Consider the following 72,089-nt stretch of genomic DNA (forward strand, 5'->3'; position numbering starts at 1 on the left):
CATGCGGTAAGGTATAAGTATGGGATTTTCGCAAACCGCATTTTGAGGTAAGGTATGATCGATGCGTTATACCTTACCTTTCCGCCCGTAATTGTTTTAATAATTTACGCCAAAACAAGAAAATAAGAGGAAGAAATTAATCAACACGATTTTTAGAATTCGAAAATCCAACGCCATTCGATTTCGATTTTGAAACACATAACTGTGAATTAAACAAATCTAATTAATTTTAATTCCAACTGTAAGTCATATCTTTATATTTTAATTATTTCCATAATAAAATTGAGTTCTATATTTGATTTGATTTAATTTAATTCAATCCTATCTAATAAACAAGGATGAGATAGCAATACTAATCTTCACCGTCTTCAAGATAAGAAATCTTAGCCATCAAATAACATATATACTATCCCATTCCCATATATGATATGATATATAGTGTGTCAAATAAGAGGGAATATAAATATTTGAACATTCGGGAACCATTCATTTGGAGTAATTAGGATTTTAATTAAGATGTACTACTAATTTGCGACAGCTCAAAAGTATTGAGACATAATCAGTAGACATCCTTCCAAAAATAAAAAATAATAGTTTTACTATTTTTAGCAGTCCATAAAAAAGATAGACTAATTTAACAACCACTAACATTATTTTTACCACATAAATTCCTTCTTAGTCTTTTATTTTTCTAATTGTACATTAAAACCCGTGTCATCTACAACTTTGTCTATTTTTTTTGAACGATAATATGATTATCAGTCCAGATTATGCAATTTTTTTTAATTTTTGTGTTTATATACTCAAATTGAGATTTACAGAATCTCGCGAGGTAAGAATATAAAGTTTCTTATTTAAAACCTCTATTGCTATTTACAATCTGAAATTACAAACTTATTTAAATTTCACCATAAATCTATTTAAAAAATATGTCCAACTCATTTTCTAATTCGCTCCAAAAATACGAACAATTCTATATCTGTATATGACTTCATTCGTTTCAACGTAATGAATGAAAATATAAAGAGTAACATGATTTAAACCACTCCAGAATTCTGGTATTGGTACATATGCTGAAAAGATTTGGTGAATATTCAATTAATTCAGAAAGTCACTAATGGCATAAAATAAATTGTCTTTCTTCAGTGTGTACCACTATATCATCCATAGATAGAAACAGACTGTGACTAGATAATGACTCATGGAGATATTTTATTCAACATATTATTTATTTTTTCATAATATAAGTCAAAACCAAGGAAACTATTGCATATAGGTCCAAAAGTTTAATTAATTGTTTCCGTTGAAATAGTTGCTGCAGAGTTTATTATATTTAAAGCCAATGTAATATAAGTCATACATAGTCTAAGTTAGTACTAACAGTACCTAATTTTGAATCATTTACGCATTTAACACAGTTAATTTATAGTAAAATATAATATCGAAACCTATTGGTTGTTGTCATAGCATATAGATGAAATCCTTAGACTATGGGACTTTAAAATTGAGTAATTATTATTTTATGAATTACTACTATGCAAGAGGCTATATGAAGTTGGTTGCCTTTTCACAGAGTGATACAAACAAAAGACATAAATGTTGTCTTACTATAAAATTTACTAGTACTTGTTTTTGTGGTGTTACTATAAAATTTATTACTACTAGTACTATTTAATTATTTATATTTTCATATCCGTATCAAATTCGAAATGTGTATGGGGACCTAAATCATCGCTCACTATAAAATTAAGATAGATTTTAAGATGATGTATAAAATTAAAATATGATCAAGACCTATAAGGTTACAAGTTATTGTTGCCTTTTACGTAAAAAATGTCTATAGTATTTACCAGAAAAAATATCGATAATGGTGCAACATGGCATGATGGATAATGGATTTAATTTTAAAACAAACCATATATTGGCGTTATTTCGTTTTCAAAGTCGTACGATGTTGACCCACCACCAACCCCCATAACATGTTACTCAATTATTATCTCTTAAACCCCATTTAATTTCTTTTCTCAACCTCACAAATTTCTAAACTACATTAATTACTAGTGAAATGTATATATCACCAATTTTGTAAGTGTATAAGCATTATAATTTCAATGATAAAACTAGCTATTTTGAAACAACAACACAAATGTCCCTCATGATCCCACCGTAGATTCTTATTCAAATTATTAACTTTTAAATTATCCCACATTTTCATGAGTAAATAAATAAAAAAATTTGAAAGACATGTCACGGTAAACTTGAATCTTAGGTTAAAAAATAAAATAAATTGGAGAAAAAATATAGAAAAAAATTTAAAAATGATTTTTTAAAAAAAACTTAAATGGAGTCGGCGCACGCAATAGATGCAGATCTCGCGCCCATCTCGCTCGGCCGCTCCTCCGGCCGCCGCCCTTAGGCAGTCCACCTCCTATAGGCACCGATCTGACTGTCGATCGAAGGGCAGCCAGCAGCCAGCCGACACCCGAGCGTTCCGATAAATGCCCCTATTATGAATGCTCTAACCTTCTATGTGTTAGCCACATTTTTATAGCCAAAATTCAAACCCACTAAGAGCATCCACAATAGAAATAGGTCAGCCATAGGCCAGCCACTCTCTCTTCCTGTCACGTCATCAGCACTAAAAATCAACCTGTCACATCAGCATAGGCCAGCCGCAATAAAAATAATTCAAAAACAACTACATTTACGGAATTAAATTTACGATTAAATTGCGGAATTAAATTTACGAGACATACACGGGAAAATTCATTCATTTCATTAAAAAATACATGATTTTTTTTTAAAAAAAAGGGCTTCCACACACGAGCCCCGCCACTCTCTACTCCTCGTCATCGCCGCCGCCGCCACCCGGGGTATCTAAGCCCGCGTCTGAATCCCCCACCAGTGCCCTCGAGGCATCCAAATCCACCTGCATGTTCTCGAGCATCGAGTAGAGGAACCTCTTCTCCGTGGGGTCGGTTGCGGCCTTCCACTCTTGGAAGACCGCGAACATCCGTTCCTCCGTTTCTGCAGGCGAGAATAAGGTGTACGCGCGTGGGGGGGCGGGTGTCGAGATGACCTCCTGGGGCGATAGGGGGGATCCTCCCCTCGCTGCCCGTTGCGCCCGCTTTTGGCCAACCGGGCGAGGGTGACGAGTAGAGGATGGAGGGGACGGAAACTCCTCAGCATCCGGGGGGAGGTCGTGGGATCCGCCGATGCTGCCGCTGTAGTCGCCGGAATAGTTCAACATCTGCTTCTTCGGCCACCCAGCGTCGCACCCCGCCCGGAATTTCTCGGAGTCCTTCAACAACACATAGCATTCCCAGAAGAGGAACTCCTTATACTTCCCCGGCAAGGGGAACTGACTCTCCGTTATCCTTCGGGCGTCCTCCTCATTCTGCCCCACTAGTCAGCTGGCGGAGGGCGTTGGCGTACAACCCCGAAAATCGGCCGACCGCGGCCCTGATCCGTTCCCACCCCTTCCGGCACTCCTCCCCGCTGTAGTCCTTCCCATGCAGGCAGTTCCTCCCGTAGGCTGTTCTAATCTTCGCCCACATGTTGTCGACCCGCTGGTTGTTCGCAACCAGCGGATCGTCGCAAACCGACAACCACCCCTTGGCCACGCCGGCGTACTCATCCTCTGTCCACTTCCTCGACGTGGGGGTGTCGTCAACACCGGGCTGCGAGGACTCGCCGACCACCTTGCCCTTCCCCTTGGCCTTCTTCTTCATCGGCGCGGCCCGACCCGCTGGAACGGAGTGTTCGGCTCCCCGAGATCAATCCCCATCTCATGCAATGACAAAAGGTCATCGCCAGTGAACTGCGTCTCCACTGGGGTCGACGTGTGAAACGAAGCCGTTAAAAAATCAAGAGAGGGACGATAGACCGTGTCCCCCCCCCCCCCTCCCCGGTGGCCCCTGCATCCCGAGATGCATACCGTATTGCATCCCTCCCTGCCACATCATCCCCATCATCTGCTGCATCATCTGCTGCTGCATTTGGGGCATACCTCCCCACCCCGGCGCTGACTGCCCGCCGCTCGCCTGCACCCCGCCCGGCATCCCACACGGCATCCCTCCCTGGTTCCCCCCCTGCATCCCCCCCGGCGCTCCAGCCATCATCCCTATCAACTGTTGCCAAGGGACGTTAAACCCTGGGCCCATCTGGCCCCATCCAGATCCCACGGGTACCGTGGGAGTATGAGAGCCGCTCGTCGCCGGACTGGACTCGTTGTGGTTGTCCATCGCTCGATGTTGCTCTTGTACAGAAATTTAGAGAGAGAGAAAACTCGTTAAAACAAGTGGTGCAAATGAAAATGAAACTAAAATCGCGTATATATAGGTTTTCAAAAAAAAATTAAAAAAAAACGAAAATTGGCGCTGGCCGATCGGCACGCCACAATGGCGGCCAGCGCACCCGAATCGGCTAGCTCACGCCGATTCTCGACTGGCCGATTACAATGGTTCAGCTAGCCGATCGGCTAGCGACGCGAATCGGCTAGCCGCTATTGTGGATGCTCTAAACGTTGGGAGAACAAATGACATTCTAAGATTTAATTATTATTTTATTCTTTCTTTAGACTATTCTACACAAATTCATCATTTGAATTGCAAAATTTCTCCATTGCTATTCCAAACATTGTCACTTTATAGCTTAGGGATAACTACATGTGTTTCTATTAGTATCTCATGGCCTACACACTAATCCATGCCTATTAGGCTATTAATATATGTATTCTTAGCTTCTTCGTTTCTTTTATCTCCACTAATGCTAAAAAGTCAACTAATTAAACAGTATATTTAACGTATGCGTAAATATTTGTGATTTATATCATTTTCATTTTCAAACTATTTATGATTTAGCTTTCAATAAATTTTCTATTGAAATATTAAATTTCATCCAAGTTTACTTTTGGAGTGTTACATAACATATGTCCGCTTTTTAATTGTGATCCAAAAAAATAGTATGAGCAATTCATATATTGATGATACTATGTCAATTCCATACTATTGAGTTGTTTGCAAACCAGTTGAATGTAATGTACAAACAAATTTCGATTTAATTTATACATATATCGTAAAATAGAAAAAAAAAGTTTAGATTAACAAATCCTCTTAGATTTAAAACAAGTACTACTAAAATATTACAGGTGCATCCAAATTTCTAAGAACACAAACATTTCTAATAGATTAATATAGCAATATACTAGTATAAGAGAAACTAACCAACAAACTTGACGTTCAATGCTAAATTAATAAAGACATTCATTATCTACGAAATCGCAAATAAACACGAACCGTATTATTGGTTGATTACCCAAAATATACAACATTAAAACCAACAATAAAGCACACCAAGATTAAAAGTAACAATTTATTTCATTTTAAAAAAGGAACAACATTTTACAATTCGCAAGGGGAAATTTCTCTGTGGTCTGGTTCGACTTAGTTTCACCAGACAGTTTCCAAATTGTAAAGTTGAGAAGATGACTATATTTCTATTACCTATAATTATGGACTAATTAGTAGTAGTATAATGATGGTAGAGTAGTAATTAATGTAATTGAAAAGAGAAATGATTTGATTTCAATTTTCAATTTTCAAGAGAGGTTGTTGAATCTCCAATCAAGCCTAACTTCAGCGGACCCCACAAAATGCTGAGGTGGCTTACGGAAGGAGACGATGTGGCTAGTGGCCATAAACGCTGTGACCCCCTCCGACAGCCTTATCTCGTCCATCTTCAGCTCACTCAGCCTCTGCACGTACTCCTCTGCGTGCACTAGATCCCAAACCACTCCCACTCCACCTGGCTTCAACACCCTCACCAACTCCCCCAGCACCCTCATCCTCTCCGCCGCTGCTGCCGCCGTCTTCTGCCCGAATTCCTTCCCCACCTTGTGCACGAACGCTGCTGACACCACCACGTCGAAGTAACTGTCGCTGAACGGCAGCGTCCGCGGATCTCCGGGCCTGCATCCATATTTTTTTTTAGTTAGACCATCTTCAAGCCTACGTTAAAATCTAAAATACTACTTCATCTGTCTCATTAAAAATCAAACATTTTCTAAAATGTAAACAAAACCATCTTTACTCTTTTTTTTTTCTTCATTAACTCACAAAACAACGCGACATAAAATCACATACCACAAACCAAATGTTTCATATTTCTTCCCTTTTTGGAAAATATGAACTATTTCTTTTTAGTCTATCCTTGAAAAGTATGAATTTTTTAATTTTAGAAACTTTTTTCTCTAGAATGAGGTATTGTCTATTCTCCACTAACAATACTTTTAAAAAAAATTTAATTCTATTATCTTACTTTACCAATCATGCATTAAAACTCATGACGAATCAATTGTTCATACTTTTCAGGAACGGAAAAAGTATTAATTATTGGGATTAGCCCCAATAATATTCTAACACCAATCTCATGTGTTTTGTTTTTGAGTAAAAGATCTAATTTTAAGTTTATATTAAAAATAAATTAAAAATTTTTTAAAAATTTTATGAGTTAAAAAAATATAATATAAATAATATTCTTTAAAATTTGAGTTTATTATAAATGATTGAAGTAAAATCATATAAAATTTACACTTCATTTGAATTTAGTAATTTAGTGTAAATGATTAGATATATATGAAATTTACACTTCATTTGAATTTAGTAATTTAGTGTAAATGATTAGATATGCTACAATACTAAAAGACTTTTAAATATGACATCAGATATTATCACTTTATTGCTAGGCCAACTCACCGGCAAGTGACGTATTCCTGGACGCCCTCGAGGCCGGCGGTCCGGAGTGTGTGGTTGGGGATGAGAGCGCCGCTTCGGGCCTCCGACCGGGCCGGGCTGAGGCCGACGACGTGGCCGGAGGATCCGGATTTCTTGAGCTGGAGGGCGACGGCGTTGAGGAGGATGCCGCGGCCGCAGCCGAGGTCGAGGGCGTGGCGGACGGAGGACCAGTCCGGGACGGAGGAGACGATGCGCTGCGACATCTCCCAGTGGAGCCCCACGGCGGAGTAGAGGAAGTTCGCGGCGGCGAAGAGGAGGCACACGGCGGAGAGCGCCGTGACGGAGCCGGTGAATCCGGCGGCGAATCTGGCCGCGGCGGGGCCCGGGAAGAAGTGCTGGTGCTGGAGGAGCACGCAGATTGGCTCGAAGTAGAGAAGGAAGACGACGGAGAGCGCCGCGAAGCCGACCGCGTTCACGAGGAGGAAGAGCGGCGTCTGCCAGTCGTCGACGCCGTAGATCGCGTAGATCTGAGTCCAATCCCTACCGGTTTTCCCCATCCCAGTTTCAATCAATTGGCCATCCCGTTGCCGAATTCAGCACTCAATTATTCCAGATCCAAAAAAGGAGAGATTTAGATTTTAGATTTTAGAGAGAGAAACAAGTGAGAGTGTGGAGTGATGGAGAGAGGAATGATGAAAGCGGAAAATGGTGGGATTGAGGGATTCTTATAGTGAAAGGGAAAGGGATTGTTTGAAACTCTATTCACTGAATACGCGTTTTTGCGAGGAAGATTTATTCAAAATTGGAAAGGGAGTTTCAAATTTCTCTTTTCTTTTAGTAACAAACATAATTTAATTACATATACTCTCTGTGTGTTGAGTGTTTATTAATCTATAATAATAGGAGAAGAAAAGATCTAAGATTTAATCTATAACAAATTCAGCACTCAATTGTATTGTTGGACTGTCAACTCTGATTTGTTTGACATGTTCTAAATTTTAGAAAAATGTGTAAGAGTTGGGACCGGCAGATGGTTATTCGATTGTGATACATTATCTCATTTTCTTTTTATACATACCACACATTAATTACTAATTTTAAAAACTAAACTCACTTTTAATTATTCTATGAACACCAGTATCGTGATTCGATTTTTCATTATATAAATTTAATTACCTTTTTTTGTAAATATTTTTATTTAGATAAAACTATTTATGTAATAAATTATTTCTAAAACTATTAGTAATAAATTATGGAAAATAGAAAATAATATTATTAGTATACTATAGCACACAATATTTATCAAAAAGTTTCGCATAACTATAAAGAAATAGGAGTAAAAGAAAATTTAAGATAAACCTAAAAGAAGAAATAAAAAAGAACGAAAGAAAAGAATAAAAGAAAACCAAAGAATATCCGTAAAATAAAAGAAAAATCTAATAAATTAAAAATAAAATAAAATTGCATCTAGTGTCTCCTAGTATTATAATGTGCACGTTTGTGCAAGCAGGTAGCGCACACAGCAGCATCCGGCATAGAAAGAGTATAAAATCTAAGAGAATTCACATGGCCGTACCAATCTCACAGTCCACCTCACAACCTATCACTATTTCCTCATGTTACGTCAGCATTTTATTCCACAGACTATCTCTTTGCAATGGTTTAGCCTATCTCGCATCCCATCTCATTTACACATCATCACTTTCACTTTAATTTTTTACACTTCTATATTTAATATTTATCAATTAAATAATTAAAATACTACATAAATCTACATTGTGTTACAAATTTAAAAAAATAAATACAATAAAGAGCAAACTTAAATGAAATTAAAATATGCATTGGATGATTAAAAAACAAATAAAAAATAGAACTAGTATAACTCTGAAATGGGCGCTAATTCAACTCGCAAATGCATATTGAAAAAACAAATAAAAAATGAGCCTACCTTCCTTTTCCTCTATTTATTCCTTTAACACAAACTTAAAAATAATAAATAAATAAATAAATAAAGCGGCTATGGCCAAGCGCTACATGGTTGGGGGAGGCAAAGCCTTTTCTGCCGCAATAAGAGCCGATCTCCGCGCAATCGCCGCCGCGGGTGATCGGCTCTTCACTGCGAGTGCTCTAATCGGTCGAGAAAAAATAGCACTTTTGTTTCTTCAACCATAAATGTAACCCTGATTTCCCCTCCCCTACTATCATATCATCTCATATCCCACATCTACTTTTTTATGCAAATAGATAATGAATCATAATTTATGAACATGGTGGGGCCTATCAATTCATTCTTCAATAATTCTTTTATATATATGATTTAAACTATTATTTATTAGTCAAGAGAGATTTAGCTTCTTTTATTCAATCAATATTATATCAGGGTCATATAATTCATATCATAAATAATAATTTAACATCTATTAAAATAATCTTAAATATGCTAAACTTTATATTTTCTCATATCTCGTTGAAGTTATGTTTTTTTATTTTCAAGTTTCAACAATTTGATTCATTCAAGTTACTTTTCCGTATGAAATAAAACTACATGCTTTGACATTTCGTACACACCAAACATTGGAAAAAAAATCTCTCTTTCACAAAATATAGTCTTATATTTTATTAATTTTCTTTTTCTATTTCTTAATTTATTAATTGTATATGTACTATATATCTTTCACAAATTAAATAAATTTTTGTGAACGATTTCCGTGAATACCACGCTTGTTTAATGCATATTTAATATTTTTTGTTTTGTTTTATAGTACATTTAATTTGATTTTAATAGAAGAACAATTAAAATTGTATTGCCATTTTAAATTTTACAATTTTTATAATAATTAAAGCCCAATTTATTCATTTTCTCTCTAACTTCAAATAAATAAATAAAATAATGAATTTCGGTTAGCTTAGAGGAAATTAGGATATCACGTGGTGAAGGACAAATGGCAATTTTATTGACGAAAGCTAAGCTGCTGGTCTACTAATCGAGGGGCATATTAAGTCAGTTGTGAACTGATTGTCCGGTTCTATTGCTACTTTAATTACTATAGTACTAATACTTTTCTTTTCTTAGTTAAAAAAAAAATTAAAAATTAAAACGATAAACAAAATGAATGTACATTCATTTCATACTACTAGTTACCTGAATGGAGACGAAATACGAGCCCCTCTTCAAGAAATTTAGATCACCAATTAATGTGTTTCAAGATGGGCAAACGAAATCGTGACCTTTTTTTGGTCAAATAAAACATGGGCAAAGCCTAAATACACGAACAACATCAACAAATATAAGCAATACCTAGTTTGTAAAGCCCTGACGGAAGGACCTTGAGCTCATGAATCCCTCTATGACAAGAGTAAGTATAATGCGATAAAAAATCAGGAGCAAAGTTCCCTTCTCGATGCACATGTTGTAGAGCTATAAAATCAAAATTCTGGAGTAACCCATATACCCTCTTTATTATGCAAAGAAAATTGATAGCATTTTCAAAGTGTTCTAAGATCATAGCCACTCCAACAAAACTATCACTTTCCATCTCCAATTTAAATAAAAAGTATCAAATTTAGTGATTAATAAAGTGGAACGAAATCGTTTCGCAATCATTTAACAACGGACATACTCCCTCCGTCCGCGAATAGAAGTCCCGTTTTGCCATTTTAGTCCGTCCGCGAATAGGAGTCCCGGTTCACTTTTACCATAAATGGTAATAGGGTCTCACCTTCCACTAACTCATTTCACTTACATTTTATTTAAAACTAATATATTCAGGTGGGACCCCTATTACACTAACTTTTTTCCACTCACTTTTCATAACATTTCTTAAAACCCGTGTCGCCAATAAATGGGACTCCTAATGGCGGACGGAGGGAGTATAATTTTTACGGCTACCCACAATGTATAAATATATACTTAAAATTATGATATTGGTCTGGTCGGAAAAATAATGAGTAGAATATTTTTAAAGTTTGTGATATTTTGTAGTACCAAATTTTAGAGATGAATATCTCTAATAATAAATAACTACTCGTATAATAGTAGTAATCATATCTATTAGTATTATTTATTTATTATAATTATTATATAATAGTAACATTTACGTAGTTTATTTTCTGAAATGCCAAAATCTTCATCGTAGGTTGAAATTTTATTAAGTAGTTTTTGAATTATATAGTTCAAAAAAATATACTATACTAATTAAGTATAAAAAAATTAAAGAAATTAAACTTTGAATATTACTGTGACTAGATTTATTGGACGTTAATAAAGATTTCAAGAAGTGCAAAAGAAGTAATGAGAATGTGGCTGAAATGGGATTTTGTGGCTGGTGTATATCCTACTATGTCGGGCAAATACTCTGACATCATGGATTAAATCATGACACGACAATTACCTTTTTATCAAGTTACCATAACTTATATAAATAGTACGTAGGACTAGGGGTGGCAAATCGTGCGTGTCGGGTCGTTATCGTGTCGACACGATAACGACACGAACACGATAACAACAAACACGAACACGACCCGATAAGAAAACCTCAAACACGAACACGAACACGACCCGCTACCCTCAGACACGAACACGACACGAACACATTAACGACACGAACCGTTTCGGGTCAACACGACACGAACACGCCATGAACCCATTAATGACACGAAAATAAGTATTGAAAAATGAAAATAATAAGAATAATAATATTAAAATATTATGTGTTAACGGATAACACGAACACGACACGAACACGCATTGTTAACGGATAACACGAACCGACACGAACACGACACGAAATTTTCGTGTCCTTAATGGGTCGACCCGATAAGGACACGAACACGATAAGGTCTGACCCAAATCCATTAATTTTGTGCCAGTTCGTGTCGTGTTATCGTGTCGTGTCAAAAATTGCCAGCCCTATGTAGGACGCACAAGTGTGTGATATGCAATAAATCCATCCAAGTCAATTTTTAGAAAATTTGATACGGTCTTTAAATAATGTCCTCATAAATTAATTTAAAGTCTAATTCTATGAAATATATTTATAAGTAAATAAGATATTTAGATGATTTCAGCAAAAAAGAAAAATTAGGTACCAGTTTGTCTTTTTAAAATATGTAAGCTGTCAATTTTACATATGTTGTTTAGTCATGGAATATTATACCACTAACGAATTGAGTAAATAATCAATTTATTTTTCGATTTTTTCTCTCAATTTCATAACAAAAAATATGAGATCTCGTATTTAATCTATATCATATCCCCACCTCAGTTTGTTTTTTACTCTATATTTATTCCTTGGAAAACATTACCCTACAAGTAGCATCGTTGTGGAAATTTTAATGCTACGACGTCGAATCAATCAACGTTAGACTTTATTTAAGCTTAATCATATAGATATTATTGCGTTGAAATTTGAAATTTGAAATTAGGCAGATAAGATAAGGTATTTTATTATTTGTACCATATAAGGTATTTTATTAATAATGAATTCACTACTACCATATTTGTGGAGTATTATTTAAATCAAACCGTGTAGCAAATAGATAAATCTGTTTTCAACTAAATTAGAATACAAAATGAATCACCGGCCCTTTTTTTGTTCTTACCTGAGAAGACAATGTACGGATTATTTTGAAATTTGTGAGTCGCCTTATATATTGGCTTTTCTCTAATGCAAATTGATTTTGACTTTGTCACCATTGGAAATGCTCTTTCAAATTTGCCGATTGTCAAGCCTCTTATCATGCAATTAATGAACAAAATCAGTAGAAACTTGGGTTTGCTTATTCTATTGTATTTTTCAGTAAAATAAAGTCATATATTCTAGTGCATATTTCACTTATATTTTATTATAAAAATAATATATATAAAATTATAATTGATATTTCATATAAAATTATATTTTATGTGAGCGTGTTATGTAAGCGCCATTCATCTTTGATGCATATGTAGTGCTATTTGTTTTGTCTTATACATATAGTTTGATTCAAACACAGTAAACATATTATAGACATTTTATAATTTATTCATAAAAATCAAAGCTCTATTTTTCTATAATCATAAATAAATTAATAAGATAACAAATCAAATTAGATTTTTGAATTGTCTAAAATCAAAATATATAAAGCCAAACAAACAATACAAAATAAACATTAAATGAGATGATGCTAATATAAGATGCTCAATATGTAGCATACTTATCATTTTCACTAACTATTTTTATTAAAATTCTTCTATATTTCACTAAATTAATTGTGATTTTAATTTACTATCTACTAACATTATCTCAACTATATTTTAACTTTATTTTTTACTTTATTAATTTTATATAAATTAATACATTTTCAAAATCTCTAAAAAATTTTAGAGGATAGAGAATATTTTAAAATTGAGAATCAAATTGAGATACTTTAATTAAGATGGAGTATACAGTTATTTTTTTGTCATACAAATCAGTTTTCCAAGCAGAACATTAGAGACGTCATTTGGATAGATTTTTTTTTTCGAAATGGAATATTTAATAAAAGGCAATTCCATAAGATACATACATATATATCATTGGGTGTGATCAATTGCTAACTTTCTTATGTTGCCAACGCATCAATAAGTATATTAAAAATGTCAACACATAATTTTGGTGACATTTCAGTATACTTTGTTGACATTATATGTTGATATTTTAATGTAATCGTGTTGATCTTTTTAATACATTGCGTTAATGAGTTAGCAACTTAAAAAGTTAACAATATAACTCACCCCTGTATATCATTATATACTAAGTAATGTTTTCTCTTTTTTTTTGACAATATAGAGTATATATGTTGTGAATACTTACAGATATTACTTAAAAAATTGTTAAAGTATGCTAAAGAAGCCAATAAATATAAATATGGAGAAGGAAAAATGCAAATCAACCTTTATTTTTTTTTAAGTCAAATGAATATATATTGAAGGCAAGTTGCAAAATCAACCTTTTAAGATTGAAGCGCATGTTTTATTTAGAAATAATTCAAATATTTAAAGAAATAAAAAAGAAAATAGATGCACAATTCTAAGGCTTGTTTGATTTAGTTCAGAAGATTGAATAAATTACTTAATCTTAGACGTATAATCACGTGATAATTAGTCATAGTCACCTTCCTCAAACTAAAATAATCTCACAATTTAATTTTATGTATTATCATATGATAATTAATCATAGTAACTGAGCGGCAACTAAATGTATAAATATCGTTATAAGTATTTAAAAAAATGATATATTCTCATATTAGTATTAATTAAACAACTAACCAGGCCCCACCAGTCTATATTACAAAAATATTCAAATATATACATGAGCACTAGTAAAAGACTTATGTGTGTGAACAAAGACCTTCTAGTGTTATTCTATATACTTTATTGCATCTATATTATCTAATTTTCCTTTTCATTTATAACAAGAAACGTCTTATTAAATATAGTTTTCATAAGAATGAGTGAATATGACAATATCGACTCGAAACGATTTCAAAGTAAAAATCAATAGTCAAATCTGATTCTATGTTGGAGACTTGGCATACATAATTAAATTAAAGTGGCCCCATAACCTTAATTAAAGGTAAAGAAAGAAAAAAAAATCCTAATTTTAGAATTACTTTTGAAAATAAAGTTAGAATATGCGTGACAGAGGTAGAAAACGCGGGGATGGCGTAAAGCCCTCCAAATGTTGACGGTGGAGCAACCAATGTTTTCTTATAGTCATTTCATTATTTAATTTTCCTTTTAATGATAAAATAGTTTGAGCATCACTTTTTTCTTTCAATTTCGATTAACAAAACCAGATGTGGTTGAAATATATTGAGCATCCCCTTTTTTTTCTTACAATTTCGAGTAACAAAACCAGAAATGGTAGCCATATACTCCTATATAAATCGGTTTCCATTACAATTTAAAATAGATGTGCATTTCATTATAGCCCATAGATATTTGAATAGGGATAATCACATGCATTAGTGTATTCAGGTTAAATTATAAAAGAGCTAGAAAATGTGGAATAAAATCAGAGCAAATTGCCTTAATATTTGTATTACTAATTGATAATTTACTATGGAAGATTATTTTTCATCTATTGAGGAATGACTATTTATTTACTGTGAAATGCAAAACAAATGTATTTCCATTTAAAAATAAATTCTACACACACATAAAATATATACCCACCAAACACCGACTTTGTCAATATGTGCGAAATTTCAAATGAGACCAAAAAAATTGTATGTCTACGCTAATTTCTTTGTTTGACTTTATAAGACGTAAATAATGGAGTAGTACGTAAAAACGAAATTTATAACTAATTAAAATATAAAGTTCTCAATCATGATAGGATTTTGTATGACCCTTAATAATATGTTAGGTACCCTTAATTTAGATTACAAGTCTATGCCTATTGCACCTCAGAATGAGAGCAAATTCTTTATTCTTTTGAAAATTGTTCCAATATCACTATCAAAGAGTTAATATAGACTTTAATACATCTTTAATTAGTCTATGATTGAATAATGTATTTTTTTTTTTGTTTTCTTAATTTATGTATAACTAACTGTCTAACCACATGACTCAGAAATTCGGGGTTGCACCTCATTAATTTACATGAATTTAGCTGGCCCGACACAATATTAATCCGCTAACAATAACAATAACTATTTAAATTAATCATTTTATATTTTCGTATTTCGGCAAATGATTCTTTAGATTGCCTCGAGCTTAGCTAGAATAACAGCTCATGAACATTAATTAACGCCCTTAATATATAGTACTACTATAAATATTGAGGAAGTAGAACACTTTATGTATATTTAGCGTAATTAATATCTAAATTTGTACCGACACTGAATGCTGAGGCTACTATGAGTTGTATTCTAACATAAGTTATGTTAATAACATAGTATGAAGTTATGAACATCCACAAAATGTATATTTAGCGTAATTAATATCTAAATTCGTACAGATACTGAATGCTGAGGCTACTATGAGTTGTATTCTGACATAAGTTACGTTAATAACATAGTATGAAGTTATGAACATCCACAAAATGTTTATTCTAGAAAAGTTCTATTGTACGCAAATCTATTCAATTGAAATTTATTTCAATATAAGAGCATCCACAATGGCGGCTAGCTGATTCGCGTCGCTAGCCCAGCTAGTCGAACCATTGGAATCGGCCAGCGCCTTTTCGGCCAGAAAATAGGCAAGCGATGGCCGATGCGCTGGCCGCCATTGTAGACTCGCGATCGGCGCAATTTTTTATTTTTATTTTTTGAAAATTTTTGAAACACTATATTGAAAGGCCGCAACTGACCCCGCGCAGAAGATGTTTCTTCACTCGATGCTCGAGAGCATACGGGTCGATTTGGATGCTGCGAGGGCACAGATGGGGGGCTCAGACGCAGGCTCAGATGCCACCGATGTGGAGGTCCCAGGTGGCAGCGGCAACGGCGGCGAGGACGGCGGCGACGACGATGAGGAGGATGAGGAGTAAAGAGAGGCGGGGCTCGTGTGTGGAAGCCCGGTTTTTTTTATTATGTACTTTTTTTTATCTATGCACCTTTTTTTATTTAAATGAAATGAATGAATTTTCCCGTATATGTCTCGTAAATTTAATTCCGTAATTTAGTTGTTTTTGAATTATTTTTATTGCGGCTAGCCTATTTGATTAAAATGATGATGTGGCAGGTGGATTTTTAGTCCTGATGATGTGGTAGGGAGAGAGTGGCTAGCCTATAGCTGGCCTAAAGCCATTGTGGATGCTCTAATACTTAGAGCATCTTTTATTCATTTTTTACTTTCTGCTCTTAGGCAAGAGCACAACACCTTCCATGCTCTTCCGCAAGGACAAGCTCAAGATCCCACCATTTCATTATTTAATTTAATAAAAATATTTTCACAATATTAAAATGCATTAAAAATACACGAATATTTGAAGTATAAATGAGAGATAATTTGATGTAAAGAATGGATGATGAATATAAGTATTTAAACATAGATTTTTGGGATAAATTAAAAAATTTTGAAAAAAAATGGTAAAAATACAGCTATATTTTTGGGAATCCGAAAATATATTTTTTTCTTTTTTCCGGATTATTTTCAATTTTTTATGAAATTTTAAAAAATAAATAAATTTAACGGAATAAAAACGACCCAATCACGCAACGCCACGTCGCTCTGCTCAACAGCATGGACGTGCTCTTATTATCGAGCAGCGCGGACAGCTGCGCATCGGTGGACAACGCATGCCGTGCCGTCGGCACGGACGACGTCCGTCTTACGGACAACCGCTGCGGATGCTCTTAATAAAGATTTTAACTGGACTCACCCTTGATAATAAGCGGAGTATATTTTAATTAATTAAACTAATAGCAGTTTTAATTAGGTAATGGATGTTGAAAATTTTATATACATGAGAATTAAATAAATATAAGGTGCTTCGATTATTCGTAATTTGGTTATGGAGATTATAAATATTGGGCTTTTGGCATTTTATTCTTAAACCTAAATGCAAAAGGAGCGAAACATGATAAGTTGTTGCACTGGATCGTGAAGAAGTATTGTGGGCCGTGAAAGTTGTTGGGCTGGTTCTGAAACACATACAAGAGCTATTTGATAGGAGAGATTATCTGCAATATCGCTTGTGTCAAGTTAATTTCAATTTTGTTAACGTTTGAATATTTTTGAAAATTCTTCAACATAATTAATTTATGTATTTAAACTCAAATTTGAAATATTGTAGGAAAATTAAAAGCTAATACTAATTATTTTGTGGATGCTCTAAGGGCTCGTTTGCTAGATACAAATATATAACTCCACTTTTGAATGCAAATAAAAAAAGAGAAGAAAAAAAGAATGCAAAATAAAAAAAAGGAAAGACTTGGTTAGGAAGATTTTCAGACAATACAATAAGAGGCTGGAGGATTCTATACAAGGAAGCAGTCATTTCCGGAAAGAAAAGATTTGATTAATATTTTCTAGAAATAAGAATATATGTTTCCATATCTATTACATAATCACATCTATATAAGTAGAGAAATAGTAAACAAACACAACACAGAGAAATAATAAACCAATGTTTACGTCTCAACCCTTGTAGCAATATTTGCTCCCCCGGAACCAACTGCGCTATCTCTCGATGATGCGTGCTCACTTTTCTCAAATTCAGAATGAAGATCACTAACTTTTTGGAAGGAAGTGTGTTGGTTTGAACCAAGGATGTTGCCATCTGCCATGAATGGTTATCCTCCTCGCAGGGTCGACCACTAGGATTCTTGAAATCAATAAACGAACTCCAGCAGACAAGTGGTTCGGAAAAGTGTATGTCACAGTCTTTATTTTGCGGAAGAGTATGGAATCCCAATGATACAAACACCATACTCTTCAACAAAATAAAGACCGCAATGTTGGAACATTTTAATATGGTCCAACATAATAGTCTAAAGATTGCATAATATTAATGACTATTTATTGATTGACTCGATTACGTGATCTACTAAGGTTATATAACTTATAGGGTCAAACGATTATCTATTAAAATATGAGGACTATTGTGCAGATACTACTTTGGATAACTTTAATTTTGTTATGGGTGAAATTATAGTTATAATAAAGTTAGGGATTTATTCCTAAATACATGGTTATGGTCCCCAAGTGCAACTCTATAAATAGGTCAATAGATTCTCATTCCTATTGATCTAACGTATCAAGACTCTACAGATTACAGAGAATCTGTGAGAGAGCGTTGTCACTTGGAAGACTAATTTTCATACTTCAGAATCATTAAAAACATCATGAATCCGAATCCATGTACGCTTCCGCTTTATGTTTATCAATCGTATTCGACATGTGTGATTTATGTGATGAATTATGTGAATCATTAATTTGATTCCAACAATTGGTATCAGAGCCAATACATGTTGGAACGAATTGATAATTCATTTATCTATGATTTTTCATTGTTTGGATTCAGTTTATGATTTGCCGTTGAACTTATTGAGGTTGTTCATCAATTCTTCTGTGTTTTCTAATGTGAGCGCAAGATTTCTTTTGAAATTTTTTTGAAGAAATTTCGGATGAAAATTTGAAATTGTTTGTTGAATTCATTCAAAAGCTTTTCAATAGAGTTGATATTTAATACACGCAAACCAATATATTATTGGTTTATGAATTGAGAGATTATATGCGTGAAATTTTCAACAATTTTAACTTTTGAATATTTGGTCTCCAAACCCATTCCAGTTCCTTTAATAAATTATTTGGGGAAATTTCAAATCAAAATTTGGGTTTCTTCGGTTTATGCTTCTCTTGAGTTTAACAGAATGTTTGAGAGAAATTGAGAAATAGTTTCTCACTCAAAATTCTTTTTAAAAAATTAAGTTTTCAATTAAATCTGACCACCGTCCATGTATTCCGTCGAACGGCGATGTCGCCAAGTCTCCGGCAACGTCGCAGCGGTTGACGGCGGTGAATCGTTGGCCTTACTTCATGAAACGACGCGACCACCGTTTCAGAAAAACTTATTTCAGATTCTATTTTTAAAATTTGGCTTAATAACAGCAGCCAATTTTTCCTTCTTGGGCCATAATTTTATAAAATGTTTGGGCCACCACAATTTTGGATTTTGAACTTCTTTTCCTCTATTAACATTTAAGCAAAATTGTTTGCTAGAGCCCAAGAGTATTTTTCTTTAATAAATAATTAATGGTATTTGATTGTTTTAGTAAGTAATTAATTAAATAATGACTTAAGCTTTTATTATCTATTATTTTAAATAAATTAATTAAAGCATTAACTTGCCAAAGTGAGCTCTGACGTGTAAATTAATTTATTTAGAATATATAGGATATTTATATACTTGAAATACATGCGAATAATTAATCGGCCCAAAGGAAGATTGTTATTTGGCCGTATTTCTTGTGTACTTTGTGGTAATAATATGAGATTATCCTTAAGTCATTGTGGACACTAAGTCGGCCCAAAGGAAGACTTATTGTTTGACTGGAAATTATTATCTATATTTGATTACTACGTATTAAGATATCACTTGCAAGTTAATTATTTTGTCCAAAGATGAAATTTTAATGTTGTGCCGACATCTTGAAATGGGAATTGTCATTATTTAATTTATTTACTTATTATTTACGTGAGCTAATTATTGTCCTACTTGTTATATTTGTTCTTTGCTAGCTCAAGAATCTGCTATTGGTTTTCTAAATTCCATTCCTGTGCTAAAAGGCAATACCTATGCATCATGGAGAAGCAAGGTATTGATTTGGTCTGGGGATTGCAAATTTAGACTATGCACTTCGGACAGAGCAACCCGCCCCTCTTGCTGATGAAAGTTCCGATGAGGATAAACGGACTTTTGAGAGGTGGGAACACTCCAATCGCATGAGTCTTATGATTATGCAACATGCCATCCCTGAAAACTTTCGCGGTACTGTCCCGAAAGAAGCAACTGCTAAGGAATTTCTCGAGGCCATTGATATGAATTTCGCAAGCAATGAAAAGGCCGAAACGGCTTCATTGATGCATAAACTTGTGACTATGAGGTATAATGGCCGAGGGGAAATTAGGGAGCACATTATGGAAATGTCAAACACTGCTTCAAAGCTTACGGCACTTAATTTGACGATCAGTGATGATCAACTAGTGCATTTGGTTACGATATCTCTTCCTCATCAATTTGATCACTTCAAAGTTAGTTACAATACTGTGAAGGATAAATGGACATTGAATGAGTTGATTTCTCATTGTGTTCAAGAGGAAGAGAGATTGAAGCAAAGTAAGACATACAGTGCTCACTTAGCAACAAGCTATAGGGGTAAACGAGGAAGAGACAAGGGAAAGAGGGTTCTTTCCGAGTTCGCTAAGGGGAAGAGGATTCTTCCTGATTCCTCCAGAAATGTTGTGGGTCCATCTGCAAAACAGTTTAAGAAGGAAAAATCAACTTCAGTTTGCTTCTTTTGCAAGAAAGATGGACACAAGAAGAATGATTGTGAAGAATATCACGCTTGGCGCGTGAAGAAAAGTACATTTTTCACTTATGTTTGTTCAGAAGTTAATTTAGCTTCTGTACCTGGACATACTTGGTGGATAGACTCTGGTGCTACTACTCACATAAGTGTGTCCACGCAGGGTTGCCTCCAGTGCCAAAAGCCGATTGATGCTGAAAGATTCATCTATGTGGGCGATGGCAAACAAGTTGAAGTGGAGGCAATAGGCACATTTAGATTATTACTAAAAACTGGTTGTTATTTGGATTTAGAACAGACATTTGTTGTACCGTCATTTAGACGGAATTTAATTTCTATTTCTGTATTGGACAAATTCGGTTATACTTGTTCATTTAGAAATAGTAGATTTAGTCTTTATCTAAATTCAACTTTGGTTGGCACCGGTTCTCTTTCTTATGGCGATAATCTTTATTTGCTTAATACTATTACTTCATTTAATGAAGCCCTGCATGTGAACTCACGAGGTACAAAGCGTAAATTAATAAGTGAGAATTCTGCTACAATTTGGCACAAACGTTTAGGTCATATCTCCAAACGGAATAGAAAGACTTTTGTCAGATGGAATTCTTACCATTCCCAATATGGCAGACTTTCAAGTCTGTGTTGAGTGCATTAAGGGGAAACAAACAAATATCAGGAGATTTGAAGCCAATCGGACTACAGACGTCTTAGAACTTATCCATACATATATCTGTGGACCGTTCCCTACTGCATCTTGGAACGGTCAACGATATTTTATTACGTTCATAGACGATTATTCCCGATATGGTTATTTATATCTCATAAGTGAAAAATCTCAAGCACTGGATACGTTCAAGAGTTATAAGGCCGAAGTTGAAAATCAACTTGGAAAAAGAATTAAGAACGTCAGATCTGACCGTGGTGGAGAATACTATGGTAGATATGATGGCTCGGGTAAACAACGTCCAGGACCCTTCGCTAGATTTCTTGAGGAATGTGGAATCGTCCCACAGTACACTATGCCTGGTAGTCCTACCATGAATGGTGTTGCTGAAAGACGAAATAGAACCCTCAAGGATATGGTTAGAAGCATGATCAGTCATTCTACTTTGCCAGAATCCCTTTGGGGAGAGGCACTTAAGACCGCAACATACATCCTAAACCGAGTACCTACTAAAGCAACTGCCGTAACCCCTTATGAATTATGGACGGGCAAAAAGCCCAGCTTAGGTCATTTACATGTTTGGGGTTGTCCAGCTGAAGCTCGGCCTTATAGGCCACACGAGCATAAATTGGACTCTAAAACGGTAAGTTGTTATTTTGTATGTTATCCTGAGCGGTCTATGGGTTTCAAGTTCTATGATCCCACAACTAGATCATTTTTTGAGACGAATAATGCAAGGTTCTTTGAGGAAGTTGAGTTTGGGGGGGAAGATGGCATAAAGAATGCTGTCTTTGAAGAGGAAGCGATTTCACTTCCCTTCATTACAGAACAAGACGACACTCTTGTAATTCCTGTTCCACCTCCCGAACAACAACATGAAGAACAACCACAACCTCCTCAAGAACATGATGAGGTAGTGCCACTAAGGAGATCCACTAGAATGAGGAGACCTGCAATATCTACGGATGAATATATTGTATATCTCCAAGAGCATGAGGTAGATATTGGAGTGATGGAAGATGACCCAGTCACTTTCCATCAAGCCATTGAAAGCCCTAATGCTCAAAAGTGGATCGATGTTATGATTGAAGAGATTAAGTCTATGCAAAGCAATGACGTTTGGGATCTTGTCACATTGCCTGAAGGTGCGAAACCCATTGGTTGCAAGTGGATTTTTAAGACCAAACGGGATTCGCAAGGCAATGTGGAGAGATATAAGGCTCGTCTTGCAGCAAAAGGCTTTACTCAAAAGGAAGGCATCGATTTTACCGAGACTTTCTCTCCAGTTTCGACGAAAGACTCATTCAGAATAATCATGGCACTAGTAGCTCATTTTAATTTGGAGTTACATCAGATGGATGTAAAGACAACGTTTCTTAATGGCGACATTACAGAAATGATTTATATGGTACAACCTGAAAACTTTGTGTCCGGTGACCCAAAGAAGATGGTATGCAAACTTAAGAAATCCATCTACGGTCTTAAACAAGCGTCTCGTCAATGGTATGTTAAATTTCATAAAGTTGTCGTCTCATTTGGTTTTGAGACGAATCCAGTTGATGAATGTATATACTATAAGTTCAGTGGGAGCAAATTTATTTTCCTGGTTCTATATGTCGACGACATTCTACTTGCTTGCAACGATGTAGATTTACTACGTGACACCAAGAAATTTCTCTCTAGAAAATTCGAAATGAAAGATCTTGGTGATGCTTCTTTTGTATTAGGAATCCAAATACATCAGGATCGTTCCCTAGGTGTACTTGGATTATCACAAAAGAGCTACATCGATAAAGTGTTGGCAAGATTCGGCATGAAAGATTGTAGACCAGGAGATACCCATGTGGCTAAAGGTGATAAATTCAGTTTGAATCAATGTCCCGAAAATGAGCTTGCTAAAAAGGAAATGGAATTACTTCCCTATGCATCGGCTGTGGGAAGTCTTATGTATGCACAAGTATGCACGCGTCCGGATATTGCGTTCATAGTGGGCATGCTAGGCAGATACTTGAGTAATCCTGGTATGGATCATTGGAAAGCAGTCAAACGTGTTTTGCGGTATATGCAAAGATCAAAGGATTATATGCTCACTTATAGGAAATCAGATCAGCTTGAGATCATTGGGTATTCTGATTCGGATTTCGCGGGATGCCAAGACAGTCGTAGATCCACGTCAGGTTATGTCTTTATGCTTGCCGGAGGGGCTATATCTTGGAAAAGTGTTAAACAAACATTGATAGCCACATCTACAATGGAAGCAGAATTCATAGCTTGTTTTGAGGCATCACAACATGGAGTATGGCTGTGAAACTTTATTCAAGGGCTGCAAATTGTGGATAGTATTGAAAGACCACTCAAGTTATATTGTGACAATAAGTCCGCAGTCATGTACTCCAACAACAACAGGAGCTCGTCGAAGTCTAAACACATTGACATCAAGTTCCTTGCTGTTAAGGATAGAATTCAGAGTAGACAATTGCAAATTGAACACTTAGGTTCGACTTCCATGCTTGCGGATCCTTTTACTAAAGGTTTACCGCCTTCGGTCTTTCATGAGCATGTATTTCACATGGGTATTCGACCTTGTGATACTTTGGTTTAGTGGGAGTTTATGTTCATCTATGTAATAACATTGAATTTCAGTTATATTAAGTGCACTTTAATTACTTTGGTTTTAGTTACTTTGAATTATACTTTGGTATTTTCTGATCTCACTACAGTTTCAGAGGACCAGTTGAAAATAGACATGCAAAAGATCACATAGCATGTAATTTTCATGCTGCACACTCATATTTTGATTTGTGTTGCTAGATGTGTTGATATTTGTGATCACTGATGAGTTTAGTCATGTATACGTGTTGTGACTTAAACTTCTTTGGTTCTATATTAACATGTTTAGTAGACCGGATCGGTAAAGATGATTGATATAAATAGTAAGCGCGTAATTTCAGTAATGTACAATCATTTCTTGACTTTTATGTTGGCCCAAGTGGGAGATTGTTGGAACATTTTAATATGGTCCAACATAATAGTCTAAAGATTGCATAATATTAATGACTATTTATTGATTGACTCGATTACGTGATCTACTAAGGTTATATAACTTATAGGGTCAAACGATTATCTATTAAAATATGAGGACTATTGTGCAGATACTACTTTGGATAACTTTAATTTTGTTATGGGTGAAATTAGAGTTATAATAAAGTTAGGGACTTATTCCTAAATACATGGTTATGGTCCCCAAGTGCAACTCTATAAATAGGTCAATAGATTCTCATTCCTATTGATCTAACGTATCAAGACTCTACAGATTACAGAGAATCTGTGAGAGAGCGTTGTCACTTGGAAGACTAATTTCCATACTTCAGAATCATTAAAAACATCATGAATCCGAATCCATGTACGCTTCCGCTTTATGTTTATCAATCGTATTCGACATGTGTGATTTATGTGATGAATTATGTGAATCATTGATTTGATTCCAACACGCAATTTAAACACTTCTGAACCACTCGTCTTCTGAAGCTCGTGATTTGATTTCATGAATCCTGGCGTCGATCCTACAAGGACGATAACGATCCTGCAAGGACGATAACAGTTCATGTAATGTGGCAATATCCTTGGTTCAAACCAACATGACTATCCTAAATCTAAAACCAATTACTGATTGGAGGAGTAGCCCATGAGATTTATATATAGTGGTTTATTTTCTATCTTTGTACTAATATATTGTTATAGTTATTTTTGTTCCATTGCACGTTACACATTTCAGGTGCGATGACGCTCGTTTTTCCTTAGCATGTCACGTCAATTTCCTGATCACGCCAAATGTGTTTCCTTGACAATGTTGAAGAAATGAGCTTTCTTCATTTCTAATTGTAGGCTGTGGACTTTGGTGTTTTATGAATTCTGTTAAGTTATCAATTGAGATAATTAAGGTATTAAATTTAGCTTGTGTTGTAAGACTACATGATTGATACAACTATTTAATAAAAATACTTTATTATTGGCTCAATTGTCTTAAGAATGTAAATACCAATATAGTTTTTACAAATAGTTTACATATTATTTCATCATTCTGTGATTACAAATCCGCTCCAGCAAGGTAAAAGATCCACAACCACAGTCCCTTAAACAAAATCATGGTGTGCGGCAGGGGCGTGACCAAATACACGCACTATTTTATTTTTATTTTTTGTAATTCGTTGTTTAATATGTCAAATAAATTAAAACGAAACACCAAAATTAATAGTGTATATTGTGATGAATTTTAATTGTGTACAACAATCATGAGGCTTATGAATTAAATAGATAAAACCTATTTTCATTTAATAAAATTATTGGCCCACCGCCCACTATAAAGCCCAGTTACAGTAAATGTATGCGAGGTACTCCCTCCGTCCCACAAAAGATGTCACACTTGTGGGACGGCATGAGATTTTAGAAGGTTTTGTTTTGTGTGTTAAATGGAGAGAGAAAATATAATTTTTATATTCATGTGAGAGAGAATTTTTTTTTAAAAAGGAAATGTGACATATTTTGTGGGACAAACTAAAAAGGAAAGTGTGACATCTTTTGTGGGACGGAGGGAGTACCATAACTTCAGCCACATTTAGGTAGATACTTGCGGGCCGGACCGCACCTGGGTCCCAGCCTGCGGCCTGGCGCATTGGAGGGGAAAGAGACACGGCTCAGGCCGCGCCTGATGATGGAGGAGAGTCCTGGGGCCGCACCCAGTTGTCCCGGCCTGGCGTTGCACGCTTCCGGGCCAGACCACGATTCATTTTTTTTTAATCGAATTATTTTTTTGAGTTGTTGCTCAGACATACCTTCATATTTGTTGTACTTTCGAGTTGAGAAGAGGAGTAGTTGACAGAAATGGAAGCAGAGAGAGAAAATGAAAAAGAGAGGGGAAGAAGATGATTGCGTGGGGGAAGAGAGGAGGGAAGAAGAGAAAGGAGAATATTTTAGGTTTAATATATTTAATGAGCTGGGGTTTATTTCAATTTTATGTATTTAAGTACTCCCTCCATTCCACAAAAGATGTCACACTTTCCTTTTTAGTTTATCTCACAAAAGATGTCACATTCCCTCTTTTGGAGAAAGTTCCTTCTCACATCAATTATAAAATTATATTTTCTCTCACCACTTAACACACAAAATAACATCTCCTAAAATCCCGTGCCATTTCCCAAGTGTGACATCTTCTCTAGGACGGAGGGAGTATTTGTTCAATTTTAATAGGCTGGCTTTTTAATGTATTTTTTTAATTTTAAATTTCTATGTTTGTAATTTTTAATTTTCAAATGAAGAATGAATTTTTCATGTTATAATTGCTCAACGTTTTCTATTTTACGAGTAAAACAACTTTTAGCTGTGAATATTGCAATTTAATAGTTGAGGTCTGAATGAAGTCTGTAAGGTTATGGGAGTTGTGGCATGACCCTGAAAATCAGAGGAATGATAACATGGAGGGAACTTGGGACCCGGATCCAGGCCAGAGTTAATAATGCTCTAAGTTGTTTACTTTTATTTTAACATTCCAACTCAAAAGAAAAAGGTTTTATGCTATTATTCCCATTGAATAGGTTTTCAGTTAGTTAAATTTGGTTTGTTGTAATCTGTTTAACATTTACTAATTTTGCTTACAATTGGTTAAAAGTTTTACTCTCTTTGAATATACCAAAATAATACTCTCTGCATTTTATAATAGATGTCATACTTTCTTTTAAATTTATCCCACAGAATATATCACATTTTCTTTTCTAAAAAAAATTTCCTTTCACGTTAATATAAATATACTTTTGTTCCACTTAATTCACAAGTAGGACGGACGAATGATGAAAATGAAGATTACACTGTTTTCTGTCCGAGAAATAGTATGTACTGCCAATTAACGCAACAAGTTGTACTCCAGTTAGCTAATCATCCAATCATTTGCTGTAATCTTTGTGGTTTTGTACTTGATATTTATACTGTCACACGTCACATGGATTAAATTAATTCCATATAAGATTGACTAACTTATAAGAAATGGCTAAAAGGCTAATGAGGTGTATAAAAATGTTTTAAAAATGATGTGTCTGAAATTTACAATTACAGAAAGCTTTGGTAGAATTAAGAAGTACTATGAAGAACCTAATTTTACTGTATGTATATCTTTTGGTGTGAATTTTACTTCATTCATCCCAATTAAGATGCTATATTTTCTTTCTTTTTTTTTAATTATTATTTCAAATAAGATGATATATTTCTTTTTTTTAAAACTTTTTATCTCCAATTAATGCATTCAATCACTTTTAAACTTTTCATTTAAAATATTAAACTCTCTTTCTCCTATCTATTTATTACTCCACTTATATTTATCTTTCTCTCTCTAATTAAACAAATTAATTAGAAATTACTAAAATTTAGTGTCTGACTGAGAAATAAGTCAATGGAACGAGGCAGTATGTTTGATTAAATGACATAAATCAAAACCGAATCCCACGACTCATTTGACAATTGATGTACTACTTTGTTGGAAGTCAATTCGATCATGACTTGACTAATTGCAGCATTAATTTTTTTTTAAAAAGTGCATGATTTGATATGCTTATTAAACATGGCGGAAGGAAAGGCTATGGAAAAGGGCAGATGTGAACGTAGTCACGTTGGCATGTGCAATAATTCGGCGGTTATTTTAAATATAATCTTTCTTTTAACGTCCGTTTAGAGTGTCCATTATAGTTGGCCGGACCGAGCCACAAAGTGTGGTCAGGCCACAAAATCATGGCCGGCCACCAATGCTCATGTTTCCCACTATAGTGGACATGGCCAAGCCACAAAAAAATTTATTTTTTCCATTTTGTTTATATTTTATTTTTACTACAATAAAAATTGTTAGACTATAATAATTAAATAAAATGCATAATTTAATGAAAACTAAATCGAAAACCAAATCTTCGTTGTATTATAGAACGGGGTAAAATTATACAACGAAAATTATTTTAGAACACTCAAACAAAAACTAAAAAAAAACACCGCCATCGCCAACTACTCGGTGTCATCATCAGAATCCGCCGCTTCATCTTCACCCGTTGCATCGTCACCGCCAACGCCGTCACCACCACCGCCACCGCTCTGAGGTCCCGCCGCCGCCGCCGTCGTGTCCTTCCACCCCAACAACGACCTCAGCCTCACTATAAGGTCGTAGTACATCATCTGGTAGTCGGGTCGGTCGACTTCTCATACAAGGCCAGAGTGTCCTTGAGTTCCTTCATCATCTGTACCGCTAGGGTGTTGTTCAACGCCGCTCGGGCCGATCCGGGGAGGGGGGATGCAGACGGGCCTGCAGCAGAGTGTTGGGAGGCAGCGGCGGAGGCGGATCTAGCGGCTCGGATTGCGGACCGTTGACCCAGGGGCCGTGGACGCCGGGATAGTGACCGGGGGGGGGGGGGGGGCTCCTCCATAACCTCGTCGTTGAGGTCGAAGGTCCTTGAACCGCCGCTACTACTGCTGTAGTTGCCGGCCCTGCCCCGTCTTGTACGGCTCGGCCCAGAATCAGACGCGTTCTCGCAGATGGCTCTGAATTTTGGGGAGTCCCGCAGAACGAGGAATTCTGCCCAGTAGGTAAACTTCTTGCCCACTTGCACATTGAACAACTGCATCGACAGGGATTTTACGTCAGCTTCGCTGCGACCACTCTCAGCAGTGCGCATTTGGTTCTCGTTTATACCAATGAACTTCCGGAGAGCTGTAGTGATCCTGCCGAACTTCTTCCGAATCTGATCGGGTGTACGGTCGACGCTTCCCGACGGTTTGAATTGATTGTACACCACCAGGACTTTCCGCAAGAAGCATAAGTCGGTCTGATCCGTGCCAACTATGCATCTGTCGTCACCGCGTATCATGCCCTAGCAATAGCAATGGACTCATTGTCTGTGTACAGAAACCCTCGTCGACCACGACCGCCATCGCCTCCTCCGCGACCGCCGCCGCCGCCATCACCTTGTCCGTGACCACCGCGGCCACCTTGCTGCCTGCCGTTGCCGTTGCCGCCACCTCGCGCGGATCCTCTGCCTCGCCCGCTGCCGCCCCTTCGCCCGCCGGTGCCGCCGCCGCTTCTTTTACCTCCTCCTCTCCCCGTCTCTACACGACCGGGCGTCGGCGTCGGGGTATCAGGCGACCCCATCAATTGTTCCCATGTGAATCTATAAGATTCATCAAGCGGAGATTGACTGCTCTGGAATAGGGAGGATTGGAATTGAGACGAGAAGTTTATCGCGTCCATGTTGGGTCGGTAGTCGCCCGTCCCCGGTTGGGTACGACCCGCATATCTCTGCTGATAAGCCGGGGACTGACCCCGGTTTTGGGGTGTTTGTTGCCACGGCGCCGGCGATGGCGGACTCAACATCTGGGATAGAGGAGGGGTGGTACTCGATCTTCAGTGTTGGGGAGGTGGAAAGCTCCCCTATCCCGAATCTCCATAACCGGGATCGTCTCCGCCTTGCATTTCACAAAAATTAAATTGAAGGGAATAGGGTAAATTGTGTGTGAGAGTAGAGTAAAAATAAGATTTGAATTTTAGGTATATATAGAAATAATTTCGAATTTTTTTTTTTTTAAAATAAAAATCAGAAATTAGGGGGAGCCGCGGCCCGTGGCCGCTGCAATAGGAGGGCCGCGGTTCACGCTCAAGCACCGTGGCCAGGCCACGATCGTGGCGCTCTCGTGGGCACCCCCCCGATCCCCGTCACTATAGGGATCCGCGGCTCGCGGCTCTGGCGTGGCCCGGCCGCGGCTCCCCTATAGTGGATGCTCTTATATGCCATGCCCACTTCCACACTTCCAATTTCTAATACTACTGTACTTACTTAAGTTATCACTCGCAGCGGAACCAGAAACTTAATAAGCTGGGACTGAAATTCAAACAGACTATATTTTTTACTTATGTACCTTAAAATTAGATCAATTCTATTTAAGGTTTTTTTTTTCTGTCTAATAGAGTCCTATTCTCCACTCATAATTCTTCAATCACTTTTTGTTTTGATCTCTCTGTTATTTTAGTAATTGTGCATTAAAACTCATGTTCTTCTAAAAGTAGTCTATTTTTTAAGAACAAACTGAATATTAATATTAAGATTGAGATATTAACTTATACTATAATACGGAGTATATTTACAATTTATAGGAGACTTTAGATAACAACAACAACAACAACAACAACAACAACAACAACAACAACAACAACAACAACAACAACAACAACAACAACAACAACAACAACAACAACAACAATAATAATAATAATAATAATAATAATAAAAATAATAATACAATGAAATTAATAAACCTCCATTCTCATATTCACACAAATCATAAATTACAAATTAAAACCTAAATTTATGACTATTTAGTTGCAAAATTAATAAATTTAATAATAATTCGCAAATTACTATCGGAATTTATATAAATGCAATTCTAAATTAAACAAATAAATAAAGCGCCGCTGCAATTCACTATCTCTAAGAAATTAGTTTTATAGTTAAATAAAAATCAACATTTATTTAATCAAATTAGAAAATCACAACATATTTAAATAGATTTCAATTTAATTTTGATTGGTAATTAAAAGTATGTTTTCATTTAAATATGAGTAGTACTCCCTCTTCCCTTTTAATCCTCACTTTTCTTTTTAGTTTGTCCCAACCAAGATGACTCATAACTTAAAATGGAAGCACATTTATCTCTACTTTATTCACTCTTTCTTACTTTACTTTTTCTAATCAACACACAAATTAAGTTCCATAAAATCTCGTGCCACCCAAGGAAGGAGCCATCTTTCTTGGACAGAGGAAGTAGTATTTAAGGAATAAAGAATCTGACAACCAATATTAATAATGTTAAAAAATTAAGAAAATTTGTTAGATTGAAGAGAATGATTATTAACTTATAGGTCCCTTTACCCTAGCTATAGTTCTACCCACTTTAGTTTTTAAAATTTCTTCACATTAGTAAACCCTCCCTTCTTCTCTCTTCATCTTCACATAGACATTTCTGGGCTGCCATGGCGGGGAACTGAAGCTGGCGTCAGGAGAGCACCCGCAGGAGCAGGGCCTTGGCCTACGCTGCATCCGTCAGTGCTTATCATATACTCTCTCCGTCCAAAAAAAATAATCTTATTTGTTGATGACACAGATTTTAATAAGATATTGGTAAAGTAATATAGAGGAGAGAGTAGCAAGTCTGGGTTGAATCGATGTTTTACGGCGAGGAGGAACTCGTCCCAGTCCTTGTTTTCGACGTTATCTTCCCAATAGCTCATCTAGTCAGCTGCTAGATCGTCAAACAGTGCGGTGGCAGATTCAATGGAGTGAAACTATGATTATAGAACTTTTGTATTTTGCGGATTCAACTTGTGTTTATAGAACTTTTGTAGTTATCGTCGTTGATGCCCGGTTTTGAGTTTCGGGTGTGTCTCGACATCAAAGTCAAGAGGTTTTTTAATGATCGATGATGACAACTTCAATACCAAAAATGGATTTTCCAATACATACAATTGTAGTTGCTCTTAATATGTGATGAGAAAAGGTTTATAAATGAAGAAAATAAATCACTTTTATGGGATAAATCGTATGAAAAGAAAATGAACAACTAAATTAAAATATAAAAAGAAAATAAACAAGTGAAAGTGCATGGTCTCCTCCTCCGTGACATTACGGCGTGAAGAAGGTCCCACGCTACCATTACCACCTCAACTCAACAGCAAAGCTTAAACCTCTCTGCTCCCAATTATTAATGCCAAAAACATACTACTTCTTGTTAGGTTTTAAATTTAGTATTTTAAATTTAATGAAAGATTACTTAACAAGAGAGCACTTAATAAACTATAATATATTAATATTATAATCATTATTTAAAATAAAAATAGTGTAAGTAGTTTAGGACAAGTAGAAATAGAATAGTCCGAGTAACATGAGACATATGAAGTAATATAAAGTTTATCGTATATTACACATTGTTACTCAAAAATCCATACAATTGCAGTGTGTGTATTTTTACAACAATTTTCTTGTTAAATATACAAGTTGTCATATTATTATTGTGTGCGGGAAATCATAGGGTTTTTATCTGTCCCAACCCAATAACTTCGTGCATGTTTATATAGGTTATCATGTCATGCAAAAGAAATGTCAGCCCTACTATTGTTAATGATAATAAGTTATTATAGGAGTACAATTTAGCTTGACACAACACGATAGCGACTAAAAACTGATATTACAACCTGATATTACACAATAAAGTATGATACTCCGTAAAGCACAATTAAAACATATTTAAAATGATTAAAACTTTATCATGATTTAAATTTTTAAAAAAATTAAAGTATAATATTTTTTGTTTAATGGAGTAATAATTATTAAAATAATAATATTATTTCTTAACGGATAGTCCAACTCTAATTCAACCCGAAATTATCAAATTCTTATTGCGTCGACATTATAAGTATCCAATTCCGAAAATTGTGTGTTCATGCTGGATTAATTTTGTGTGTGTTTGTATCAGGTTATCGTATCGTGTAAAGAATTATCAGTCTTTTAATTATACTGTGTGGTATATTTCAAAATTGACTTCAACTTGCAAAAAAAATAAGCATTTTTCTTACAGGTTGTCATATTATTATTGTGGGCGTAATAATACCGTGTGGTATATTTTAAAATTGACTTCCATCTTGCAAAAAACACATATTATTGGGTGGAACTATGGAAGATTAGTGCTTGTTTTGTTAATGCGGTTCGCAATATTTTTAATGTAAAATTTTTAATATTAACCAATAGTCCTAATTTTCCATGTATGGGAATGAGTAAATATTTGGTGATCCAAACAAATTGAAATGTGGCATATATTTGGACTTTGAATTCTTCAATTATAATTAGCTACATGCCAATGAAAATGTGTACGGACCACCAAATTTTGTTTTTAATTAAATTTGTGCAATTAAGTATCTTACTAACCTGATCTAATTATTTTTTAAACTTCTCTTTTTCCCTCAGTAAATTGACAGCCTATTGCACAGCCTGGAAAGCGCTGGTGCAGCTCGCATAAAAAAAGCACCACTGCTTCTTAATTTCTAGTTTTAATGGTGTCGGAAATGCGTTTCACTTTTCGCCTCGTCACTGCAACTCCTTTTCAGCTTCTTCGTTAAGTGAGGTAATTCCGTTGTTAAAGCTTCGATTTTGTCTCTTTACTGAACTTAAAAATTTGTCACATTGTCCTTTCCATCAACAATTGTGTGCATTTATTGCTCTTTTCTTTTGTAATCATATGTTGCTGCGGTTATTTTCTGTGAATTTTTTTTCTGCAATTTTATATATGGCTGAATAGATCTGCAAATCCCTAGGTTGCATCAATTTTGGCTGAGGAGGAAGTTTGGGAAGTTGTGGAATTCCAATTTTGATTGAGAAATCTGTTTGGAGTGGAGGAAAGCTATGGATATGGCTGTTGTTGTAGCTGTGTTGTTTCTCTATGTTGTTGGTGTCAGTGTGTCAATGGCTGCATTCACACCTGCTAATAACTACTTGCTTGCCTGTGGATCCTCACAAAATGTGATCTTTCTTGGCCAAACATATGTTCCTGATTCAGTTCAATCCTCCGTTGCTTTGAAAAGCCGTGGGGATTCTTTTGTTGTCACCTCCAACTCCACTGCTCCCTTCCCTATTTATCAGTCGGCTCGAGTCTTCAGGAGCACGGCCTCGTACAGATTCGATATAAAGCGACAGGGTCGACACTGGGTTCGCCTCCACTTTTACCCTCTTCCCGGTCAAAATCTGACTTCTGCTTCCATCACTGTTGTGACTGAGGATTTTGTGCTGTTGCATAACTTCAGTTTCGATACCTACAAGGGTTCATATCTCTTCAAAGAGTATGCAGTTAATGTGACTTCAAACAGCTTGCTGGTCACGTTCATTCCTGCGAATGGCTCTGTGGCCTTTGTCAATGCCATTGAGGTCGTGTCTGTTCCGGACAGCTTGATTCCTGACCAGGCGTCTGTCGCGCCATATGGTCAGTTTGATGGCCTTTCTGGGCTGGCTTTGGAGACCATCTATCGGCTAAATATGGGCGGTCCTCTGATTACTGCTCAGAATGACACTTTGAGGAGAACTTGGGAGAATGATGGCAAGTATCTCCATGTGAACAGCTCTGCCTCAAATGTTTCTGTCGACCCTTTGAATATAAAATATGGTGATGCTGTTGCACCCGAGATAGCTCCTAATTATGTCTATGCTACTGCTGAAACCATGGGAGATGCGAGTGTGTCGAATGTGAACTTCAACATCACATGGGTCCTCCAAGTTGATCCTAGTTTCTCGTATTTCTTGCGGGTGCATTTCTGTGACATTGTGAGTAAATCTCTGAATAGCCTGATATTTAATCTATACATCAATACTGATATTGCTGTGGGGAGTCTGGATCTATCGAATAAAGCAGGCAATTTGGATGTGCCGTATTACACAGATTTCGTCTCCAAAGTTCCTGAAGGTTCAGATACTCTCACATTAAGCGTTGGTCCTGACATTAATGCTGATTTTCCAAATGCCATATTGAATGGTCTTGAAGTCATGAAAATCAGCAATGAAGCCAAAAGCTTGACTGGAAGCTTGCCCGTGGATACTCTCCTTGTGCTGCCTCCCAAAAAGCATAAAACTGGTGTCATAATCGGCTCTGTGGTTGGTGCTGTGGTTGCATTAATCCTTTGTGGATTGTGTTGCTTCTGCTTGGTGGCTCGTAGGTCGAAGGAAGCCAACCAGGGAAGTTCGTGGCTTCCTCTGCCCATGTATGGAAACTCTTTGACCATGACAAAAATGTCCACCCTTTCTCAGAAGAGTGGTACAGCCAGTTGCATCTCGTTAGGTTCCTCCAGTCTTGGCCGGTTCTTCACGTTTCAAGAAATAATGGATGCAACTAATAAATTTGATGAAGGCATGCTACTTGGTGTTGGTGGTTTCGGAAGGGTGTACAAAGGAACTCTGGAGGATGGGACTAGGGTGGCTGTGAAGAGAGGGAATCCGAGATCCGAGCAAGGTATTGCTGAATTTCGAACTGAGATTGAAATGTTGTCCAAGCTTCGCCATCGTCACCTCGTGTCACTTATTGGCTACTGCGATGAGCGGTCTGAGATGATTTTGGTGTATGAATACATGGCAAATGGGCCCCTCCGGAGCCATCTCTATGGAACAGATCTCCCACCTCTTTCCTGGAAACTGCGTCTGGAAATATGCATCGGTGCAGCTAGGGGGCTTCATTACCTCCATACTGGAGCGGCTCAGAGCATTATTCATCGAGATGTGAAGACAACCAATATACTCCTAGATGAGAATTTTGTTGCAAAGGTGGCCGACTTTGGTCTGTCTAAAACTGGACCAGCTATTGATCAGACTCATGTGAGTACGGCTGTCAAAGGTAGCTTCGGATACCTTGATCCCGAGTACTTCAGGAGGCAACAGCTCACTGAGAAATCAGACGTCTACTCATTTGGCGTGGTTCTCATGGAGGTCCTCTGCACGAGACCAGCCCTGAACCCGGTTCTTCCTCGAGAGCAAGTGAATATTGCCGAGTGGGCAATGACCTGGCAAAAGAAGGGAATGCTGGACCATATCATGGACAAGAATCTTGCAGGGAAGGTAAACACTGCTTCTCTCAAGAAATTTGGTGAGACAGCGGAAAAATGCCTGGCCGAGCACGGTGTTGATAGGCCTTCCATGGGAGATGTTTTATGGAACTTGGAGTATGCTCTCCAGCTCGAGGAGACAACATCAGCCCTCATGGAGCCTGATGATAATAGCACTAACCATATCCCTGGCATTTCTTTAACACCGTTGGAGCCATTTGACAACAGCGTAAACATGATTGATGGAGTTAACTCAGGAACTGACGATGATGCTGAAGATGCAGCCACCAGTGCTGTTTTCTCTCAACTAGTGAATCCCCGTGGCAGGTGAACAACGAAAAAATCTTGATCTCGTTTGCATCTCTGCGATGGGTCACTCTGAGTGGACTCGACTTTTGGATTGAAGATGACCTGCATACTATGTACCCGAGCATACAAAGGTGATTGCAATTTATTCTATTGTTGGAATTCCCTCATTTTTCCCCCTTAATAATATACAACACGAGTGTCTGCAGTAAGGCAGTATATAGTTTGCTGGGGCAAATGTGAATCCAAGTCTTGTTTGCATAGCCCAATCATATGTATCTCTATATTCAATTGGATTAATACAATTTATAGCTAGCTTCCATTTCCTTCTACAGTCATATTGTACTTTGTTGAAATGAATTATAAAGCAGAAATTTTTTTATTGTGTATTCTTAGTTGCTGTTCGACCAATCTGCTGTAGCTTTTAAGCCTAGTAATTGAATGAAGCTGACCATGCCTTCAGCTCTAGTCGACAATAAAAACCAGGCCGTTGGGAGAAGAAATAATATACTTATAAGGAAAACAGTGTTAATGGCTGGATTTATATAGTATGGAGTTGGTGATGAGCAGGTTCTTACACTTGGATTTTATTGTATTTTCAGAAACAGTAAATTAACAGTGAGAAACTTTTAAAAAAGAAAATCCACAAATAGAAAAAGAGTAAATTGATATGAATGTATGTGCTTATAGTTTAGATAAAACAATAGGAATCTTCTCAGACATAAAGATGATATCCTATGGTTTATGGACCGATGGTTGTCTCTTTATAAATATTGCTGCCAAAGGTCCAAAAGAAGCCTTTGTTAGAAAAGAAAAAAAAGGCAAGAACCAAGCTTGATGCCAGTGAATTAGTGAGCATCATCTTGGTATGTTGGTTAAGTTGCATCAGCTACTTACGTGTTGTATTATGTACTAATAAAATTTGTAGTTGATTTTTGAACCTAGTAAGGCTGCATTGTTTATGGGTTGAGGAGATTTTGAGTAGAGGAAATGGTTCATTTTGGTAAACACAAAAACGACAAGAGAGGTTGTGTAGTCATGGCTCCTGCCCAAGGTTGTCGGAAATGCTCATTGCTCCTGCTGTGGAGGTAGAAGACAGCGTCGTCTGCTCCAATGTCGTTGCAACTTGGCGTCCTAGTTTAGGGAAGTTGTTAAAACAGAACATAAAAAGGGGAAAACTATGTGTTTAATGTGATTGGAGATACGCAGTTGATGAAGCACGCCCTTCGCTACTCTTTCCTCATTCTGTGGAGGGATTATACCGTTTGGAAAATGGAAAGCCAAGCTAATCAGGAATGCTTGACAATATCATAGTAATAATGTGGAGTTTAAGTGTGCATCAACGAACTAATAGTTTTTCTTATATTTTATTCAATGATAGACTTCACATTTTCCTAACAATTCTCTAGCTGATACTAATTCAAAAGTAAACAAGCCATGTGACGTAATGAAAGTAGATATTGTTTTCCTCATATGTGTGACCATTACTATCATGCCACTTGATGATGTAACAAAGTAAAAGGAGTAATAAATAATTTATATGACGCGAATAAGAAGAATGTTATACTAACTGTTTTCCTACATAGATTGTGGATGGATTTAGGCTTCGGTAAAACATTTAAATTATAGAAGAAGTGAACAAATAATTTAGTACTGCTACTACTTAGTAGTTTAGATAAAGTTTGGAATTATAAGTAGGAACAATTTATTATGCGAACCAAAACTAACAATTTTGAAGACGCGTACCTATAATAACTTAGGTGCAGAACGCGTTGGAAAATAAACAACTTTTTCATCCAAATTTTTAAAGTTAAAAGTGCTGTTATATGTGCTACACGACATTCCATCCACCAATAGAATATTTGTTGTTTATTGGACAAAATTTTTACCTTTTTTCAGTTGAGAGATAGGGCTGCTTCAATTGATGTTCTATAACATTTAAAGAATTGTGTATTTGATGTTTAATTTGAGTTGTTATATATAATTGACTAGTCGTTGGATTTTTTATTGTCTTTGAACTTTTATTTTACTTACTTGTTTCGATGTTTCGATTATAAAATCAATACTGAAATACTGTTATATACTACAATTGTACTCAAGCACTTCTTGTGTGTTGATATATCAGTGAATGTACTAGTTATGGTTGTTTATTAGTCTTTTAAATTATTCAAATTGAAGTTAAACTTTCCACAATACAAATTTGTTAACATTTTAATTACAATTATGCTACTAGAATGTAGTACTAGTAGGTTTGAAAGTGACGAATACTCCCTCCGTCCCACATAATTTTACACAGTTTGACTTGACACGAGTTTTAAGAAATGTAATAGAAAGTGAGTTGAAAAAATTGGTGGGATGTGATAACTACTTTTTAAGTATTGATTTTATAATAAAATGTGAGTAGAAATGAGTTAGTGGAATATGAGATCCACTACAAAAAATGGTAAGAGTGAAATGGATAAAATTATGTGGGACGGACTAAAATAGAATATTGGGTAAAATTATGTGGGACATATGGAGTAATTAATTATAAACCTACCAGCTAATAATTTCATCCCCGAATCCTCAACTACTGTTAGGTGTAACTAGTACATATTGATTTATTACATATTCAATAGTAGACGGACAAATTGTACATATTAACACATAATACTATTACATATTCAATCATTAGTAGACGGACAAATTGTACATATTAACACATAATACTAATGAGGATTGTTGTATTGTTAACTCATAACTTAATTGCTAACTATAATTAAATAATAGTCATTAGATATTCAAATTAAGGGCTTAGATCATTAATCCTTAAATGTCAATACGATCAAAGAAAAACGTCAATAAGACAATAGGATTAATTCCAAAAAATATCAATAGGGGTATTAATGTCAATTAACTACATGTTTAGTTATAACTAACTTTTAAAAGAAATTCCAAAACTTTGAATTCATATAGCATACATCAAATTAAAGATAATTTCATAAGGATTCCAACGATATCCTACATGCAAATGTTCCGACGTCAAAATTTGAAAAAAAAATTAAATTGTTAAATTTTTTTCGTACAACAAAAATGTCAACATACTATATAAAATATGTCAATATAATACACGTAGAATGTCAATATAAGCAATGGGTTAACATTCTAAAAGCATTGTGTTGACATTCTCAAAGCATTGTGTTGATATTTTTGAAACATTATATTGACATTTTCATCCAAAATCCTAATTTGGAGTTTTTTTTTTTATCTTTTTTGATTTTATTAATAAAAACGAAAATTACACGTGGCAAATTGTAGACCTCGCGTTTTCTAAAATCCTATGACCTTAAATTAGCTATAGTTAGTAATTAAATGATAAGTTAGCAATTGATATTTTCACTCCCCTAATACTAATGTACTCAAATACTACAAAAAATTTCATCTTTATTTAATTGAAGAACTTAAAATTCTTGCAAAAATAAAGGGTAATAATATTAATTTGAAATTAAGAGTAAAGTTGTTGGAGGAAGTAGCTATGATTTCTTATATTGTGTTATTATTCATTACTCAGTTTCAACTTTGAATCTCCCTAACTGAATGACTCCATTCACATTAAAATATCCATCAAATTGAATTTTACATGTATTTCAGCTTTAATGTGTGTATAATAAATGAGTATCAATGTGTTTATTGGCGACGGATAATACTACATGTATCGGTTGCTGTTAATATACAGTCGTTTAGCAAATCATTTTTGTTTAGAACATTTATTGGAGACTACTATTTTGAAGCATGATATTTGGATATTATATCTCGAATTGTTTTAAAACATGTGGTGGATATTGATACGAATATCATTAATTCACTTTGGTAGCAAATGAATTTTGGGAGTTGTTTTCTTCTCTTGTTTTATCTTGCTCTCTCTTTATTGAGGGTCCTTTCAATCAATTAGCAATTAGTTGCAATTCTAAATTAATCAAATCTTGCACACAAAATCAATATAAAACATTATACTAATTGCTAAATTAACATGATCGTAGTCATTGTTTTGTTTTCAAATTTTACCGTGATGGTAAGCGAACACCAAATTAGACTGTGAGTATGATTTTATTGATTTGGGAGTACTCCGTATTATAGTACTCCCTCCGTTCTTTTTGCTACAAGGGGCGTTTTTCCATTTCTATCTGTTCCATAGTAATAGAGTCATTTCCCTTTTTAGTAAAAGTCAACACATTTTTCCACACCTGCTTTACTCTCTCTTACTTTTTTCTATTTTCATCTCTCTATCTTTTTCATTTTCCACTTTATTCTCTCCTTACTTAATTCACCTAGTATAACTTTTTTTAATCTCCGTGCTGAAAAGTTTTGCTTCCATTACAATGGAACGAAGGGAGTACAAGATTAGTAAAATTCAAGTTTTCTACATTGATTTATAACGTACAATTATAAACGCCACCACCGTCCACCAATAAATAGATTACTATATATATACAGTCACATATATTATTTCTATTATAATACTTTAATTTAGAGGGGAAAAAAAATCCATTAGACATAACTACACCACATAATTAAATCGGAAAATTGCAGTAATCCAGAAAAAGATAAATAAACACATTTATTTAGAGACAAATAAAAAAGTCAATTGAGAAACAAACGCCGGTGTGCATTTTTTCTCTGTGATTTCCATTCTCATTCAATCTATCTCATCGAAGAGGGAGAGGAAGAGATCGCTGCTCATTCTCTTCACCCTTCTTCTCCCCGCGGATTCGGAATCATCACCATGAATGAGAAGGCCGGCGTATCCAAGGAGCTTAACGCCAAGCATCGGAAGGTTCCATTTCCTTTCTGGATTTCAATTTTCCCTATTTTTCTTTCGATCTCCTTTTCTTCATATTCAACCGGTTAATTTCAGCTAATCTGGATATGTTCTACTGTTATTTACGTCGTTTTTTTATTTTTTTTGCGTTTATAGACTATTGAATCGTCTGATTCGGTTGTTTTTTGGTTGTGATTGATTAGAAATACGCGTTTCTAAGGTGCTTGCGTGGTTTTTGTTTCCAGATGCGTTTGTGATAAATACTGTTCGGCTTTGGTTCGGTTTATTTTGATCTCGATCTAGATTTAGATTGCTGTTTAGCTGGATATCTGTGTCGCTTTGAGGCTGGTCTGTTGATGAGTAGATTGTGCCCATCGTCTATTTCTTGTGTAGCTGAAACTGTATTGGTTGCAATTCAGGGATGGAATCATGTGAATTATTGCTTGATGAGAAGAAACTTAATCTGTATGGAGTAACTATTTTAGTTGTCTTTCTCTTTAGATATGAAGAGCTAAGATATTTGAACAATTTTGTTTGGAGTCAAATTGGTTGTAGATTCTATTATATACAAAAGCAAAAGCCAGACCAGTTTAAGTAATTATTTCTGATTAAGTTTTTGTATCTTGTAAATAGTCAGATTGAATTATGAAAACCAAAATCACGAGCTGTTATACTGGCAACAATCTAGATCTGGATGTTACTGGAGTTGTAGATTTTTAAGAAATAATGTAATGCATTTCAGCCTTGTGACCTTGTCATAGAAACCTTTTACAAGGGTTGTTTAATACCTATAGACAACAGTTTAGATCTGGATGTTGCAGGAGGAATAGAATTCTCAGTTTCTAACAAATAATGTAATGCATTTCAGCCTTGTCATATAAACCTTTTACAATGGTTGCACAGTAGCTTTTGAGAAGGGACTTTTTTGTACTTCTGGGGTGCCGATTCTATTATTGTCATGCTAAAATCTTTTGGTTAACTATATGTTTATTTCATGTAGAATAGAATCCGTGCCCCCCTCTGTTGTTTTCTCCTGTGGGTTGACATCAATTATCTCTGTTCTGTCAGATTTTGGAAGGACTTCTTAAGTTACCCGAAAATAGGGAATGCGCTGATTGCAAAAGCAAGTAAGTATTTATGCAAATTTTCAAAATATTTTTTTCTGAATCAACTAAGTATGGGAAATAATGCAACACGTTGCCTAAGTATATTGTGCACCTTATTCCATTTTGTAGCTGGGAAAGTATACCTTCTGTTTTCATGGATAATAACAATAACATATCATTGATTTCTTATATTCTTATTTTGGTTAATTTTCTTTTTCCGTTTGGAATGCAGAGGTCCTCGATGGGCTAGTGTGAACTTAGGCATATTCATATGCATGCAATGCTCTGGAATCCACAGAAGTCTTGGAGTGCACATATCAAAGGTGACATTTATTAATTTTCTCTTACTGGTTTACTCATGCAATAATGGCGATGTTTATTTCATTTCTAATTCTAGATGTTTTTAGCTTTACATTGCTCTTTGTTTTGTTACCACCACCAGAGTTAAAGCACTACATGAGATCATCTGACTTATGCATCTATTTGTAAGCTGCACTTTGACAATCTTTCAATCACAGCCGTGATTTAAGCTAAATGTCAGATTTTCTAAGCATCACTAGTACAATATTTTTAGAAGAAACCAAAAACATTTGGATCTCTGTAATTGGTGATGCTGTGTCACTTTAGAATACTTGTTTGAATTGTTTCTCAACTGGTTCTTTAATTCCAATATACTCCCTCCGTTCCATTGTAGTGGAGTCTGTTTGCCATTTTGGTACGTTCCATAGTAGTGGAGTCATTTCCCTTTTTAGTAAAAGTCAACACATTTCCTCTCTCTTACTTTACTCTCGCTTAGTTTATTCTGTCTTCATCTCTCTACCTTTTTCATTCCCTACTTTATTCTTCCTTCACTTAACACAGTTTTTCTTAAATTGCGTGCCGATAAGAAACGCCTCCAGTACCGCAGAACGGAGGGAATATTATTATTAAATACTAGTGATTTTTGTGTATTGGAAGTAGATAATTTGCATTGTCGTAGTTTTAGTGATCTGTTAAATTTGCACTAACCAAAAAATGAAATTGAAGGCTGCATAGAATAAATTTACTGCATTATGAAATTATGAAATATGTTAGGACTTGGCATTTCTTGATATTCTATATTGGCAAAGATTGACTTATTGTCTCAGATTTGCATTTTGTAATTGGATGACATTTTCACTGGTTCTTATCTAGTGAAAGTGGAGCTTTTTTCTTTGCTTTTATTTTCATTAATTTTGAAATTATGTTTTCTTTTATTTGGGAAGGGGCATTAATATAATTTAATATTTTCTTTACAGTGGCGTTATTGATTAACTCTCCTACATGCATGTTTCTAAACAATGAAACTTTTTATGAGTTGTGGCTAACCTAGCAGTCCTGACTTTTTCCAGTTGTTGTTTGTGGATCTTTTTCTTCAATTGTAATAACAAAGATTTTTCGTCAGGCGAGTTGTGGCTAACCTAGCAGTCCTGAATTTTCCCAGTTGTTGTTTGAGGATCTTTTTCTTCAATTGTAATAACAAAGATTTTTCGTCAAGCCCAATATAATTTCTCTTTACTTTGCTGCATTGGTAATAGATTTTGAATGCTACTTGTGGTTTGTTTGTTCATACGTTTTGTGTTTTTGTAGGTGAGATCTGCTACACTTGACACATGGCTTCCTGAACAGGTTGCATTTATTCACTGTAAGAATTCGATGCATGTACCTCTTTGGTGATTTTTTTTAATTCTGGAAGTAATGTTTAAAATTATTCTTCCATCGTGAATGTAGCTATGGGAAATGAAAAGGCAAACAGCTACTGGGAAGCAGAGCTTCCTCCGAATTATGATAGAGTTGGGATTGAGAATTTCATTCGTGCAAAGTATGGGCTTCTTATTCTGAAGAACTTTCATTATGCACATGCATTACATATGCCAGGCGGGTACCAAAAGCTGATCATGTATTTTCTGTTATAATCTATTAAGGTATGAAGATAAGAGATGGGTATCAAAGGATGGGAATCTGAAGTCACCTCCTAGGAGAACTGAAGAAATAGTTTCTGTCCAGAGGCAACGACCTAGTGATAGAAGTGGGCACGGACATTTCAGCAGTACTGGCAACTCTTCTGAGAGGAAGAATGTTCCAGCACCTAGTACAAGACAAAGCATTCCTGCTGTCAGAATGAGTGTGCCTGTGCCTCCTAAAGCTGCAGAACAAGTATGTCTTCTGGCATACATTTGTTTTATTTTCTTTGGTTTCTCAGCTCTCTAGGATATTATGAACATATTTTTGTACATATTTTTGCAATGGAGTTCACCAATATATTTCAAGCAACTAAACTCCCAATTGAGCAATGTAGCTTCCTACGAATATATGTGATCGTGGAAGGGAAGGGATAAGCTATCAATCTTCATTGATATCCAAGAAAACAACTAGCCGTCTTGTTTCTAGCTATATCCAATGTTTGGAAAAGCAATGGAAATTTGATCTCCTACACATTGTGTTTTTAAAGCTATTGTTACTGTTCCAACTGACTGCGTTAATATTTCTTATTTAAAGTATCATTTATTGATGCCCTTTAATCTGTTGAAGTTTAAAATGAAGGCCCTTATTTTTCTTTCTGATGATAGGTAGCTCCAGCTCCAGCTGCAGTTACTGAGCAAGTGGTTCAGAAAGTAGAGACAGCTCTGACTGCTGAACCTTCAAAGCAGGTTGAAGAGAAGATCTCTCCCCCAAAAGTTGATTATGCAACTGATCTTTTCAACATGCTTTCTATGGATGGTTCTGGTGAAACTACTACTGGAGCTTCCAGGGACGATAATACGTGGGCAGGATTTCAATGTATGTCTGAACTATCTTGCAAATTTTGGTGTTGGATTCCAGACATGTTTTCTTCTGTCCTGTCTTTTGTGGGTTGAGGAGGGGGGAGGGGTGGCTTCAAACCTTGAAGAAATTCATACCATCTTTGTATTTTGCAATTTGGCTGCTGTTCATGTTTCTGTTTGTAACTGCAGCTGCTGATGTGTCGTCCTCAACAGAAAAGACCACTCCAGCAAAACTTGATGAAAACAAATCACAGCCTGCTTCTGGAATTGAAGATCTTTTCAAGGATTCACCACCAATTGCACCTAGTTCAACAGCAGTGAATCCCCCAAAAGATGTTAAAACTGATATTATGTCTCTTTTTGAGAAGGTATGTCTTGTGCCGGATTCTTGAGATGTATATTAGTCACACACCCCTTCCAGGCACAATCAACCCTGAAAAATCCTTAAGATAAAAAAGGTTCATCTTAAATTTTCAAAAATGAAGTATAAGAAAGGCTAGAATTTTATGATGATGAATGATCTGAGAGAAAACTAGACTTTCATATTGCTATTATTGCTGTCCATTGTTTGACCTATCTTTTTTGCTTTGTCATGTTGCAGTCCAATATTGTTTCTCCATTCACTGCTCACCAACAACAACTTGCTATTCTAGCTCAACAACAGTCACTTTTAATGGCTGCTGCAGCAAATGCTTCTGCATCAATGCCAAAAGCTCCTAACAACACACAAGTAGGGCTTAATGGTACCAACTTGCCCAACCAAAGTTGGCCAAATGCTGGTTACCAGTTCCCTGGAATGATGATGACAGACGCTCAGAAAGCTGAAATAGTGAAGTATATGCAGGTAGAAAATAAGTGATTTGTGGTGATATATATTTAAAAGTTCAACACACGGATGTACCCATGTTCTTGTTTTTTATGCTCTTTTAACAGATGGGAAATATGGGACCACCTCGACCAATCGGAAATTCTTTTGCTCTCCCAACATCCAGGTATGTGCGTGAAACATATGCGAAATATTTAGTCTAACTTTTTTCTTCTGGGAACATGGTTTGGATAGAGTTGTCTTACTGTTTATCAATTATTCTGGAAGATGCATTTTGGAATATGTATCTTCATGACCATGTATTTCTACGAAGTTAAATAAAGTCCATATTCTCCCACCATATCCTCCAAAGATATAAGATGACATGGTTAACGTTTACTTGTAATTTCAATGAATATTCAACAATATAGCTTTCAGTAGCATGCTTTGTAAGTTTGTATATAAAGCCCCATATGCAATGTAATTTGCATAAAATGATCTACTGCTCTCTTACTCTATTTAGTGATATATAATGCGAACTATGATATATCTGTACAACAATGGAATAAAAATAAACTTTCCTTATCTGCAACTGTCTAAATTACTAGCTTCCATAGATTCTCTTAAGTTGAGTATGTAAATAATAAGCTTATTGATATGTTATACTAGATTCTATAGATGAAATATGACCTCTGCACCAAATGCAAATTCCGACTTCTATTTGAGACTTGAAGTTTCTTCTCTATTTTTTTTAAGCTCATGTTCGTTCCGTGCCAGAGAAATAGAGTCATGTCACTTTGTATATTTTTAAAGCTGTTTTCAAATGTTCAATTAAAGCTAGGCAGTTGAAACTCATGCCGCTAACTTCTTCATGCAGCCCGTATGCAATGGGAAATAATGCATCTAGTAATGGCAGTATGCCTGTAGCTGGCCAACAACAGAATGCATCCTCACTTTCATCCGGTTCTTCACAATCAGGAAAAGAGTACGATTTTTCCTCCTTGACGCAAGGGTTCTTCACAAAACATTGAACATGGAAACGGGTATTTGGACCTTCCATAGCACATTACACAGTTATTCACAGAAATAGCAGCTATTCAAGTTCTTTTCTCCTGTATTTGGGGGTTGTAAACTATTGTAGGGGAACGACTTGAGCTTGAAGGTGTGTCCGAGTAATAATTTGGTTAAAGATTGTGATATTCTTTACTAGCATCTTTTGTATACTACTATATGTTCTTTTGAAATATTGATCTGTTGATCATGAAGAAAAGACGAAGCGGATTAGTGTAATATATGTAGAATATTGTTTGTTCTATTCTTGGTGTGCTTTAAATACTTTTGGGACTGATTGGATTTTTAATCACTCCTCTACTAACATCTGAGATTGTGACCTGTTTTTTCTTCTTTCTTTTAAGAAACTAAAAGACCTCGTTTTCTAACAGAAATTTAATGGTCAAGTTTATGATGTTTTTTTTAGAGTATTGAAGGAACCACAAACGCTGTATAAGAGCCAGATGAATCCAGAGTAGATGATGTTCTGGTTCCTGATATATACTATTCCTTTCGTTCCACGGTAGTTGATGTGTTTTTTTTCAGCATGCAATATAAGAAAAACTATGTTAAGTAAAGGAAGAATAAAGTAATAAATGAAAAAGAGAGAAAAATGAAGAGAGAATATAGTAAGAAAGAGTAAAGTAAGAGAAAAGATGTATTGATTTTTGCTAGAAAAAAGAGATACTAGTACGAAACATCCTAAAATAGATGTCACAATAGATGGAGTATCACATTTCTTTAAAAAGTTATCTTCACATCAATATATAAAATATAATTTCTCTCTTCACTAAATGTATAAAAACATATCCTAAGATCATATTACATCTATTCTAGGATGGAGGAAGTAGTTTGTTTTGTTCCACATAGACACTGACATCACACCATTTGTAACTGGGGAGGAGGAGAGCGCTAATTATTTACCCTTCGTCCCAACTAAGTTGGGTCGTATTCCTCTTTGAGATGTCTCAATAAAGTTGATTCATTTTATTTTCTGAACAAAAAAAAAAACCAAACATGTAATCATTATTATTTTATTTCGTCACTTACTTTACTCTCTCATCTTTCCTACTTTATTCCTCTCTCCTACTTTTTAGCACAATTTCTTAATCTCCATGCCCTAAAGTTTTAACTCAACTTAATTGGGAACGATAAAGAAATTGAGAAAACACAGCAAATTTAGGGGCAGCCTTTATCTATCTTAATGAATTCTAATATCTCAAAAAAACAATTCAATTTTCGAGAAACTCCACAAATATTTATAGCAATATTCGAAATTAATAAATTCCAATTAGAAAAAATTCATTTTGTAAGTGATGGAAGTAAATGAAATGCAAAATTAAGAATAAATTTGCATTTTTCTGGAAAAAACATTGATTTCGGAAGAATGAATCAATTAATGATTTCAAAATATTGAATTGATTATTGAAGTACTAAGAAATGTCCAAAATGAGTATTGAAATTGCAAGTAACACGTCAAATTCAAAAAGGAACAATTATCATTAGTTTACATAATACTCCACTGAAGTTGAGCCACCAGGAAATACTATATACAATTGAAGTATTTACCATGTAAATTTAAGAAGACAAGGCTGACAAATTTTAAAACAAAATTCTCGTAGACACAATCGGACAATCCTCGGTGTCCAAGAACACATATATTTACAATCTTCAGCTGCGGCTGTGATAATCCACACTAGATTCTGGGAAGAAATGAAAACATAAAGAAACCAATGAGTGGCATTTTAGAAAAGTTGTCATTACACTAGACCATTTTGTTAAGTTATGTTGTAAACTAGAAAAGCGTTGAACAATGCTGGTTTTAACAGGGAAAGGCCATACCTTTGGAGCTGTGGGCTACCAAGCATCTTCCTTAATCCCATCACCACCTTTCCTCCTGGTTCCACTCGATAAAACGTAACTGCAAAAAATTTTCCATTTTCGGGATTAGAAGACACCTTGGTGAATGAGAACAATGCTACGAGATAGTTCAGCCGGGTAGTATCAAACCAAGAGATTAGGGACTAGTCTGACTTTGTCAGTGTAGTTCTAATTGATAATCATGATAGCAAGTTATGGTATTAAGTTTTTTTCCTTCTGGCATTTAGACTTTGCCGTCCAACAAATGAATCGCAAGCGTACCTGTATCACCTGACTGACATTTCTTCGATATCATATAATCTCTGAGCCCCTCCAGAACATAAATCCTGCTTCCACCATCAAGCCAGTATCGATAATGGAACTCCCACTCATTACCATCAATATCTTGTATTTTGATGCGTAAGCCATGCAAGCCAGAAATATCAGGGAAAAAATTCTGGTTGAAACCAGATAATCAATGGGACAAGAACTAATATGCAGAGCAACTGAAATGTAACTTAGAAGTAATGCTCACCTCTGCACATGTTTGCGGTATAATAAGGCGTGCTAGTTTAAGGTCAGCGTCAGCAGCAGATAGTATCTTTTCAAACAGAGGAGTGACAGTAGCTTTAGGGCTTATAGAGGGTCAAGGATCATTTTCATTATTGCCAAGATAAGCAAACATAAGTTTTAGTCTTAGTATTTTGACAAAAAGATCATAAATTAAGACAGTATGGGATCAAAGTTTCAAAGCATTAAATGGTCCCTAGCTGAGATCAGATGCATATACATTGACTAGAATGCAGCAACAAATTCAGAATACGGTAAAAAAGGATACTTTCGAGAGATTTTATGTAGTTCTGAATCAGCCATCCAAGGCCAGTACTGGGCTTCAACTGGGGCTTGCCCAGATGATTCCAAACGAGGATCTCTAGCTCTTACCTCAGGTTCGAGAGACAGACATCGCTTACGTGCCTGGAGTTAGAACTAAATTAGATTCTTTAAAAGTCATTTCCAGAGCAGATAGCAGCATTAGTCTCTCATGCACTAAGGATGTAAATTAGAACGAATTTCAATTTTGTCGTACCAATAGAAAATTCAACCTTGAGCACTCCATGCATATCACACCACCAAAGTCCAAGAGCAAATGAGTGCCGAAAGATACGATACATCCACAGTGAACTAGCTGTATTCAAACAATGACAGCATTAACACAGATGCAGGGGACAAACCATGTTAATTACATGTCTGATAATATAATTAATTATAAGAGAAAAGCAAAAAAACAAAAAACAAAAATGGCTGATTTTGTAGGAGTAACAGCTTGGATGAGCTGACCTTGCCACAAGATCCACAGTCCCTCCAACCATCATCATTTGAATGAAAGGTCTCGCAGAACCTTCCATCATCATATAAACAACTAAAGAAAACAAAATTAATAAGAAAAGTATCACAATCAACATGTATTTACATCAAGGCAATTTGGAAATGACTAATGGATAACACCACAGTTGTGTCATGTTATCACACAAAATATGCAATTAAAAACTTATGCAAGCTAAAATACATGAGAAGCTCTGTTTATTTTCATGATTTGAACAAAATGCGTGTGTACTGACGCGCAGCGGGGGCAGAGTGGAGCGAACTCGCCACTGCGGAGGCGCCAGCCGTTTCTGAAATTGGCGGGACTGAAGGTGGAATCCTGGCACTGGAAGCACGACATTCTCGACGACGAAGAAGAAGAAGCAGCAGAAGCCATGGAATTAGAAAACCCTAGATTGAGATTGAGATTGAGATTGAGGTTGGAATTGGGGGGTTGCAAAATTAAATTACAGTCAATGATTGGGTTAATTTGTAAATAAGGGATAATTGAGCAGATTCAATTATTCATTATGTGGTATACATAACTCAATCTCATCCAAATCCTCTGTTTTGTCATAGTAATCATTATGTGGTATACATACATGGTGTAACTCAATCGAATTCAAATCCTCTGTTTTGACATAGTAATTCATTTATTCCATCATTTATTCAATCATTCTACAAGTTTCGACCAGTTCTACAGCAACATCCGATCCAAATCGAATGTCTTTGATTAAATTTCGAAGTTCAATTTTCTGTTTTGAACTAAATTACGACTTCACCAAATTAAGCTATCTACTCCTTCAGAATTTGCTTAATACATGCTCCCTGATGGATGTTTGTATTGAAATCCAAGGTAATTTTCATTGCGTGTTGGTTTGATGATTGTATCATGTATAATAATTTCTGTTATCTTGTGATGATTGATAGTTTTTGGTTTTGTAATTTTATGTTGATAGAAAATTTTACTACGTGATTCTTACTTTCATTTATAATTTTGGTTTGATGCGATATAGTATTTGACAAACAACTGATATTTGTCTTCGGCACAATTGATATAATTCTATGTTTCAAGTATAACTTATGGAGCGTTTGGTTGGTCAGTTAGGGCTGCTAACCGACCCATTTCTCAAGTTATCCAATGTTTGGTTCGTCAGTTTCGGTAACTCCATGGCCTGAGTTTTGGGCCAAGGCCCGGCGAAAGATCTTGTTTCTTGAGTTAGTGAAACTTGGGGGTTTACCTCATTTACCGTTTCTGCATCTGTGAGTTACGCGCATCTGGAGATGAAATATCTCAAATGACCCCAACGTTCCCAATTTCCCCTTCAATTTACAATATGAAACCTAATTGAGCATTTCATTCTTCGCGACGGAGAAGACAAGGGCGGCGCTTCCCTATTTCCCCTTCAATTCACAATATGAAACCTAATTGAGTTTATTCATTCTTCGCGACGGAGAAGACAAGGGCAGCTTCCCTATTTCCCCTTCAATTCACAATACGAAACCAACTCAAATCTCTTCCTTCTTCGCGTCGGAGAAGACAAGGGCGGCCATATCAGCGACGAGCAATGTTATCAAATAGCGGATATGGCGGTGCCATGGCGCTATGGCATGGCGTTCGGTGGGGGAAACGCCATAGCACTATGGCGCTGCCATAGCACCGCCATATCTGCCATTTGACAACATTGCGTGTACTGCATTTAGGAATGGGGCATTACGCAAGAAACATGGGGGTTAGAGTTTTATTTTATGATTTATTAATTGCTTTAAGAGTTTTAGATGTTATATTTTTATTATTTTCTAATTTTGGAATTATATATAAATATATAAGTATTATTTTATTTATTTAATTATTGACCGTCATATCCGCCATATTAAGACGCCATATCCCTATGGCGGTTTTTAGGCGAACCGCCATAAGCCGCCATACGAGATTGATAACATTGGTGACGAGGTAAGGTTTTTCTCAATTTAGCTTCGACATATTCGTGTTTTCCATGGGTTCCGGAAATTCACCCAAAGTTGGGTCGGAAATTGGTATAATTCAGCAATAGGATGCAAAATGTGTGTATTTTTCAGCAATGTGAATATGTCGAAGGATTCAAAATGCCTGCAAAAATTGGATTATTAGCATAATCCATACTTGAATTTTATTAGCAATGTGTCGAAGTGTGCAAAATGCCTGTATTTATGAGTACCTGAGCAAAATGCTTGTATTTATGAGCACTTGAAATTTATCAGCAATGTGTCTGAAGTGTGCAAAATGCCTTATTTATTAGTACTTGACTTTGAATTTATCAACAATGTGTCGAAGGGTGCAAATGGTTGTATTTATCAGTAGTTGAATATTTTTTGGAAATTTAGTGCACCCTAGATACACGAATTTACACTCTATTATTTGTCCAATTCTGTGTGAATATTTATTTGTCCAATTTTTTTTGTTTCATATTTTATGTGGTCAATAGATGAAGCTGGATTCAAATCTTGAATTATTATTCTAGAATGATAAGATTGCATGATGTTGGAAGAAGATCGCATAGAATTAGTATGAGATCACATAAAATTAGGAGAAATATTGTGTAATTGATTGGGAGAATATTATACCAAAAATACATTGCTAGCCTATAAATATGTAACTATGCATTATACCGTTCAGTGAATAAGAATGAACCCTTTCTACTGATTTCTACATGGCCTCAGAGCAAAAAACACGATCCTAGGCTCAGAGAAATCTCATCATAGCCAATACCAATTCTCGACCTTTTTTAACCAAAACCAAATCCAGATAAACCGAACCCTACAACCAGAAAATGTCAGACACAAAAGAAGATACCAAAATCAATCCAGAACAAACGATAAGATTGAGGAATAGCAAGAACATCACCATTGCCTTTAAACTAAATGACAAGAACCATCCCCTTTGGTCACGACTGATCAAAGTGAAAATTGGAGGCCGAGGAGCCTACTCATACATCAAGAACGAACCACCGAACCCAGGGAGCAAGGGGTTCGACGTGTGGGAGGAAAATGACTTGGTGGTATTCTCATGGATAGTCGACAACATCGAAGACGACATTATCGCCGATTTCGCACATCACCAAACATCCAAAGCGCTGTGGGACAGCCTGGCAGTGACGTTCGAGAACAAGGCGGACCGATATCTCATCTACAACTTGGAAGAACAAGCAATATATATCAAACATGGTAATCTGGATCTAGAAACGTACTACCGAAAGATTCACGGGATGTGGATCATCATCGATCGATGCCAAAAACAACCAATCAGCTGTTGTGACAAAGGAATCGACCAATTCCGAGTACACTCCAGTGAGAAAAGGCTGATTAAGTTCCTGACGGGATTGAATCAGAAATATAATTCAATTTGGCGAGAGATTCTGAAGGAGGAGCCCACCCCATCAGTTGAGGCTGCCTATGGAATGGTGAAGAAGGAGGCGGCTCGACTCAACATCATGCCACCGGCATCCTCTCCACCAACCGGAGGAGCTCCTGGAATAACCGATTCATCACTTGGGGGGGGGGGGGGAGGGGGATCGAACACGGACTCACCGCTCAAAGTCAACGCCCATCAAACCGCACTGGTCAGCCACCACCGCCGCGCCCCGCCGCTACCGGCCGTTCGGGAAATCGGCCGGACACCTCCAAACTTTGGTGCTCTCACTATGGGAAGCAGAAACACACATGGGAGACGTGCTTCAAGCGATTAGGCTACCCAGAGTGGTGGGAGGAACGATAAAGGGCACGATTGACGCCGGCCCAGGCTAAATTAGCCATCGGGGTAGGCGGTGAAGGGAATTCGCGGAAGAACGACGGGGCAACTACTGGGCAGGTGACCGGAGCCCGATTGGAGGGTCAGCCGACCGGAGGCAACGTGCGAGGCGCCGGGCATTATGCGGAGCGGACGGAGCCGACTGGCGGCGGAGGTAAAGGGTTTGGTGTTCAACCAAACCCTAAATGCATTTCTCATTTTGATATTAGAATCCCAGAAAGTAAATATTATCAAAAGGAACCCCACTTTATTAAAATCGACCCCCCTGACTTTCTGAAAACCAATAATAGACCCTCATATGTCCAGAAATTGCATAACCGATTTACACCCTTACGTGAGATTTCCGTTGCGTTTCATGTTTCTAGTAAGAGTGAACTTCAAAAATGGTCCTGGGTATGAGTTTATCTCAAAAATAGTCCCTGGACTTTAAAAATATCACCAGTAGTCCCTGGACTAAGGGTAAATATAAAAAACGGTCCTTTTAAAATAAAGAAACAAAGTGAAGGATGACAAAAGGGAAGAAGAATGATAATTTTGAAATAATATCAGATTTAGTACATAAGTGAAATAATATCAGATTTAAAATGTTAAAAGTGTAAAAAGACCAAATTGTCCAAACCCCCCAAAACTCCTCAAAAGGGCATTTTCGTCTCGAAACAGTGCAAAAGGACCGGTTTTGATATTAACCCTTAGTCCAAGGACTACTAGTGATATTTTTAAAGTCCAGGGACCATTTTCGAGATAAACCCATAGTCCAGGGACCATTTTTGAAGTTCACTCTTCTAGTAATAAAAACACTAAGGGATGGATATTTGATTGTGGGGCAATGATACCATCACACCCTATAGGAGTGATTTTATTGATTTACATGATTATGTTACTAGATCATACTCCCTCCGTCCCAAAAAAGTTGAGTCGTATTCCTTTTTAGTCCGTTCCAACAAAGTTGAGTCATTTCCTTTTTTAACAAAAGACAAAACATCTAATCACTCTTTTTTTTTTTTATTTCATCATTTACTTTACTCTCTCTTGTCTTTCCTACTTTTTTCATTTCTCCGATTTATTTAATATAAATTCTTAACCTTTGATAAGGCTAATTTCATGCATCGGTTATGGGATAGATTCTATGATTTCCTGGGTCTAACAAAGTTTTATAAGCCAAGTGTGTAGAGAAATCGCCAGCCCCAGGAAGAAAGAAAAGAAAGAAGGGATTACATGAAGGAAGAAGCTGGCGGGAAAAAGTGAGCAGAAAAAGGGAAGAGTTTTACTAGAATAAGGAGCATCCATGAGGAGGGCAAAATGGGAAACACCAGGAAGAGTCTAGAAGCTCCGACCCTTATAAATAAGAGCACGCGTTCAACATGAAGAGAGTTCTCCTTTCGCATCATCGGCTCTTAGCTTAGCTTTTCCATTTTCTCTACACACACACTTTTAGGGGAATCATCGTACGAGTTCACGTTCTACTTCAGTTGTGGTGTAACACCGTCTCCAAAGGAGGCGAAGATACAATCCTTTATTTGCTTTGTTTGTGTTTTGGATTTCCCGAGTCTTCGTTGTTTGAAGCTCGGTCTTGTTTTGCTACTTTCTCGTTGGATATTGCGTATTTTGCTATGGAATTCGCTACTTTGGTTTCAGTTATGTTATTGTTGCATTATCTGTTTGTTTTTGGTGGATATTGTTGATTGATCTGAGGTGGAGTTTGAATTGCATGGAGATTTGTAGTTGATCGGTTAAATCGGTTGAATCTGCGAAGATCGGAGATGGAAATTGTGTGGAGTGTTGTGGATGGCTTGGATCCGGAGTGGATGAAGCATCCATCGTGTAGATCTGTTCATGTTTGCATGGTTGTGACATTTAAATTTGGTTTACTTATTTACCTTGTCTAGTAACCGTAGATCTGCTTTAGTTTCAGTTTGCCCTGTTTCGATTCTTGTTTTGCTCTGTTTTGGTTTAATTGGTTTAATTTCGTTTGCCCTGTTTCGATTCTTGTTTTGCTCTGTTTTTCATATATTATTTCGTGATAAAAGTTAGAGAAGATGATGTCGCTGTTAGTTAGTCTTTTAGTCGGTTAATCTGCAGCTTTTTCCGTCGTACTATGTCGTTTAGGGAAATGGTCCCCACGTACTGTTCTTCCTGTGTCTAGGTTAGTTTAGGAAGCCGTTTACCCCATCTAGTAGTAATTTCAAGCTCATTTGGTCCCCATTATGCATGTTCTTTATCTCTGCCTAGATCTAGCTGTTAGATAGGATATTTCATTTCCAGAGTCTAGGAATTAAATTTCAACCCCGAGAAAATTGCGTGGAAGCTGCCAAAAATAGTTTCCAGGTCTTTTAGCATGTTTACTTACGCATCTGTCTCTGTGGATTCGATCCCTGCTTCTCTGTACTAATCTTTTTAGCATAGCGGGTTGAGGGTTTTGAAGGGAGAAGGAAATGATTGTGTGCCCAACGGCAGGTAACCCGAGGATTCTCTGAGTTTCTAAACCAGTGTCTAGTGGATTCTCTGGATCGGGAAAATTCTATTTTACAAAATAACACACTCACCACTCTTTTACCATCTTCAACCTTCGTGCCCAAAAGTTTTGTCTCAACTTGTATGGGACGGAGGGAGTATATTAAGACTGCGAATGGGGAGTTTATCACTGTTGTAGGGTCGGGCACTATTGAAATATCACCCACTCTCCGGCTCACGAAATATTTATATGTTCCCACTTTATCCCAAAGATTAATGTCTATTAGTCATGTGACTAAAGAGCTGAATTGCACACTTCTGATGCATCCAACTTTTGTATTATGTAGGATATTTTGACGAGGAGGATTCTTGGGCGTGGCACTGAGAAACAAGGACTCTATTACGTGGACGAGATAGCTCAAACTGGCAGTGCAATGTTGGCTCACGGATCCATGAAACAGGAAACTTGGCTCTGGCACCGAAGACTAGAATACCCTTCTCCTAGTTACTTTAAATTGCTTTATCCGAACCTTTCAATTCCATTTGATTTTTCATGTGAAACTTGTGTTTTGGCCTAGAGCCAAAGACAGTCATTTAAACCTACAAACACTCGTATGACATCCATATTTTCGTTAGTACATTATGATGTTTGGGGTCCTGCCCCGATTATTGGTGGGAATGATTTTCGATATTATGTGATTTTTGTTGATGATTGAACTCGAATGACGTGGATATATTTTTTGAAAAACAAATCTGACGTATTTGATAGATTTACCTTTTTCTTTAAAATGATCCAAACACAATTCCCTACCACTATCAAAACCCTTAGGTCAGATAATGGGAGGGAGTTTGTCAACAGTGAAATGACTCGTTTTTGTAAAGAAAAAGGTGTGATCCACCAAACCTCTTGTACCTATACACTTGAACAAAATGGGGTAGCAGAACGGAAAAATAGGACCATCCTAGAAATGACCCGAGCTATAATGATCGACTCCAAAGTTCCCAAATATTTCTGGCCGGAAGCAATTGCTACATCCATCTACCTCATAAATCGCCTACCCACCAAGACCTTGAACATGAAAACCCCTCTTGATACACTATCCAAACAAGCCAAGATACCCGAACACTTGAACCTCCAGCCCGAAGTTTTTGGTTGTTCCGTTTACACCCATATTCCAAAACATTAGAGAACCAAATTATCACCGTATGCAACCAAATGTGTCTTCGTGGGCTACGGGGTAAACCAAAAAGGGTACAGATGCTTCGATCCCCACACTCGAAAAAGGGTACAGATCCCCACTATGAACTGCAATTTCCTTGAAACCAAATTTTTCTATGACACCCACCTTAGTAGTCAGGGGGAGAAAGGTCCAGATAACACCAAGGACTATTTAAGTTGGATTGTACCATTGCCAAGCTCCTCGATCGAGGGTCCAACAGATCCAGTGATAGTCACTGCTGCCGAGCAGGTCTCGCCACCAGAGTCATCTAATCCGCCCCCTAGCAATCCTTCTCCGACGATATCCGAGGTAATTCACGAACCAAATACTGATGAAGATTCAATTATTACTAATCCGGTGGATACAGAACTCCAAGTTGAAGATAACACTGTGGATAGAGACACCGGAAGATATGCACTCCCCTATCGAAGTACACGAGGAATTCCACCGAAGCGATATTTCCCTAAAAAGATTTGAAAGAAAAGTCGCTATGGGGTGGCAAACTTTGTGCAAGGAAATCTGACCAAAATGGCCCGTGCTTTTGAAGCTGCATTGTACGAAGAGGAAGAGACTCCACAATCAGCGGAAGAAGCAATGAAACATAAGAAGTGGAGGGAGGCAATGCTCATAGAGATGAAAGCTTTGATGAAGAACGGTACGTGGGTTAAGAAGACCATATGGGTGTTCACAATAAAAAGAAGACCAAATGGGACTATTGAGAGATATAAGGCGCGACTCGTGGCGAAGGGATACACCCAGACATATGGTGTGGATTATGCTGAAAAGTTCTCACCGGTGGCTAAAATCAATACCGTGAGGGTGTTGTTTTCTATTGCAGCTAATAAGGATTGGCCGCTCCACCAATTCGATGTGACGAATGCATTCCTACACGGGGAGCTGCCAAAACCAGTGTACATGGAACCACCGCCTGGATTCACACAAGATTTTGTAGATGGAGAAGTCTGCCAGCTAAAGAAGACACTGTATGGACTGAAACAGTCCCGACAAGCATGGTTGGGAAGGTTCACATAGGTAATGAAGAAATACGACTACAAGCAGAGTAATTCGGATTATACTCTGTTCCTCAAGAAAAGAAATGGGAAGATCACGTGTTTGATTATAAATGTTGACGACATGATCATTACTGGGGATGATGAGGAGGAAATAGCTGAACTATGGAAGAATTTATTCCATGAATTTGAGATGAAAGATCTAGGCCTTCTGAAGTACTTCTTGGGAATAGAGGTACTGAGATAAAAAAGGGGAATCTTCATAAGCAGAGGAAGTATATACTTGACTTGCTAGCAGAAGTAGGGATGGTCGATTGCAAGCCCGCAGACACTCCTATGGTGCAAAATCACGGATTACAAATGAAGGAAGAAGCAAAATTAGCCGACAGGGGGAGATATCAGAGGTTAGTTAGGAAACTCATTTATTTATCTCACATTAGACCTGATATTGCATATGCAGTTGGAGTAGTCAGTCAATTTATGCATGCACCACAAGAGGAACATTGGGAAGCAGTATTGAGGATTGTTCGGTATCTAAAGGGAACGACGGAGCATGGAATTTTATTTGGGAAACATGGACATTTGGAAATACATGGTTTCACTGATGCAGATTGGGCAGGGAATCCGAATAATAGGAAGTCTACTACCGGGTATTTTACCTATGTAGGAGGTAACCTTGTAACATGGAGAAGCAAAAAGCAGAAGGTATTAGCGCTTTTGAATGCAGAAGCGGAGTTCAGAGGGATCAAGAGTGGACTAACAAAGATTCTATAGCTTTGGCGACTTATGACGGAATTGGACCTTCGATCAGTCCTTCCTTGCAAATTATTTTGTGATAACAAGGCAGCCATAAATATCTCTGAAAATCCGGTACAACACGATAGAACGAAGCATGTGGAAGTAGATCGGCACTTCATAAAAGAGAATCTTGAAGCGAAAGTGGTAGAGATGCCATATGTTAAATCTGAAGATCAACTGGCCGACATCTTGACAAAGGCGGTGGATTCGAAGACTTTCCGAGAAGTACTGTGCAGGCTAAGTATCCAGAACTCCGTCACTTAGCTTGAGGGAAAGTGTTGGAAGAAGATCGCATAGAATCCGTATGAGATCACATAAAATTAGGGGAAATATTGTGTAATTGATTGGGAGAATATTATACCAAGAATACATTGTAAATTAGGGTTGCCTTGTATAGAGAGTAGCTAGCCTATAAATATGTAACTATGCATTATAACGTTCAGTGAATAAGAATGAACCCTTTCTACTGATTTCTACACATGAAATCAGTTTGCTTATTTTGTTGTGGAGTAGATTTAATCTCTACTTCTGTTATTGATCTATATGGCCGATAAGGCTAATTTCATGCATCGGTAATGTGCGAAAAATGTTATAATTTGCTGGGTCTAACACGTTTCCTAAGCCAGGTGTGTGAAGAAAATCGCTAGATCAAGGAAGTACTGAAGGAGATGGTCTAGCGAAGGAAAGGAACAAAGTGAGCAGAATTTACAAGGGAAATTGGCATGACAGAGGAGTCAGTAGCTGAGGGCAACAAAGTCTTATCTATACCTCGCTGGGCCCCACTCAAACGCCTATATATAGAAGAGCATGCAACGCAAGAGGAGAAACCTTTTTTTACTCTTCTTAGCTCACACACTTACACACACTTGGGAATGGATCTGGGGTAGTCGGGAACGGAAGGTTATTTTCTTAGAAATTTCGTGGTTGGCAACACCGTCCGAGTGTGGGCGAAGATACAATTACTTTTAATTTCAGTAGTTTTGCTGGTTTTTACCGTCGAACTTCACTTTTGGGAGTCGACCTTGCTGTAGATGATACTTATTTGTCTTTCTGTTTGTTGATCTACGTTTAGCAGTTAAATTTCAAGTCAATTTGCATAGATCTCTCTGCTGTTAGTTTATTTCTTCAAATGTTATCTCGATCTCTGTTTATTTTGATGTTGTGGTGTTTGATATGGAATTTGGTGATAGATCTGTGGTTATTTGAGTATTCGGAGTTCCTTGTTTAAATCTGACGTGATGAAGAGTTTCTGTTGGTTGGAGTTCATGTCGGACGCTTGGATCCGGAGTGGATTTAGCGTCTGAGGTTGGATTCGACGTGTGGAAAGATAGTTGTTCGATGGATTCTGTTTTTCTTCTTGTTTTCTGTTTCGCTTCGTCTAGAGGATGCAGATCTATTAGGTTCTTCGTTGTTTATGCATTAATTTGATTTAAAAGTCAGTTGCTCTGTTTTAATTTCGCTTATGTTGAATTTCTTAAGAAGTTTTACGCAATTTGGTTGTAGAAGACGATGTCGTTGTTAGTTAGTACGAGAGTTAGTTATTCTGCCAACTTTTCGTTCGTACCTTGCTTTTTCAGTCATGGTCCCCACAGTAGGTTTATTTCCTAGATCTAGTAGAGAAGTAGTTTTCTTAGATCAAGTGTCGAATAGTTAATTTCCTTTACTACACTTTTTTTTTTCACGATTTTTGCCTAGGTCTAGCTGTTAGCTTAAGAATTTTTAAAGTTTCCCAAGTCAAGTTAATTTTGTTTTTCCTCAACCCAAGAAAATGCGTGGCAGCAGCCAACACCAAAAACACACCCAAATCCTTGAACATGAGTATTACGCATCCTTCTATGTGGGATCGATCCCTACTTCCCTATACTAGGTTTAGTAAAGTGGTTGAGGGTTTTTGAAAGAAGTGCTCTGTGTGTCCGACGACCGGGATTCCTTGCGATCAACGAGTTCCTAGACCACGTGATCTAGTGGATTTGCTGGATCTAGGGAACCTGTTATTCCCTATTTGAATACACACACACACAGATAAAAGGGCTTTTTCAAATGGCGCCGTTGCCGGGGAAAGATGGCGTTTGTTGTTATTTCATTTAAGGATTTGGAATAAAATTTTGATTTCTGTTATTTTCTTTCTCCCTGACAGTTTATAAAAGCAGGCTTCCAATCTGGAAGTTGGGCAAGCTCATCTGGATCAGGGAGTGGCCAATACAAGTGGCGAGCCAAGGAATCTACATCTACCATCACCACCAGATCAGGATTGAGGACGGAAGATCCATTTCCGTTCGAGTCAGAAAGTGAAAAGGAGTGGAATTCATCGACAGAGGAGTACCCAGGGACATCAACCGAACCAGAGCATTCCGAGACCGAGGAGGAGAAGGACCCAGATATGGCTCATCTACTAGGCCCCGATCCGGAAATAGGGTCGCTCACCGCACATCTTGACGGTGAACCCGCTCATGCCATAGTCTCGAACCAACGGCTAAGGTCGATCGATATCAAGACAAATGTACTTGGAGTTCTACCTACTTTCTCTGGGCGTAGGAACGAATGCCCCTATGAATTTTTGAACGAGTTCAGTAAATTATGCAGCATTCAAAAGCGACCCAACGAGGCAACCGAGGAGGACTACCGTCTTCGAGCAATTCCGTTTGCTCTCAAGGGGGAGGCGAACACTTGGCTGCTAAGGCTTCCACCGGACTCGATCAACACGTGGAAGGATTTTAAACTGGAATTTCTGGACTACTTTTTTCCATCCAACAAGACGAATGCCTTGAAGAAGGAGATTCAGGAGTGCAAACAAGAATACGATGAGTCTCTGAGTTCTTATTGGTCCCGTTTCAAGGGGCTGCTGGATGCTTGTCCAAACCACAGGATGATAGAAGCGGAGACTTACTATTTGTTCTACGAAGGTGCAAACCCTGAATCAAAGGACTTGATGAACTCCTCGAGCGGGGGAAATTTTACCAAGAATAAGGCAAGTGAAGCTCGGGAAACCTTGGGGAGGATGATCGAGGCAAAGAAGGCCTATGATAACCCGCGAAGCATATTGAGGAGAGGATCAGCTAATGCAGTGATGGATCAAGAAGACAAGAAGGTGGAAGATAGGATCGATAAACTGGAAAGGGCCCTGCTAAATGCAATCGAGAAATACAATCCGCATGCTCCAGTGGAAATTGAGAAATCCCCTGGTCAAGAGGAAAGGCAACTGCAACCATACTATAGTCAGCCCTGCGAAGGGGAGTGTCAAGCTCAAGCAAATTCGATGGGGAGTTGGAATCCCGATGGAAGTTGGAATCAAGGAAGACAGAGGGACGCTCCATGGAGGACTCACCCAAGCTTTAGATGGACTGACCATGATCAAAGCCAGCCACCTCCTTTTCAGCTCACGAATTTTGCACACCCTCCGGAGAGGCAGTCCAACTGGTCAGGGAAAGGTCAAGAAGGACAATTACAGCTGGGGTATAGGAATCAGGACCAAGCTAATTGGGGGAACAAAAATCAGAACAACCCAGGAAGCTCTTATGTACCACCTCATCAGAGAAACAATCAAGGGAACTACCAGAACTCCCAACCGAATCATCAAGGGAATCAAGGGTCTGGTGGCCAGTACAATAACCATCAAGGAAATCAAGGGTCGAATAACCAATACAACAATCATCAAGGCAACTATCGACAGAACCAAGGTCAAGGACAAAATTCTGGTCAATCCCACTTCAGACCACAGCGGAGTTTGGATGACATGGTCCATGATCTGGTAAATTCACAGCAGTTCATGCAAGGTAACCTACACTCTAACAATGACATGGTGCACAAGTTACAAGATGCTCAGTCCGAACATAAAGCCGCCATGGACATGATGGCAAAACAACTTTCCCAGATTGCAGTTTCCTTGAATGAGATGCGAGGGAATGAAGGCAAACTTCCTGCTATCGTCAAACCGCCAGACCGAGCAAACATTAGTCAAATCACCTTGAGATCTGGGCGGGGTTATGAAGGGCCGACGTTGGAAACTGATGAGGAAGTGCCTATGCAAGCTAAAGAAGGGAAACAGAATAAGAAACAGCAAGAGGAAGGCGCTGGACCGAGGGAGATCATTGTTCAGAGAGACCTCCAAAAGGAAGATTTAGGGGGATCTCTACCTCGATCAAGGGACCCGTTCTTCCTAGACCCCGAAACTGAGGAAGTAAGTAAGGAAGGAAACAAGGGAGTTGATGAAACCCAGGCTGGGACTTCCACAAATGCAGTAAAGCGAGCAAAACCATTTCCATATCGTGGGGAGGCGAAGAAGAAAAAAGATGATACAGAGGATCTCATGGAGATTTTCAGCAAGTTGGAAATCAACCTGCCATTCTTGCAAGCCTTGAAAATGCCCGCCTTCAGTAAGTTCATCAAGGAGTTTATTGCAGGGAAGACCAAGCCAGATGGGAATATTGTGATTGGAGAAACTGTGTCTGCTGTGATACAAAAAAGAAGGATGCCCTCAAAATGCACCGACCCAGGTATGTTCACATTACCCATCTCCTTAGGGGATATCAAAATTGAGCATGCTATGTGTGATCTAGGGGCGTCAATAAATGTTTTGCCACTTTCGATCTATAAGAAGTTAACTGGGGTAAGAATGGTTGCTACCAAGGCAGTGATCCAGCTAGCAGATAGAACTTGCATTTGCCCTGAAGGAGTATTGGAAAATGTTATAGTCAAAGTGCATGATTTTCTATGTCCTGCTGATTTCTATGTGATCAAGATGAATGATAATGAGTCTGCTGAGTCTAGTGGGGTACTTTTAGGGAGGCCATTTTTGCGTACTGCTAAGACCATTATCGATGTTTTTGATGGAACAATTTGCTTGGACTATAATAGGGAAAAATATACCTTTAGCATAGATGAGGGGATGAAAAGGCCTTTAGATGTTGAGAATCTCTACGCTATTGATGTTATTAACCCTTTAGTCCAAGAATATCTTGAGACGGAATTGATACAGGAACAAATCGACAACTCGGAGTTGAGCCATTCGATTGACAACGAAGTTGTGGGATGGTGTGCAGCAATGAACACAACAGAATTGACAGATGAAGAGCTCACAGAGGCCATTATGGAATTCTGCAGAAGCCCTGAGTCAGCTAGATCTAAGGGATCAACTTATGTGGCCAGTTTGGAAAAATCTCCTGGGTCTGGGAAAGAGACCTTACCAGAAATTGCAGACAAAAATCCCTTACCCCAGGAGACGAATGGAACAAAAAAAGAGCTGAAGACACTTCCACCAGGCCTCAAGTACGCTTACTTGGAGGAGGGGGAGACGTTTCCGGTAATAGTCAACAGCAACTTGACCAAGGAGCAAGAGGAGTTGTTGGAGGTCATCAAAAGAAACAAGAAAGCACTAGGATGGACTCTCTCAGATTTGGTGGGAATAAGTCCGGATCTTTGTATGCACCACATTCGTTTAGAGGAAAGTGCTAAGGCTCACCGAGATGCACAACGGAAACTGAACCCGAACATGCGAGAGGAGGTCCTAAAGGAGGTATTGAAGTTGCTTGCTCTAGGAATCATCTACTCCATTCCTGACAGTGAGTGGGTCAGCCCTGTCCATATGGTGCCGAAGAAGTCTGGGATACAGGTTGTTAAGAATGAAAAGAATGAATTGGTACCCACCAGATTAGTGACAGGATGGAGGATGTGCATCGACTATAGGAAGTTGAACGAAGCCACAAAGAAGGATCATTTTCCTTTACCTTTCATTGATCAGATGCTGGAGAGATTGGCAGGCAAACAGTATTTTTGTTTCCTTGATGGATACAGCGGCTATTTCCAAATCTACGTCAATCCAGAGGATCAAGGGAAGACCACATTCACGTGCCCTTTTGGTACATATGCATACCGAAGAATGCCGTTTGGATTGTGTAATGCACCGGGGACTTTCCAACGGTGTTTGATGAGCATTTTCTCGGATCTGTTGGAAGTATGCATTGAGATATTCATGGGCGATTTCACTGTATATGGGAACTCGTTTGACACTTGTTTAGCCAGCCTTAATCTAGTGTTGCAGAGATGCCAGGAGAAGCATTTAGTGTTGAACTTCGAGAAGTGCCACTTCATGGTGACTGAAGGCATTGTCCTGGGTCACGTTGTTTCCGAGAGGGGTATTCAGGTAGACAAAGCAAAGGTGGATGTGATATCAAAATTACCATACCCTACGAATCAAAAAGAGGTGAGAGGTTTTCTAGGGCATGCAGGTTTCTATAGGAGGTTCATCAAGGATTTTGCAAAAATCGCGCAACCACTCACCCGGTTGTTACATAATGATGTGGAGTTCGTCTTTGACGAAGGGTGCGAAAGGGCGTTCCAGTTGCTTAAGGATAGGTTAATATCAGCACCAATTATCAGAGCACCCGACTGGAGCCATCCTTTCGAGATAATGTGTGATGCGAGCGATTTCGCTGTGGGAGCTGTCCTAGGACAGAAAATTGATGGAAAAAGTTATGTGATCTTCTATGCTTCCAAGACGCTGAATCAGGCTCAGAAAAATTATGACACCACGGAGGAGGAAATGTTGGCTGTCGTGTACGCGTTTGAAAAATTCCGACCCTATCTCCTTGGGTCGAAGGTTATAGTCTTTACGGATCACGCGGCGATTAAGTACTTGCTGGCTAAGAAAGAGTCTAAGCCGAGGTTAATCCGTTGGGTGTTACTCTTGCAGGAGTTTGATTGGGAAGTGAGAGACAAGAAGGGAACGGAAAATAGAGTGGCTGATCACTTGAGCAGAATACATCAAGGGGAAACAGAAGAGGCCATACCCGATGCCTTCCCCGAGGAGCACTTATACTTTCTGGAGAAATTTCCTAGACCACTTAACTGGGAAGCAGTTTTGACTTTGACCGGTCTAGGGGAATCGGATAAGGGGAAGCGCACACTGAATGCAGAACCATGGTTTGCTGACTTAGCCAACTACTTGGTCACGGGAGAGATGCCAAGTTCAGACGAGATTTCCTGAGCCCAAAGGATGAAGATTAGGAGTGAAGCTAAATATTACTTTTGGGACGATCCTTACTTATGGAAGATGTGCTCAGATCAAGTGATTAGACGCTGCATTCCCGAATGGGAACAAAGAGATGTATTAATTCATTGCCACACGTTGGCATGTGGAGGCCACTTTGGACCAAGGAAGACAGCGAGGAAAGTCTTAGACAGCGGTTTTTATTGGCCGACACTGAATAGGGATGCTTTTTGCCACTATTGCGAGAGATGCCAGCAGACGGGGGGGATCGCAAGAAGAGACGAGATGCCTCAGGTTCCAGTGATAGTGTGCGAAATTTTCGATGTGTGGGGAATGGACTTTATGGGACCGTTCCCATCGTCTTGTGGGAATACATATATATTGGTTGCAGTAGACTATGTGTCTAAGTGGATAGAAGCTAAGGCCACCATAACATGTGAATCGAAGGAGGTGGCGAAATTTTTGAAGGCCAATATTTTCAACCGATATGGAGTTCCTCGGGCCATTATCTCGGATCAAGGAACTCATTTCTGTAATCGCACCATCGAGGCTCTGATGAAGAAATATGGTGTGCACCATAGAGTGTCAACTCCTTACCATCCTTAGTCTAATGGCCAGGCAGAGATTTCCAATCGCGAGATCCAGGCAATATTGGAGAAAACAGTTAATCCGTCAAGGAAGGACTGGAGCAAGAGACTCGGGGACGCATTGTGGGCTTACAGAACTGCTTTCAAAACGCCTATTGGAATGTCACCTTACAGACTTGTGTTTGGTAAGATGTGTCACTTACCTGTAGGTATTGAACACAAGGCGTATTGGGCAGTGAAAGAAATGAACATGAAGCCGATAGCTTGCGAAGAAGAGAGGAAGTTACAATTGCAAGAGTTGGAGGAACTTCGGCTAGAGTCGTTTGAGTCTGCCATGTGGTACAAAGAAAGAACGAAGTTATGGCATGATAAAAATCTCCGAATCAAGAAACTTCATGTGGGACAGAAGGTGCTCCTTTTTCAGTCTCGGCTCAAGCTAATGCCAGGGAAACTGAAGTCTAAGTGGATCGGGCCATACACCATCGTTGGCATCCGAGCGAATGGAGCAGTGGAGATCCAGGGAAGTGCTCCAAACTCTGTTCCTTTCCTTGTAAACGGTCATAGAGTGAAAGTCTATAGGGATAATTCCGAGTTGTGTGTTGTGGACGAAGTTCCACTACATACACTCCCTATTATTGCCTAAACGGACGGGGGTAATTTCTGATGAATTCCTGGGTCAAGGAGTAAGTTAACAATTTTGAAAATTCAAATTGAACCAGGGAATCTCGGAAATACAACAAGGATGTAAATAGTTTAATTGTTTTTTTTAGAAAATCCAAAAAAAAAAAAATATTTATTTTCGAAGCACCAAACTCCAAAGGGAACCGTTATGCTCTAACCTCGACCTAGGAGTCTGGAACCTTCACTTTCTTTGTTTTGTAGGACATGGTCGAGGGAATTATCTAGAGAAGAATCCGAGGGAAGGAGTCAAGGGAAGTCTGGAGGAAGGAGTCAAGGAGGGAAAAAGATATTTTGAATTTCAAAATCTGGCCGATAATTATGGGAGACGTACGGTTGCTTACATCACGCCTGCAACCGCACCATCTTTTCACCAGAAAAGCAACCGTCGTCCTTCTCTCTCCAGTTATTCCTAATTCGACGAAAAAATTGATTCGCTCTCCTTTCTCTCTAGTTTTCATTTTCTCTCTCTAAAAAGTAACGAAACCCTAACCAAATTCGCCCAGTTTCCTTTCATTTTTCAGATCTACACCAATGGATTCTACCCAAAGCACAGTGTATGACCCAACTTTGTTGGCAGAGTTGACGCAGAAGGTGGGGAGTGTAGAGAAAGCAAAGGAGGTGTATGCCCTATTCGCCGCCAGTCTAATGCCGTCTGCGCCGGTCGCACCACCACTAACAATTCCGGCAGATTCGGCTGCGAAATCGGCGAATCTTCCTGAAGAAGGACCGCGAGATTCTACATCACCGCATGCAGAAACCGCTTCACAAAAAGCGGAGGAAGAGGGGGCATCACACGAACGGTCGGACGATGGTGAACCGACTCACGACGAGACCATGGTGGAGACAGAAGGGAGAGAAACTGAGAGCCCTAATCTTGAGGGTAGGGAAGTGTGTGAGGGGGAAACCCCTATTTCTGTTGAAGTTCGTAAGGGGGAAACCCCTGTGTTAGATGAAGTTGCGGAGGGGGTAACCCCTATGGCTGAGGGGGAAACCCCTGTGTTTGAAAAGATTGCTGAGGGGGAAACCCTATTTTGGAGAAAATTGCTGAGGGGGAAACCCCTATTCTGGAGACGGGGGAAGGGACCCCGGTTGATTTCAGGGGTGCAACTCCTGAGTTCGTGGAAGAGGGGGCAACCCCAGGAGATGTCAGGGGGGAGAACCCCATTTATATCGAGGGGGCAACCCCAATGTTGGTTGGAGAGGGGGAAACCCCAGAAAAGCTTTTGGAAGAGTCAGATCTACATACAACTGAAGTACCGGAGCCCGAGGAAGGGCTGAAACTGATCGTGGACCTGGTTGATGACCAGGAAGAAAGTGAGCCCAAGGTTGACGAGAGGGCAGAAAGGAGGCGCACCAGGAGGAGCCTTCTCGATGAAGTCGATGACTTAGTGCCTGACGCAACAGAGGCAGAGGAGCGCTTGGCCAAGGAAAAGGCAAGAAAAGGAAAGGCGTCGGCGACCTCATCCACCCGGTCTAGGAAAGCTCCCTCCGTCCAGGAGGTCGAGGAGACCCTTTCCCCTGTAACCGAGGAACCCTCTGTCGAGGAACATGACGAGCCCATCCCTGAGCCCAGCTATAACTCTGAGGAGGCTGAAGAAGAGCCGATTCTGGGACGACCAGTAATTTGGCTGACTAAAGGATTGCTAGAGGAGATGAGGCAGTTCGACGATCAAAAGAGGATCGCGGTATACAAGGAGAGGTGTAGCGCCGGGAAGATGGCCAAGTCAGGAAAGCAGTACAGCTCGAGGGAGCTCAAAATGATCGCATGTGACAAAGAATTCCGCGCCTGTATCCGAGCAATAGGGTTTGAGTGGCTGTTGCAGCACAGCCAGGAGAGGGTACCAGTGGATTTAGCAAGGGAGTTTTTCTCCACTTTTTGTTTAAAGAATACCACTGACCTAGACGTGGATTCTATCACATTCAGACTTTTCAATCAGGAATATGAGTTGAGCATTAGGGAGTGGTCTCTGCGGACGGGGTTGTTTACCCAGGCAGAAGATGAAGAGGGGGCGTGGAATGACAGGATGGTCGGGATGCCAAAGAACACGCCTGGATTCAAAGTACAAACAGCATGGGAACTGGTCACGCACCCTAAGTCAGGGGCGTTTAAGTCCAGCTACTCCAAAGCCTCCCACATCGAAGACCGGGTTCTCCGTTTTGCTCAAACATTTGTCAGCTATAATTTGATGGGCAGTGCGAATTCAGCTCTCACTACTACCGACCTCTACTTCACATGGTGCATGGCGAAGGGTGTTAAGGTGCACCTCGGATATTGGCTGGCGCAGGCGTGCCACCAAATGACAAGTAACCCGGGGCGTCATATGTACACCTGCCACCTCATCGGCGTTTACCTCCAACGAAACATAGAAATGAGAATTGCCAAGACCGCTCCGCTGGTAGTCATGTGCGAACCCCCAGAAGTGTTTAGTGTCGATTATTTCTTCAACAAGGGGTTGCTGCAGACTCAAGGCACCAAGACTCTCTTCTATTCGTTGGGAGACAAGGTGAAGGCAGAGCCGGAGGAAGCCGAGGAAGCCATGCCGAGTGAAGAGGTTGAGGAGCTACGCAAGGAAGTTCAGGACGTGAAGAAAGAGATGCAGTTGATGAGGAGAGAAATGATCAAGGAGCTCGGTGGGATAAGGAAGGAATTGATGGGAAATCGGGAGGAAGTACAGACCCTGATTTGGCGGTGAAGTGCGCCAAACAGAATGAGCGGATGACGGAAGCGGTGGACCTTTCATTGAAGATGCTAAAGTGGTTGCAGCAGACGCTCCCCTTGACCCAGTCGAGGACGACTCCTAGGTCCAGCAGTGAAGTCAGGCAACCCACTCAGAGCAGTCCCTCCGTCAGGCAGTCGCAGAAATCGCTCAAGCAATTGATCTCCCCGACCGTTCCCATGCAAGTTCCAGCCCCACCAAAACCAAAGTCTATCGTGAGAAAGCCAGTATCTAAACAAGCAACACAGGAGGAAGAAGAGCTGGAGCAGCCAGCAAAGAAGAAAATCAAAGTGACCCGACCCGGAATCCCACGCCAATCTGGCTCTCGAGGGAGCCAGCCCCAGAAGTGACCAATCATCTCTTGACCAAGTAACTTTTATTTGTCGTTTTTTTTAATTTTTTCATTTTATCCTTGTTATATACGTGTTTAATATTTGTTATATCTTCTCCCACTTAGCCCACTGTGTGGTCTAAGTGTGAGAAGTTTGTGTTTTCTGTTTGTTGTGTTTGTTTTCTTATGTTTTATGTGTTTCTTCTCCCACTTAGCCCATTGCTTGGTCTAAGTGTGAGAATTTTGTGTTTATATAATCTGTTTGTTATCTTGCATTGATCTCTCTGTTCCCCCTTCACGACGATGGCTTGAGGACAAGCTTGAGTGAAGTGGGAGGGGGAGAGGAGTCAATGCATTACCTTTGTCTGCATATTAAGAATCTGTAAGTCTTAAGTGTTGTCGCATGAGCTAGTGGATATAATACGGCATGATTCCCTTAGTGAAAGTAATTGAAGATAGGAGGCATTTCAACTTAGAAGCTTTTTCCTTAATAAGCCTAGTTAATTTGAGTGAAGCGAGAACGATGGAGAATGCCTCTACTTACTCAGTTGCGAAGCCCTACCATATAGTGAAATATAAGCCTTAAATAACTTCGAGCTAACACATGTTTAAGGGTCACCACTGAATGCTTAGGGAGAAGAGCTGTGAAGGAGAAAAATTGGGAATTGGGTTATGAAGGTATAAGCTGGACGAAGTCCAGGGGAAGGCGTTATAAGCTGGACGAAGTCCAGAAGAAAGGAGAAATGGAGGAATAAGCTGGACAAAGTCCAGAGAAAAAAAAAAAAAAATATATATATATATATATATAGAAAAAAAAGGAGGAATAAGTTGGACGAAGTCCAGGGGGAAATGGTTTTTAAAAAAAAAAAAAAAAAAACAGGAATAATAATAGCCTGACCCAGGAAGGAGGAACTCTCATAACCCGACGCTTCAGTGGTGTAGCATTAACTTTAGAGAGAATCGATCCTAACATCCCTGGTGAGGAATGAGTGATCGAGTGAACCCAACAATCGAGTAAGTGGAAGCCATCTTGACAAGCTGACAGATTGGTTAGGTAAAGGAAGGGAAAGGGCCTATTTGGAGGAGTGCAACCTATTGAATTGACCTTAATCTTGTGGGGACAGATGCCTAAAAGTGAAGCTAGCTCATGCATATGTGTTTAAGTGTTTGTATGTTTTCTTAATTTTTTATATATTTTCTTAGTTTTTCTTGTCTAGGTCTAGGAGTCGGTCAAGAGATAACCATGCTTGAAATTCGCCTTATTCTCTTTCTTTTCTTGTCTTTATACTTGAGGACAAGTATGGTTTAAGTGTGAGCAGTTTGATAAGGCTAATTTCATGCATCGGTAATGTGCGAAAAATGTTATAATTTGCTGGGTCTAACACGTTTCCTAAGCCAGGTGT

General features: G+C 37.9%; 5 protein-coding genes and 1 pseudogene across 5 annotated transcripts; 4 read left to right on the forward strand and 2 right to left on the reverse strand.

Moving 5' to 3' along the window:
- Window positions 1–5,359: 5,359 nt before the first annotated feature.
- LOC125197343 (S-adenosyl-L-methionine-dependent methyltransferases superfamily protein) lies at window positions 5,360–7,539 on the reverse strand. The gene is made up of 2 exons (XM_048096078.2): window positions 6,756–7,539; window positions 5,360–5,969 (listed from the first exon to the last, which is right to left on the reverse strand). Exons 1-2 carry the CDS (start codon window positions 7,289–7,291, stop codon window positions 5,600–5,602), a joined length of 906 nt encoding a protein of 301 aa, XP_047952035.1. The 5' UTR covers window positions 7,292–7,539; the 3' UTR covers window positions 5,360–5,599.
- A 12,600-nt stretch (window positions 7,540–20,139) lies between these two features.
- Window positions 20,140–20,921, forward strand: LOC125192281 (uncharacterized). Its single transcript, XM_048089818.2, has 2 exons — window positions 20,140–20,785; window positions 20,893–20,921. The coding sequence occupies exons 1-2, from the start codon at window positions 20,146–20,148 to the stop codon at window positions 20,919–20,921; spliced, it is 669 nt and encodes a 222-aa protein (XP_047945775.2). The 5' UTR covers window positions 20,140–20,145.
- Window positions 20,922–33,450: 12,529 nt separating this feature from the next.
- Window positions 33,451–36,737, forward strand: LOC148928530 (receptor-like protein kinase THESEUS 1). The gene is made up of 2 exons (XM_089057519.1): window positions 33,451–33,591; window positions 33,782–36,737. Exon 2 carries the CDS (start codon window positions 33,870–33,872, stop codon window positions 36,378–36,380), a length of 2,511 nt encoding a protein of 836 aa, XP_088913645.1. The 5' UTR covers window positions 33,451–33,591; window positions 33,782–33,869; the 3' UTR covers window positions 36,381–36,737.
- Window positions 36,738–40,967: 4,230 nt separating this feature from the next.
- On the forward strand, window positions 40,968–47,162 carry LOC148928531 (ADP-ribosylation factor GTPase-activating protein AGD5-like). Its single transcript, XM_089057460.1, has 11 exons — window positions 40,968–41,168; window positions 42,222–42,280; window positions 42,492–42,582; window positions 43,868–43,922; window positions 44,009–44,099; window positions 44,203–44,434; window positions 44,848–45,058; window positions 45,232–45,410; window positions 45,644–45,886; window positions 45,976–46,034; window positions 46,725–47,162. The coding sequence occupies exons 1-11, from the start codon at window positions 41,118–41,120 to the stop codon at window positions 46,876–46,878; spliced, it is 1,425 nt and encodes a 474-aa protein (XP_088913586.1). The 5' UTR covers window positions 40,968–41,117; the 3' UTR covers window positions 46,879–47,162.
- A 1,216-nt stretch (window positions 47,163–48,378) lies between these two features.
- On the reverse strand, window positions 48,379–50,642 carry LOC148928532 (B3 domain-containing transcription repressor VAL1-like). The gene is made up of 8 exons (XM_089069966.1): window positions 50,377–50,642; window positions 50,096–50,177; window positions 49,845–49,943; window positions 49,596–49,732; window positions 49,293–49,392; window positions 49,040–49,214; window positions 48,740–48,818; window positions 48,379–48,600 (listed from the first exon to the last, which is right to left on the reverse strand). The coding sequence occupies exons 1-8, from the start codon at window positions 50,514–50,516 to the stop codon at window positions 48,594–48,596; spliced, it is 819 nt and encodes a 272-aa protein (XP_088926092.1). The 5' UTR covers window positions 50,517–50,642; the 3' UTR covers window positions 48,379–48,593.
- A 7,970-nt stretch (window positions 50,643–58,612) lies between these two features.
- Window positions 58,613–59,361, forward strand: LOC148928533 (secreted RxLR effector protein 161 pseudogene; annotated as a pseudogene).
- Window positions 59,362–72,089: the final 12,728 nt, after the last annotated feature.

This window comes from Salvia hispanica, chromosome 4 (assembly GCF_029641045.1).
Source record: "Salvia hispanica isolate PSC_SH4W2 chromosome 4, Shi_PSC_v1, whole genome shotgun sequence".
In the NCBI taxonomy this organism is placed as follows: Eukaryota; Viridiplantae; Streptophyta; class Magnoliopsida; order Lamiales; family Lamiaceae; genus Salvia; species Salvia hispanica.

What these genes read in the sequence shown, in the direction of transcription:
- LOC125197343 (XM_048096078.2), bottom strand. Translation starts at nt 7,291, where the DNA reads ATGGGGAAAACCGGTAGGGATTGGACTCAGATCTACGCGATCTACGGC. An exon ending in CAGGAATACGTCACTTGCCG is followed by an intron (nt 5,970 to 6,755) that starts GTGAGTTGGCCT and finishes ATATGGATGCAG; the next exon opens with GCCCGGAGATCCGCGGACGC.
- LOC148928531 (XM_089057460.1), top strand. Translation starts at nt 41,118, where the DNA reads ATGAATGAGAAGGCCGGCGTATCCAAGGAGCTTAACGCCAAGCATCGG. An exon ending in TGCGCTGATTGCAAAAGCAA is followed by an intron (nt 42,281 to 42,491) that starts GTAAGTATTTAT and finishes TTTGGAATGCAG; the next exon opens with AGGTCCTCGATGGGCTAGTG. An exon ending in GAGAATTTCATTCGTGCAAA is followed by an intron (nt 44,100 to 44,202) that starts GTATGGGCTTCT and finishes TAATCTATTAAG; the next exon opens with GTATGAAGATAAGAGATGGG.
- LOC148928530 (XM_089057519.1), top strand. Translation starts at nt 33,870, where the DNA reads ATGGATATGGCTGTTGTTGTAGCTGTGTTGTTTCTCTATGTTGTTGGT.
- LOC125192281 (XM_048089818.2), top strand. Translation starts at nt 20,146, where the DNA reads ATGAGTCTTATGATTATGCAACATGCCATCCCTGAAAACTTTCGCGGT. An exon ending in CGCTTGGCGCGTGAAGAAAA is followed by an intron (nt 20,786 to 20,892) that starts GTACATTTTTCA and finishes GTGTCCACGCAG; the next exon opens with GGTTGCCTCCAGTGCCAAAA.
- LOC148928532 (XM_089069966.1), bottom strand. Translation starts at nt 50,516, where the DNA reads ATGGCTTCTGCTGCTTCTTCTTCTTCGTCGTCGAGAATGTCGTGCTTC. An exon ending in ACTGTGGATCTTGTGGCAAG is followed by an intron (nt 49,944 to 50,095) that starts GTCAGCTCATCC and finishes GTTTGAATACAG; the next exon opens with CTAGTTCACTGTGGATGTAT. An exon ending in ATGTCAGTCAGGTGATACAG is followed by an intron (nt 48,819 to 49,039) that starts GTACGCTTGCGA and finishes AATTTTTTGCAG; the next exon opens with TTACGTTTTATCGAGTGGAA.